This window comes from Arachis duranensis, chromosome 2 (genome assembly GCF_000817695.3).
Source record: "Arachis duranensis cultivar V14167 chromosome 2, aradu.V14167.gnm2.J7QH, whole genome shotgun sequence".
Classification (NCBI taxonomy): Eukaryota; Viridiplantae; Streptophyta; class Magnoliopsida; order Fabales; family Fabaceae; genus Arachis; species Arachis duranensis.
The window spans coordinates 89,721,675-89,779,402 of NC_029773.3; the positions used below are offsets into that span (position 1 = coordinate 89,721,675).

Consider the following 57,728-nt stretch of genomic DNA (forward strand, 5'->3'; position numbering starts at 1 on the left):
ATAAGTGGAGAGTGAGCGAGATCCAAGGGAGTGGCGGAAGGAGTGGTTAGGGTGGGCGCACGATGATCGGATCAGATCTTGCGTGGGCGCCAATTACTGTTACTATCTCGCACCGAGCTACATAGTTGAGGACGAAGAAGGTAGGACACGAAGAATATACCACCGTGTTCTTCAGGGAGTGATCCACAAAGTCACAAACAATAATTCAAAACCAAATAAATTAATTATTAAAATTTTTGTTTTCTAATTAGAAGTTTCAACTTTCAGCACTTATGGTAAATTTAGTTAGGAGTTATTTAAAAGGGTCAACCACTTGCAAAACTAAACCAGGTGGCATTTGCTGATTTGTAGAGAAAACTATAGACACTTGTAGTCATCTAAACTACAGTCACAGTAGAACTGGCCTTTTTTCAATGGCGAAAACTTGCCCGGTATTATTGACTTTAATGTATACTTTAATGTAAACATACCAACACTTCATTACTTGCTACTACTTCCTTCTTTGTAAGAAATCTGAGTTGAGTGCAAACACAAAGCGCTTCCTTGTGAACATGGTTGCAGAACTTGTTGGAGGAGCTTTTCTCTCTTCTTTCTTCAATGTTCTTTTTGACAGGTTGTCCGATGATAAGTTTGTCAAATGGATTCGAGGAAAGAAGCTTGACCAGAATCTGCTAGGAAGGTTGGAGACAATTCTGAACGTGGTTGAAGCTGTGCTGAATGATGCTGAGAAGAAACAGATCACTGTCAATGCTGTGAAGAGGTGGCTTCAAAATCTTCAAGATGCTGTCTATGATGCTGATGACTTGTTGGATGAAATTACCACCAAAGCTGCCATTCAAGAGGATCCAGGTAACTTCCTGTCTCGTATCTTCAATTCACAAGATAAGGATATGGTTGTTACTAGGATTGAAGAAGTCATTGCTAGACTAGAGGATATTGCAAAACACAAAGATATCCTTGGTCTAGAAAATATTGCAGCCAAGAATATGTCTGGGAGGATTCCATCAACCTCACTAGTTAAAAAATCTGATATGTTTGTTGGGAGGGACAAAGAGAGGGATGCTATAGTGAAATTGTTGTTAGATGATACTAACAATGGTGATTTGTCTGTAATTCCCATAGTAGGCATGGGTGGGATAGGCAAAACTACTCTGGCAAAATTGGTTTATAATGATGTCAAAGTGAAGCAAAAATTTCATGTTAAAGCATGGGTTTGTGTTGGTGAGGAAGAATTTGATGTTCTTAAGATGACAAAGACTGTGATAGAGAAAACTGGTAGTTCTTGTCACTCAAGTGATTTAGATACAGTCCAAAATCATTTGAAGGATGAGCTAGCAGGGAAGAAATTCTTGATTGTTATAGATGATGTATGGAGCAGTAATCGTGAGGGTTGGGGAAGTTTCTTAACTCCTTTTGAATGTGGAAGTGAGGGAGGTCATATCCTTGTAACAACCCGTCTTGATCCGGTTGCTTCTATGGTGAAAACTAATCATAATCAACCTCTCAATTTGAGTTTCTTGCATGAGGAAGATTGTTGGTTAGTGTTTGCAAAACATGCATTTTTTCCTACTGAATCTAGAGACCGTTCAGCTTTAGAAATTGTTGGCAGAAAAATTGTTGAAAAGTGTAAAGGGTTACCATTGGCTGTTCAAACACTTGGGGGATTATTAAGAACAAAAGATCATGAAAGGGATTGGATTGATGTTTTGAATAGCAAAATTTGGGAGTTTTCTGAAGATGAGAGTAGCATTCTTCCTGCCTTAAAAATTAGTTATCATTACCTCCCTTCATACTTAAAACGTTGCTTTGTTTATTGTTCTTTATTCCCAAAAGACTATGAATTCGAAAGAGATGAACTGGTGTTATTATGGATGGCAGAAGGTCTTTTGCAGCAACCAAAGGGCGGCAGCACTTTAGAAGAAGTTGGTTATAAATATTTTAACGATTTGGCTTCAAGATCATTTTTTCAACATTCTAACTCTCTTGAAAATTCATTTGTGATGCATGATCTCATGCATGATTTATCGATATTCTATGGTGGGAAGTTCTTTTCTAGAACCATTGAACTCAAAACTGCATATATGCATGATGCTTGTTCTCGTCATCTTTCATATGATCGTAGCATGAATGCTTTGTTCTCAAAGATATTGGAAGCATGTGAAAGCTTAAAAAATGCAAGGACATTGCTGATATTTGATAAATGGCATGATTCCGCAGAGAAATTTGATCCTTGTGGCTTACTTGCACAGTTGAAGCATGTAAGAGTTTTGTCATTTAAATTCTTTCCACTTGATACATTACCTGATTCAATAGGTGATTTGATCCATTTGCGTTATTTGGATCTCTCTGGTGCACCTATCATGACATTGCCCAACTCAATGACTAACTTGTACAATTTACAAACATTGAAGTTGAGTAATTGTACAAGACTAGAAAAGCTTCCAATCAACATGCAGGGTCTTGTAAATTTGCGTCAATTGGATGTCTCTTATACGCCTATTTTGGTATTGCCCGAGTCATTGAGCAAATTGTACAATTTACATACACTGAAGTTGACCAGGTGTAAAGGACTAAAAAAGCTTCCAAGCAGGATGCAAGATCTTATAAATCTACGCCATCTCCATATTGAATATACTAATTTAGAAGAGATGCCAAAAGCGATGAGCAAATTGAAAGACTTGCAGATTTTATGTCACTACATTGTTGGAAAGCATGAAGAGAATGGGATAGAGGAATTGGGAGAACTTGTAAATCTTCAACGGTCACTCAGTATTGAGAAATTAGAGAATGTGGTTGATAGCAGTGAAGCTTGGAAGGCAAGGATGGTTGATAAGAAATACATCACTGATTTATTCTTGAAGTGGTCAACAGGTGAAGATAGTGATATTGTTGATTCCCAAATCGAAAAAGATGTACTTGCCAAATTAGAACCTCACAAAGACTTGAAGAGGCTAAGCTTATGGGGTTACAGAGGTACCATGTTTCCGGATTGGGTAGGGCAGTCTTCGTACCACAATATGACTAAGTTGGAGCTGTTGGGATGCAGGAATTGTTGGGTGCTTCCTTCACTAGGACAGTTACCCTCTCTAAAGAGATTGGAGATTTCACGATGTGAGAAGCTGAAGATGATTGGTGGCTCATTCTATAAGGATGATGGAACTCATCATCATCAGGAGACACCCTTCCGATCCCTTAAACATCTCTCATTTTTTTACATGCCTTGCTGGGAGGAATGGGAGTCATTTGAATGTGACGAAGATGATGCACCATTTCCTCAACTTGAGCATCTTTCGATAGTGAACTGTCCCAAGTTAAGAGGAGATCTCCCCACTTTCCTTCCGTCTTTGAAATCACTTTGGATTGAAGAATGCGAGGAGCTTGGTAGTTATCTGCCAAGAGCTCCCATGTTATGCCATTTACAAATATACGGCACAAAGGAAGCAAGAATTCGGGAGCTACCACTTTCGATGTTGCAAACTCTATCCGTTGATGGAGGGCAGCCAGTGGAGTATGTGTTTGATGCCATGAATCACACCCAACCAACCTCTCTCGCAGAGTTAAGAATCTTAAACTGCTCATCAGCCATATCATTTCCAGGGGATTCTCTGCCCCCTTCATTGCAAGAGCTATCAATCAAGGATTGCAAGAATGTGGAATTCCCAATGCAACAGCAACAACATGAGTCACTAACGAGTCTTGAAATAGACAACAGCTGTGATTCACTTACATCCTTCCCATTGTCAGCGTTCCCAAATCTCAGGTCCTTCATAATCGCAAGACGTGAAAATTTGACATCTCTAGAGGAGCTGTCACAATCACAGTCCCTTCGAGAATTACGGGTTGAAGAATGTTCTAAGCTGGAGAACATAAGGTTGCCTGCCTCTTTAAGTCGACTCTTCATTATTAAATGTGGGTTGTTGGGTGAAGGCATAGAGAGGAAGGATCCCAACATTTGGCCATCCATTTCCCACACCCCCCACATTTTTGTTAATGGGAGATCGATTTGCAATGACTCAACATCTTAAAACAGGTAACTCTTTTGCCCTTTCTATCCCAAACCCACTTCATCTTCTCTAACATCACATTCATTTTTCTTACATTATATTATCATCATGATAGTTTATTTTTACTGAATTTCATCAACCCATTTTTTAATTGTAACAAGTCATGTTAGTTGTTTATGAAATCTACTCTACACTGTTTCAAATCATGTGTCTCATGTCCTTCAACTCTAAATATAAAACTTAATCCTCTGTTATTACACTCTTAATCACCACTACAGACATGGTCAAGGCAAATTTAGATTTGACTTTTCGCTTTTGAGTAGCATTATGTGGCTGTTAGTGTATCATAACTCATAATTCAATTGGTCTATCTTCTAGGGTGTAGAGCTATCACTCTGTTACTTCCACTTTTTAAGCTTCTTCTCATCATTGGACTATTGCATAACAAAATAGTAAATAACTTTTGGTCTCTTTTTTGCAGAAACTATCTCCTCATGAACAGTTGTTTGATATTCTCTGGAGTTGATAATTGGTAATTAATTTTGTGGACGATTTTGTGATTTTTCTTGATTTGCTCCAAGACATTCCTAAATCCTAATCACTTTCTTGCTTTTGTTGTGGTAACAGCTTTTTGGGCTGCCTGGACCACCTTCCTCTTGCTCTTTGGTTATCCATACTGTTTTTCGCCGGTCTTGCATTGAGAATTGTAAGCAACTTTTCACCCTTTCATTGCATCCATATTTGCTTCATTTTTCTTCTTCGTAATGTGAACTAACATATACATTATTGCTTCCTTCTTTGTATAAATATAAATAAAATGGAAGAAATATACTCTAGGAATATAAAATTTTAATTCCAATCACATAATGATGTCTTGGGGGTGCTTAATTAATTTAATTGTCATAACTTTAATCAAAGTTATTCGGGTATAATTTGTTGGGTTCTTAAATTATTGTTTTGTTGCATGATGATTACATATTATACTACTAACACCATGATTTCATTTCATGCAACTGTTTCCTAAGATTAATTTTATTGGCACTGTTACCTCTGAATTTTGGTCGTTCTGGTAGTTATATATTATGAATGTCTCTAGAGCTATATATATTGGACTTGTACCTTCACTCTGTCATATAGAGCACCAATGTCAATGCCAACTTTAGAGTAGAGAGTAGATGCATCAACTCTGATTTAACCACCATGTATCTTAACCGTTAAGCATATACAAATTACATTTTTAGTGTTGTTTGTTATTTATTCATTTATTTATTTTCCTGAGGTATCTATAATATTAATCTAATTGGACATGTTCTTCAGATTTCTAGGGTACATCAAACATGTCATCAGCTCCACCATGGCTCTATCTATTCAGAAATCTTTGGCGCCGCTCAGAGTTCCTGGAGCTCCAAGATGGGCAGATGGATTATGTTACTCATCCTTAGGATATAAACGAAGTTGTATACAATTGGAAACGAGGGAAGCAGGCTCCTTTTAGAAAGCTGTTAAGTCCATTTAGGTAAAGATAGGACGGTTAGTTAGCAGTAGTAGTTGTTAGGTTAGTTACTATAATAATGGAATTGGGAATGTAATTGATGGGAATAAGGGTAGTGGCCTGAGTAGTTAGTATAAGAAAGCATGCTGAGTGTAAAGCAAATTTTGATGTTGAATAAAAAGACTGGAGAATACCACCTCTCTTTCCTCTTAAACTTGGCCTAATGGATGTTAATGGATGTCCTTCCATTGTCATAATTCTCTAACGCACTCATTCTTAATTTTGTCTCTTCTAGAATGTGAGATAGTCCTAGTATTTTCCAGTGAATGAATGTTGTTATTGTTAACTTCTATCAAATTGAAACATTGAAGGTAGAAGCTGATTCTTCCAACTACCATCTTTGACCTTCTATTAGGAATCAAAGGCAGAGGGTCTGATGTTGTTTGAGACATCTGCACAGCTGAGATGAGAATGGAGGTAGACAAGAAGCTATTTCTAGATTGACTTAAGATTGCAAATTCAAGCCGTAAAATCAGCTACTAAGACTACCGGTTTACATTTTTAGATGCTGCCCTTCTCAGGACTTTGCATGACATATCGCTTGATGTGAGATCTCGTTGTCATTTTGTTAAAATTTTAAAAACCGATTGTCCAAATTCCTTATAGACTAAGATGAAAAAAATGTATTATATCTTATGTTGCTAGACACGTATTTTAACAATTTCTTTTCAGTAATTCTTCCTTTCCAAATATTTATAGCCTCTATTGTCTACAACAATCGACAAAGAAGCATGGAGCAATCATTCTATCATGCATTTAACTGCATTTAACTACTAGACAATAAACATTGGCCACTGCACATTAGTTGCTTCCATTATGCCACATATTTGAATATATTTTGGTTATCTCTGTCCCTTTCCAAATAGTCCGTTGCAATGAGATGTTCAATGCGTTTCTTGATTGTTTTGATTTCAGGCTGCAAATCAAATACCAACATTTGCAAATTAAGATAATACTTGAAACCAGAAAATAATTCAGCCAATACAAATTCACTCAAATTAGGAGATGCATGCATATTGCTATACCTTGAACAAGGGGCTTAACATCTTGACACACTCCGAAAGCAGTTGCTTATAGCCCAAAACCTTCCTGCTCTTCATAATGCGCACAATTGCAGCGTCAATGGTATACTGCCTATCCTTGTCGAGATCTTCAACCATCTTCCTTTTGTCCTCATGCTGTGTAATGGGGATCTACAATAAAAAGACAACATGTCTTGTTATGTTTTGACAACAAAGAAAACTGAAACAATGAAAACTAGCTATGAGATTGCAAACCAAATGTGGCCTATGGATAAAACTAAGAACAAACCTTGATCCTCCTCATTTTGTCAGTAAATTTAGAGTTGTACTGAAAGATGTCATTTGGAGATATAGATTTTGTGTTGGGCTCCTTGTTAAGTATCTTATACTTCGAACAGGACAGCGAGTGGAGTAATCTACCGGCATCTTCGTGGCTCAAGTTCAGCCGAGTCATAATCTCTGAATAGCTCAATCTATCTGCATTGTTGAATAGCAGCAGGATAACAGCCTGTAAAGTACAAAATTTTCTATTCATAAACATGAGTAATGAACCAATGATTGTTATGTACAATACTTCCATAGTGCTGACTTTTCTTTTGGGTTGCTGGGAAGGAAATCACCTGACTTGTGGATACAATTAGTTCAATGGTTTTTGGTTCAAAGTTGCCATTGACATTGCATGTCCCCAATGAGTAAATCCACCTAAGTCTTCTTGTCTTTCTCCCGTATCTTAAATCATAAAAGCTCTTGAAAACTTCCATGCATTTAATCTGTGAAAAGACAAAAATAAAATAAAATATACAGTAAGGATGGAAACTTGAAGTAATTCACTATGTTCTTACCATCATGGAAGGGAGATTGAGATCAAATGTTTTGTAAGTTGGCCAAGACCCTGTAGTAAGGACAGTAACTGTGATGTCCATTCCAAGATTTTGAATTTCCTTATTATGAAGATACTTCAAAAATTGACTTTGACATTCCCTGGCCAATATCATGTCATTAACCTGCATGCATGACAGTTGTATATGCCATGTTACCACGACGTTATATTATCAAACCAAGAAAAGAAGATAGTACTAAAATTTAGTTAGTTTGGCAATGAAATCAACTGACCATTCTCTCCATGTTCAATGTGAAATTTCCCCCAAGCTGTTGCTTTAGCATTGATAAAAGAATCCTCTCCTGCTCCTCATTAGCATCCGGGGTAAAAAGTAATCTGCAGGCAAGATTCTTCCTGCAATTATAGAATGCATAAATAAATAGTTCTTGTACTACAATATGGAGGCTGAAACAAATGTAAAAATTTACGATGATAAAAGTTTGACCTGCAATATTTTGCAAAAAGATCCTTATCATTGATATAAACAAGCAACTTGACTACCTGCAGGAGATTAAACAAATTTGTCAACACAATTCATAGCAATGGGAATCTGATGAAGAAAATATAAAAAGTACCTTGTCAAGATTTTCTTCAATTGCTTCATCACTCAGCCTCTCACTCCCTCTCCTTTTTAGGATATTATCACAAAATGCAGCTAATAGTTCTGCAGTGGTACAGCCAGCAACAGTTTTATTGCAAAATATCACAAATGCTTCCTTCAGTGCCTGTTGAGACAACCAAAATCAAATATATCAGTTAATAACTAAATTTTTTAATGATATTTAGAGTATTTGTTCTTCAAAGAAACTAACAATATCAAAATTGCCTCAAACCTTGTGAAACTTAGTATCAATCATAAAGCAATCATTGACATATGCCATATACTTGTCATGGGCCTCGATAATTTTTCTGATTAGTACCTGCTACATGACATGATTATACTTACAGCCTTACAGCTATTACTACAAAAAATTAAAAGAAAAAGGCATGGAAACTAACATGTCCACGGATGCTAGACCCTCTTGCAGTCTGAAGTGAAGAAAAAAATTTTTGTCGGCATTTAGATAATCAATGACTAAAGTCAGAATAAGATGTATAACTACTACAGGTATGCCAACACATAAAGGGAATGCATATAAACCTGATTGTTAGCAGCTTCTTCTTCCTGTTGGATCAATACCGTACCTTCAGCTGTAATATGCTGCAATGGAAGCATAATCAACAATGCTATCATTGCAACAAGACCCTGAAAAAATAGTAGACTTTGATCCCAAACAATAAAACCAAAGAAACCAACCTTCTTGAATAAAAGGGCAAGAAGTCTCAAGAATTTAGGTATTTGCTGGGAAATCCTATAGACTCTAGAGAGATCTTCCACCTACACATAAATCAAAATGGTCAACCAGATGCTCATGAATGAAATGATGCTGCCGGTATAAGATAGTAAAACAAAGTTGTTTTGAAGTCTAGGTACACTCTCTTCTCCCTTGGGAGGCTCAAACTACACTTTGATCCCCATTATTTTTTAAAAATTACACACTTCAAAGATGAAAATGTGTACGATACGGAGACTTTCCTATTTCTTGTCCTAGTTTACATATGATTTTCCTATTTCTGAGACTCGCATCAACAGCCAGTTTGGATCATGCATACAACACTACTATAGACTTTGGAACTTTATAAGAAGAAAATATAGATTTGAGGGTGGAATCCAAAACTAAATAATGTTCAAAAAATCGTATTGTCTTCCAAGGTACCAAAGTCAATAGTAAGAGTGATGAAAACTAATCAGCAGTTCGTGGGAGGAGTGTAATTTATAATTGTTAATAGTAGTTATTATTTATAATTGTTGACATAACATTGCTGTACTAAGAATATATGATAACATGGGAACTTTGCTCCATGATATTCAAACTTAGCTGTTATTTGTCAGTTACAAAGTTATCATCCAAAGGTATATCCCAAATTTATTCAAGTATATATGATAACATGTTATTCACAAACAACAGAATCTAATTAAAATAACATTTAATATTTAATTTAATCATCAAAACAAGGTTTAACCGGCACAGTACCCTAGTTTTACATCATTATCATGCAGTATGTGATTCTAGATGCAGTTGATGAACCAAAAGATATAACAGTTAACATCAGGTAAATCCATGTAATCAAGAATAAGTCAAAAGACGACCTTTCTCAATTTTTGCCAAGTGCTAGAGTGCAAATAATGAGATACTCTATTGTTCTCCTTTCTCAAGCATTCCAAAGCCTACACACACACACTATTAGAGCTGGTCAACCAATAGAACACAAAATCTAGAGGCAAATTCTTGATACACTTGCCTTCGACAGATATTCTTGAAAGGAGTCAACCTCAATCCATATTGTGCCCTTGCTTTTGTAGTAATTGGCTGTATCATCTAGCATTTGTATCTCAAAATCCTGCTCGTAATGATCCAACTTCCCGAGACCAACCTCAACAAATATATCTACAATGTTTTTCAATAGGGATCTGTCAATCTGTCCACCCTCTCGTTCTTTGTTAATCTGTCGCAAAAGCAAAAGAAATAATGCTTATTCCAACCGTCATTGGCACCGCAAGAGTATAATATAAAAAAAGGACGATCTTCTTACAAGTGTGATCACTGCTTCCCTAGCATCAGCTTTTACCATCATATAAACCTGTAATTAATAAAAATGAGCATGTCAATAAATCAAACAATGTCATGAAGACATTATCAGTGTCAAATAAGTCATGAAGACATGGACACTGACCCCATCCCGGAAACAAGATATCCCAACTTCATTGAATCCAGGGAGATTGCAATTCGTGATGTAGCATCGATGGAGATAAGAGAAGAACAGAGAAAGCCACCTGACCATGAGCTTATGGGTTGACCATCTTTGGGCAAGCTCCTTCAACATATACTCATCGTGCTTATTTCTTATAGCTCGCAAAGCCTTTAGAACAAGAACAATTAAATTCATATAGAAGCTAATTTTATCAAACTTAGTCACATGATCAAAGCAAAAGAAAAATCATGATAAATGAAAAACATCAGGTGAGGGGGTGATGCTTCCTTACAAAGTTTTCAAGATATAGTTCAAAAACCTTCTTGTACTTGACATAAATCTGTAGATCCCTCTCAGTACACATATCATATATTGTTCTATATTGATCAAACTTAAGGAAAGCTATAGGAATATCTAAAACATTTTTGTTCTTTTCATAAACAAAAAAAAATCAAGGGCGGGAAAAACATTATATTCTCCACAGTTGGATTGCAATTCTAACAATCATGCAAAAATTGAACAAGAATATAGGATTGACATCACATGATCACAATCATTGCCACGATGATGCAGCTGCAAACACTAGAATCAAAGACTAATCAATTAAACACAACAAGAACCAAAGCCAGTTGTTTTAAATTGCAGCTGTGATCCAAGTTGCTAATCTAATTATGTAATATTACAAGAATCCATGACTGATGCAGCAGCAATTTCTGTCATGGTGTACAACAATGGGAAACCTTAGAACCAAAATACATTGATGAGCTAAAGCTAGATGATTCAATGGCGGCAAATGCAAAAAGTTGCAAAACAAGTGTCTAATGCAATCCAAATTTCTCAAGGTACAGTTGCAAATAATACTATGCAACTCATACTCCGTCATCATCAAAGTCTTATCAGCTATATGAATTAAACAACGCTATTAAAATCTTGAAATAAAAAACAACATATTAACACATAAACACGTACAAGACAGAGGTGAAAAGAGAAAGAAAGAAATGGATACGTGTATAGCATCATATATTCCTCTGAATTGAAAGGTGGTTCAGGTGAACCTTCCAGAATCCATATAAGCTTGAGAATCCCTTTCACCTTTTGCTTGCATTCTTGCGCAAAATCAATCCGCTTCTCCTCCATTTCAACTTTCAAACCTTCTAAATAATAACATATTCAATCAAACAATACAAAATGAACTCCATGCACATGCAGTTTCCAGTTTAAAACCAACCGATGATTATTAATTAGGCATTACAGTAACACAATCATCACACGTAGTAATCAAACCCTAGAAGAAACGAAAAACATCAGGTTATATACAATCAACGCAAAAAAGCTCGCGTTTCAATGAAATTGAATAACTAAGAGAAATAAAAACTTGAAGGACCAAAAAAAGAGAGAGAGAGAGAGTAAAGATTGTAGAAGACGCGGTTACTTACAGAGCGTGTTATCGAAAAGAGAGAAGAGCAGAGTGAAAGTAGAGAGAACCGAAGTGAAGAGTGAAGAGTGGTATTTATAGGTAATCTATCTGCATTGATTGAGGGAAAGGAAGAAAAGCAAGAAGCTTGTGGTGTAAGGAACAGAAAGAAGAAACAGAGGAGGGAGAGTTTGAGTTTCTGTTATTCATGCATTGATTACATAGAACTAGGAGCTTCAATCTCCATTGGAAGAGAGAGGAAAGAAGCTTCTATACAAGAGAGCTACTATGCTAACTAACTGAACTACAATTTCCACGTGTCAATCACTGGTAACTAACTAAAACTACCAACTCTTATTCTAACTAACTAACTTTGTCAGTTATATAAATTGCAGTTATTATAACTAACCACAGAAATAATAAATATTATAAAATTAAACAATCTAATAAGACAAAATAGAGCTCAATAATATTTTGAGAAAAGAACAAATAGGTCCCTGACCTTTTGCCCCGCAAACATTTTCGTCTCTGATCATTAAAAAATACTTTTAAGTCCTTGACCTTCACAAAATTTAGACGGATCAGTCCCTGACGGAGGCATTTGGACGGAGGAACTGATCCGTCCAAATTTTGTGAAGGTCAGGACTTAAAAGTATTTTTCAATGTCTGCGGGGCAAAAAGTTTGGACCTATTTGTCATTTTCTCTAATATTTTTGAAATACTTTGCTAGCTGTATACCAAAATCTACCAAAGTCAACTATCAGTATAAAATATATGTTGAAATATAAATACACATTGAAAATAAATTAAATTACACATGTATTTATATATAAATACATTAATAGTTAATTTTAGTGTCTGATTTTGATGTATAAATAGTATTTTTAAATAAGATTATATAGGGTTTGTGTTGATTCACATTATTATGTCATTCTAGAAAATAGTTTATATACATACCGTGCGTAGAAGAATAATTGTTTTTTTTGTATAGAAAAATATATTAAATAAATTAATATAAATAATTAATTAAAACTTTTTTTTGGTAAAAAGGATAAGATGACTTTAGGAGAAACTATAGTATAGGTTTTAACTATTCTCCTTGTTGAGTTAAGTTTGATATTGGATATATAAAATGATGATAAATATTTTTTGGATTAAAGTCCAAATATGTTTAATGTATGTGCTAAGTAATGCAGGCCTATTTACATATTATATGTTAATGAAAAACAAATCAAAACATATATAAGCCAAGAGAGAGATCCGAATATTCATGGTTTAAATAAATGAAGAAAAAGGTAAAGTAATATTTGGTAATATTATGGGATAGATGTGGCTCTAGCAAAACAACAAAGATACAGGGACAATTCTACTACTCTAAGGATATTGGTAAAGCAAAGTTTAGAAAGTGGTAGAGCAAAACAAAATTGCAGAACAATGTACAATAGTAATGGCAAAAAAAATAGAAATACTACGCATGTTAAGAAAGATAGCAAATCCAAAAACAGCAGAAGTAGTAGAGCAGCTTTTCAATAAACAGAATTAGTGGAGCAGAATGAAAAAAGGATTGCATGCCAATAGAGACTGTTTCAATGGAAAGAAGGTACAAAAAATTAGAAGAGGCAATGAAGAAGAATTAAAAAAGCAAGCTGCATCTATAAAGACCGGCCTCACTTCAACATTTGAAGAGAAGAAAAATAGAGTCACACTTGAGCATCACCTCATACTATTTGAGCCGAAACATTTTCCTTTATTTTGTGCTTCATTCATATTTTTAGTGTCACGGTCATCTATGGTCATCTTCTATAATTGAAAAAAAAGATGAATATATGAGTTGAAAAAAATCATGAAAAAAAAGACAAGAGAGATGCATGAAAAAGTTATTGAAAACTTTGTGTATTTGAATTATTGAACTAGGAGTAGTTCTTCTTGACAAGTTGAGAAAGTACTTGGTGTGTTTAAATCTGTTTAGGTTTATCTTCTAAGTTAGGACAACACTTGAGTTGTTAGGCTGTGTTAAGAAATTTAGTAGTAGATAGTAGATGAATGTTGTGGTGGAGAGACTTGATGTAAGTTTTATGACACTTAAAAATCGAACGAGGATATATACTGTTTACTCTCTTTTTTTCTTCTCTATTTATTTCTGATTTTAGAGATAAAATAAAAAAAAAATTCTGCATAATAAGCTTCCGCAAAAACAAAATATTAAAAGAACTTTATTTTAAATTCAACTTGATTCAACCCTATTTTCAAGTTCTAGTTGTTTCATCATTTATGTACTTTTAGGAGTTAGCAGTTGGTGAACAAATTAAATTGTACTATTGTAGTATTTAGTTAATTTTTTTATTTTTTGTTGATTCTTTTTAGTTTTTTCTTTGTCAACTTTTGTTATGGTTTCTTGAACATGCAAGTTTAATTAACCAATTAAATTATTGAAGAATGGATAACTGGTAACTATTGGATTTGAATCTTCTAAAGTTTGAATTTTACTTTAGAGAGTAAAGTGTGATTTTCTACTCTTGATTAGTTTTTCTTTCATATTCATTCTTGATCCCACCTATAAAATAAATAGTAAAAAATCACACTTTACTCTCTAAAGTAAAATTCAAACTTTAGAGAATCCAAATCCGGTAATTATTATATTAAAAAAAATTCGTCCGCAGTAGGTAAGAAGTTTTCGTTTGCATAAGTATATTAAAATAAATAAATTATTTATCTATACTTTTAATCATTTATTCAATCAATATATAAAACTAATGTGACTTAGTATAGTTGATCATATCCACAACTAAACCATTGATGACCTATCCTTGGGTGCACTTTGAATCCAAGAATGAGCCATTCTATAGTTTCTGCATATATGTGTCTTCCGTATAGTTATAAGTTGTTATAGTAATGGGTCAACTAGCCTGTTCAGGGTTCACCTTGACCTTGGAAGGTAGGTCTTCTATGAAATATTTAATCTTCTTGTAAAATATTAATTTTATAAGACAAATCGGTAGGTTAGATTTATAAATAAAAAAAAAGTTAAATTTAAAATTAAGAAATTTGTAGGTGTGATCTTCTATTTTTTTTAGGATGTAATTTCTATAACCGGATAAAACACACTAACCTTTGTTAACGATGCAAAACACAATCATCTCTCTAATATTAAAATTAAAAAGTGATATAATGATTGAAGTGCAATTTTATTTTTTAAATAATTGTTAATAGTAGTTGTTATTTATAATTGTTGACATAAAATTGTTATACTAAGAATATTTTGATAAATAAAAAATATTATAAATATCTTAGAATTAAAAAAAAAAAGTACATACCCTCCCTTTATTTTATAATCAAGAAGAATTTTAGGCTGATCAAATAAATGATAAATAATTTCTTCTTCTTTTCTTTGTAGGCATACATAAAAAAAATAAAAATTAGCGAACTTGTGGGAATAAGATTCGCAGCACGTGGCTATGGTAATGGCAATTACCTCGTATTGCCACGTGTCGTATTTGCCACAATTGCGTTAGATCCACATCATGGGAAAGAAGAGAGTTTTTCTTCTTATCATACAAGACGTTAAGCTTCGTTGCGAGCTTCGGCTAAGCTTCTATAATCAAACGCACTAGAAATTGCAATTGAATTTTGAAACCCTAAAAATTCGATAAGGGAAGAAAGAAACACACAAACATGGGACTTAGATTCCGCAATCTGAATCCCATTTACAGAGCCTGCATTGCCAGACTCTCATCATCTTCGCAAAATCGGACAACGGCAAAGAAATCTCTGAATCTCTATCCAAAAGAGAGTATTTTTATTTTCTCGGAGAATCCTGCGTTCAGAATCCCCAGAAGAGAGCATTTTGGTCATTCTCATCACGACCACGATCACCACCACCACTTATCTCAGGATCTTAAGGAGGTAATTTCATCGCTCGTGATGTAATTAGCAAGTTAGTTAGTTCGTTAATTGGTTTCTCATGTTATGTTAGTTTTGAGTAGTTAGATGTTAGTTATATTCTGTTAATATCAGTTTCTTCTGTTATGGTATGCATTTATGTTATGTGTTGGTTATTCTGTTAAAGTTAGTTTCTGCAGTTATAGTAAATTACTTGTAGTTAGGTGTCAGTTATTCGGTTAGTTTCTCTGCTGTTATGGATAGCTATGCAGGATTTGTGTGTACTAGGACTCGAGTGTATGAATTATGGATAATTGAGATTCTCATCTTTTTTGTTCTATTAATTCTGAGATTGATAGGAGGGGGAGAATATTTTCCGGTTGGGTCTCGCTGCCGACATTGGGTTAGCCACTGGAAAAGCCTTCACTGGCTATGTCTCCGGGAGCACTGCAATCATCGCGGATGCAGCTCATTCCATTTCTGATGTGGTGATGTATTGTGTGATTTATTATGATTATTTATAGTAATAATAATAAATTATTGTACATGGTACCTGAATAAACCCTCTAGTCATGACATTTGGAAATTCAAGTTGAGTTATTTCTGACATCACTCTCTAGTTAGTGAGATTAGTCTCTTCCAAGTCCGGTTTGGCCTATATATGATTTGATAAAGTGGTTAATAGTTATTGAATTTTACTTAGATAAGTGAAACTTGTCGGAAACAATAAAATGTGATGCTCTTGTAATTTTTGGAGGTTTCATGTAGGCTGAGGCAAAAATAGCCCTTACAACATAGCAAAGAGGGCTTAGTGTGGAACCTCTTGTTCTTTTGAGTGCAGTGGTTATTCTTTTGTGGTCGCCTGAAAGCTTGTGTCATTTTTCCACTGCAGGTTCTGAGTGGCATAGCTTTGTTATCTTTTAGACTTGCCAAGGCGCCTAGAGATAAAGAACATCCATATGGTCACTTGATTTGTATCTCCATGCTACTCCATTTATCTCTTATATGCTTCAAGTTATTGTTTCTTATCCATATGCATGGACATTAAATGTTGGCATTTTTTATTCATTACTAAATGTAGAGGTCATTTGAATACGATTGTATGTTACATGTAAGATCGCGGTTATAAGAACAGAGGAGTATCACATAATGCAATTCTTTTCCTGATATTTTGTTGTGATTAGATTACTGAGTAGTGCATGGTTGCTGTTGATATTTATTTATTTAGTAAAGATTCACAAGACTTGATTCTTTCATGTGGTTTTTTTTATGTCTTTTAAGATTACATTTCTCTATCATTTTATCTCAGGACATGGAAAGTTCGAGACTTTGGGAGCTCTGGGAATCTCTTGTATGCTTTTGGGAACAGCAGGTGGCATTGCATGGCATGCGGTTGATATTTTGATGGTACACTTCAATAGTTGAATAATTTTTTACTTCATTGTCTTTGTTGCTTCACTTATTCGTATGACCAAAATCATTCAAATAAATGCTGAATAAGCCTTTTTCCCCCATTTTTGGAAATAGATTGCAAGACATCTTTTTTACTGCATTCTTATCAATCTGCAGGGAGTGTTCTCATCTGGCCCTGAAATGGTTAGCCATGCAGTGGCACATGAACATGTGCATAGTCACGGACATGGTGGACATCACCATGGCATCGACATGGAACATCCTATCCTTGCTTTGAATATGACTATTCTGTCAATATGTGTTAAAGAAGGGTAATGATATTATTTAATTTTAACATGCACATGTCTTGGGAAGAGGCCCTGTTTTCCTGATTCCTATTCTAGTCACCTATTCTAAGTATGTTAACTTTGCAGTGTGCTAACTATTTTAAGTATGATTTGATTATGTCCACTATTAGATTCTGTATTTTATTTAAATGTTGGGGATGTAACATATTGTTCCTTCTCCAAGACCTCAGTATTTATAGGTGCTTGTGAATTGTTAGGCTTTACTGGATCACAAAACGAGCTGGTGAGAAGCAGGGTAGTGGACTGATGAAAGCAAATGCATGGCATCATCGAGCAGACGCTATTTCATCAGTAGTTGCTCTCATTGGAGTTGGTAAGGACTAAGGAACTTTGTTTCTGAAAGGTTATTCATTTTAGTTCTTTGGTATATTCTGTTATGATACTGGCTAAGTACATGTCACAGATTACGAGGCACTAAGAGGTGTGTTGTTGCCTTGTTGGGTTAAATAGTGATCGGTTATGACAGGTTGATGCTATTAGTATAATCATGACATCATTATAAGGTAAAGGGACTAAATCAGTTGGAATTTGTAGTTTGAGGGATCAAGTTGATAAAGTTAAATCTTAGCAACTATACAAGTATGCATATATTTGTCTTTTGAGGGACTAAAATTACATTTCGATCTAATTTCTGAAAGGCCATAAGATGTCATGCCTCTGTATACATATCCTCTTTGCACAGGATTTGTTTCTCTAAACTTGATTTATGTCTTTTTTATTGCTTACAGCCACTGACCCTGGACTTCCATCTCCATTTTAGGAGGGTCTATTCTTGGAGTGAAGTTTCTAGATCCCCTTGCAGGACTGCTTGTGTCAGGCATGATTTTAAAAGCTGGGGCTGAAACTGGTTACCAAAGGTAAGGTTCATAATTATCTGTTCCACCTCAGTTTTTCATTGCTTGCTATGTGCCTGTGAAGGGAGTTGGTAAAAGATTATCCTTCTCCAGAAGTATCTATATGCAATTTTAGTTATGTCCAAACTTCTAATCCAATCAACATGTTCCTTATGACTGATTATCAGTATCTTGGAATTGGTGGATGCTGCAATCCCAGCACAGCATTTGGATCCTATTAAACAAACAATATTGCAAGTTGATGGCGTCAAGGTTTTTCTTCCCCTTTTTGGACTTTGCATGTGATATCTCAAATAATGTCATCCTTTTTACTTGAATAAATACATGAAATTCTTGTTTCCATTTTTTTGTATGCACCGTGCTTTCTAGTTCTGTTTTGCATATTTTATGGACCAAGGTTGTATTCATTTCTGGTTATTGTTTCAAAACTTTCTTTCAATAATTTGTATGCAGGGGTGTCATCGCTTAAGAGGAAGGAGAGCTGGCTCATATCTATATCTTGATGTACATATTGAGGTTTGTTCTCCCGAATCGTATGTTATGTCACATGCATTATGCATTGGAGATTCCTGATTCGATTGCATTATGATCCTATCTCCGGGACTGACTTGCTAGCTTCCGGTTGTAGGTTGATCCTTTTTCTAGTGTTAGTGCTGCACATAACATTGGTGAAAATGTCCGAAAACGAATTCACAAGTCCCATCCAACTGTGGCTGAAATCTTCATACACATAGGTCTTAATATTCAATTTTCATAGTTTCATAAATTTCTTACTTTGCCCAAGGAAGAATCTTATTGATTTATTTATTTTAATATCAATTTCGTAGCTGATATGATTATCAAATTTCTCTTGTAGATCCTGCAATGTCATGTCTTTCTCCCAGCACAACAGATCAACAAGAAGATTCTTGGAGTGAAGACAAGGAACATGGAAGTATTGCTTCTGCTGAGGATAATAACATTGAAGGAATTGTTTCTGATATAATCTCATCGAATTTCCCACAGGTAACATTTTAATCTATTCCATTGTTTGTGGAATTTGAGTTGAGTTTTGAAGTTAGAATCACTTGTATTTTCAGATTTCAGTTGAGCGCGTAACACGGCACATGTTTCAAGGCAAGATCGTCCTTCAAATCGAGGTTTCCATGCCCCCTGAAATCCAAATTCGGTAAAATTTTAATTTCCTAACTTTGATGAGTTTGACATGTAATTTGAATGAGTGTCTTGTAGTAACCTATGTTGACTTACTCTCAGAGATGCAATGGAAATAGCAAAACAAGCAGAAAGAGAGGTTTTGAAAGCTGTCTCGAGTGTTATTCATGTTGGCATTCAGCTACGTTTGGGGCAACCATTTTCACATATTAGCCATGGTTAGAAGTTAAGACACATTCAAGAAAATTGGAGAGAAAAATTCTTGCATTTTGGTATGCACAAGGTTAAGCTGATTAACATTAAAAAATTGTTTTTTTTTTAAGTATTATTCTATAGCCAATATTTTGGAAGCGGGTTCAATAGTTGCGGAAAATTCAATAATTTATTTATGATGAGAAGTTATGTTACCATGACAACAACAGAACACACTGCAGAGTTTCCTTGAAGCCATGTAACACTACTGAATGAATGTAGTTAAACAATTACAGATCTCTCTTTGAGAACCTTGTAGCTTTGGTTGACTGTGAGTTAGTTCAATCGTGTTTATTACTACTTCTGATTATTACTAAATCTTAGAAATTAAGACAACACTTTTCACCTTCTAAGAAAATTTATTTCTTAATTACAAAAATTTGAGTGACTGTGACACTCCTGATACTGAGTACTAACCACCAAACAAATAGCTGGCCCTATCTTTTTTCATAAATAAATAAATTTCGATAAATTTAACATTGGTCATTTTATCAGTGTTAGAAGATGTATCAAGACACTTTGAAAGTTTATGCCAATCTAGTTTTACTTTCATGAAAATGTAAGAGTAGAACTCGCTTAACAAGATTGCCCTCATTTTGCTTCTTAATGACTTGAATTAGGGACCGTTTAGAAAAAAAAAATTATTTTACCATTTTAGTCCAACATTATAATTTCTAACAAAATTTAATTATCAAATGAGTTCTAATTTTTTATTTTCAAGGTAATTGATTTAGTACTATTCTTAATTTTTCTAAATTCGGTTCACTTGCCCGTTACACTCTGTCGCACGAGAGCGTTAAATAATTTCATTGAAATTTAACTATTGATTGGATGAATAAATTAATGATTAAACGTTAGGGTCACTTTATAAAATGGAATATATTTTTCGAGGGTCATTTTGTTAAAAACAAATGTTGAGATCCGTTTTATCAAAAGTTAAAATTTTCGGGTGTTAAAATAACTATTTACTAACCAACTTGAGGTGGTCGAGTGGTCAGCTCACTCGTCTGTTTAAGCAAGTGTCGGGAGTTCGAACCTTACTTTGTGCATGCAGCAATTTATTGGCCAGCGGTAGACCCTTAAATGGAACTCAAATCCGCGACGGATTAGTCCTTAACCTCTCGGATTGGAAGATACTGTTTGGGTAAAACAAAAAAAAAATAGCTATTTACTCTATAAACCTAACATTACAATAGTTATCAAACCCAATTTGACCAAAAACCTGGTGGTCTAACCGGGCTGAGCTACCCTTCAAAAGTTCAAACTGCTTAAAAATCATTACATCAGACACGCAAAAAATCGGTCTGGTCCGTTCGGATTTAAGCAAAATCGCTGAACCGGCTGGTTTTCATAAGTGGGACCAGGTCATGGTTAATTTTTTTAAAATTATAAACGATGTCGTTTTCAAGTAAAGGAAAGCCAAAACCACTCGGTGTCTCAGTCTCGTCACTCTCTCACTCAAGCTCACCTCTCTCATCTCTCGTCTCCGGTCTTCCACTGAAGCTCGTCGTCGCTTTCTGTCTCTTCACCGCCTCATAGTAAGCGCGCGTCTTCCCTGCGCTCGTCATCGGCGGCGGCAGAAGCAGAAGGTCCCGGGGCTGGTCATCGTCATCGCTCTTTGTCTCTTCACCGTCTCGCACTCAGTCGGGCGCCTTCCATGCGCTCGTCGCCGGCGGCGGCAGAAGCAGCACGTCCCGGGGTTGGTCGTCGTTGTCGTCTTCTTGTTTCGAGCCTCACCATCAGCTTCCTCCTCGCCGGCAGCAGCTGGTCCCCGAGTTGGTGAGTTTCAACAAATTCCCCTGCTCTTTTTGCTCAATTTTGTTGCTGTAATTCATCTCTTCACCTTGATTTTGTTGCTGAAAGTTGAATCTTTTACTGATTATCATCACTGAACCTTGAATCTGTTGCTGTCTATTTGAAAAAATCATTAGCTAAATTTTTTGTTGCTGTAGTTCATTACTGCACCTTGATTTTTGTTGCTGAAAATATCACTGAACTATTTTTTTGTTTTTGAAAATCATCACAGAGTTGAATTTCTTACTGATTATCATCAATCTATTGTTGTCTTGCTGACTTAGCTAAATTTTGTCTAGCTGTAAATCTGTAAATCATATTTTGAGCTAAATCTTTTGTTGCTGAAAATTATTATAGTTGAATGTTGAAAATGAGGTTCATGCTCTGTGCAACTCATAATAAAATTCTTCAGTTAAATTGTTGTTCCCACGCTCTCTGTTTTTTTTTTTTTTGGGCTAGAATTTAAAAAATGTCTCCATCACAACTCAGTTGCTATTATGAATTATTTATTGATTTGTGAAAAAGACACAAATGTAGATATAGATGTTTCAAATTTGTCCAATGAAGATATAGATGCTGACTTTGAGATAACCCCTTGGATTTGATTTACTGATTGTGTTATCTTTTGCTCTCCCTTGTTCATTTAAATTGAGAAAATATTTTGTACTAGTGACTGGTTTATTATCTCTTTTTGCATCATATGTCTAAGAATTGATACTTGATTGTTATTAATATGTTTATGAAGTCATGCATTTTAAGTTTTAACTTTTGATTTTAATTTTATTTTTATAATTTTACATTTTTATTTAATTATGACCGGGTCAACTGGGTGAATCAATGACCTACCAGTTGAACCAGTGACCTAGTCGTATGACCTAGTGACCTGGTCGTATGACCGGGTCAATTACTAGTTCAATTTTGATAACCATGAATTTAACTGCCCTCAGGATTGCAATTGGTTCCTTTTTATTTTTTAAAATGGTTTTTGCCTACGCAAATGCCCTGAAAATTGATCAGTAGCTCAATACACACTGCAAAATTCAGATAAGTAAAAATGCTGGGGAAGGTTTTAGCATCATCACTAGCTCTAGCTAAAGTTCAATTGCGCAAGAATCTCTACTCTAAGTCTTTGCTTCTCACTGTCAGACCTTTCCTCTCCAGTAGTTCCTTACTTCGCAAAACAAGGTACCTCTCATGGAAAATTTTATTGTTATGCAAAAAGATGTGAAATGAATAGTTATCTCTGAATATTTTTGCCATTTTCTATGATTTGTGTACATTTTCTACTTGACATAATGATTAAAAGCATAGTTAGTATTTTGATTGTGTTGTTGACACTTGGATCATATGTTTTTCCTTTGAAATATTCTGAAACAACACATAGGATGCTTTTTAGTTAGAATGCAAATAGCCATCAGCTATGCCCTATTTATAAGTTATGAGTTCCAACATGGTTGGCCTTTCATTTTTATCACTTAAGGTGAAAATGGGTTATAATGTATTAGATGACAGAATAATATATCTAGCTAAGCTTTTTTAGAGTAGTGTTATAGTTTCACCCTTTTTTATTTTAGTTTGGCAATGATCTTATGTGATCAAATATTTCAATGTATTACTCATAATTTTTTTCCCCTCTCTATTTTCAACTTCAGTTAGCTGTAATCTCACATGCGAAGCCAAAACTTTAGATACATTATTTGTTTGTACATTGCCTAACACTGCAATAGCTTGAACTATGTTATATATACAGTTTGTGGCCAGCAACCGACTTTTCGCCACTATGATGTAAAAGCACATCCTTTCTTGGGAGTCACAAGCTTTCATTCAGGTCCACATCTCAAGAATAATGATAAGGCCATAGAACCACGCCAGGATTCTGAAAAATCCTCAAATGCTGATGGTTCTGGTAATGCCCAAGTAAAGAGAAAAAAACTGAAGGGGAAAAGAGCAGTTGTAAGATGGCTAAAGTTCTTTAGATATAAGAAGAAGAAGGAGTATGAGAGGATGACAACTGAGGAAAAACTGTTATATAAATTGTTAAAGGTAAATTCCTTTTTTTCTAACGTAAATGAGTCAACTGCTTTCATTGTTTTCCACGATCGATATTATTTTTTGCTTCTTTATGTGCGCCAGATTGAATTGATATACTATACAAAGACATGGAATGAAACAGATTCTTTCTTTTCCATGTTTACTTTTCTCAAGAGTGAGATAGCTTTTTCATTTAACACCTATAATTTTAGTTTATTGCGATGTCTTTTATGTGTATAATGTCAAGTAATTAGTGTATGATGCTTTATTCACTGTTCTAGGCTCGGAAAAAGGAAGAGAGACTCTTAGAAGCCTTGAAGAAGATTGAGCCTGCAGAATCATCAGAAGCGACCCATGATCCTGAGATATTGACGCCAGAAGAGCATTTCTTCTTCTTAAAGATGGGTCTCAAATGCAAAAATTATGTGCCTGTTGGAAGACGAGGAATTTACCAAGGTGTGATTTTGAACATGCATCTGCATTGGAAAAAGCATCAGACTTTGAAGGTGGTGGTGAAGACATTTTCGCCAGAGGAGGTCAAGGAGATTGCAAAAGAGCTGGCAAGACTGACTGGAGGGATAGTACTTGACATTCATGAAGATAACACAATAATAATGTATAGAGGGAAAAATTATGCTCAGCCACCAACAGAGATTATGTCTCCACGTATCACTCTTTCAAGGAAGAAGGTAATGTGTCTAACGTTCAGTGTAGTCATTTCTGAATAAGAATAAATTTAGTGTTTCATCAGGCTACACTATGGTGTGTGTTTAAAGATCTACTCCTAAACTTCTAGTTCGTTTTCGTTGTCGACATTTCCTAATTTTATATTACAACTCTTACTTTTACTTTATTATGCCACTCAAGTACATAGTAGATTGGTGCTTCTTCTTACTCTGTCTTGTTCGTAATCTCATCTTATGTAGGCACTGGATAAATCCAAATATAGAGATGGCCTTAGAGCTGTGCGGAGATATATTCCTCGACTTGAGCAAGAACTTGAAATTCTTCGAGCACAACTAAGCAGCACAACTGAAAGTAACATAGATGCCATTGAGGAACTCCATAAAGGTGGCAAGGAGAGGATTGAGTCTGATAGAACTGTTTCTAAATTTTTCCAGCAAGAGAACTCAGATAAACTTGATCAAATGATAAATGATAAGATTGAGTTCCCAGATGAGGATGAGACTGGTGCTGACTCGGATTTGGATTCAGATCTTGAAAATTTATCGGATATCTTTGAGACAGATTCAGATACAGATAATCTAGTGAAGGATGAAAAGCCTCTCTATTTGGATGAGTTTGATAATTTAACAGATCAAAGTGATGGAGAAACAGATGTCTTTGAGGACCATCTTAGACAGATATCCTTGGATTCAAAAAGTACAGACAAGGATGTTGACTCACCCAAGTTTGATGAAGTTGACAAGATCTTTCTGCAGGCTGCATCGTTTTTAAAGAAAAGACGAAAATGAAATATTTTACCAAGGAAGTATAATTTTGTAATGTTTTAGTGTTCTTATTTCTTCCAGGTGGAGGGAAAGGGTGTTATCATTGATATGATACGAGCAAGAGTTAGATAATAATCATTCATTGGGCAGAAATTCTTTTTCTGTTTTTTTTTTTTTTTTCTAAATTCCGAACAAATTGATAGACAAGATATCTTCTAATGTTCTTCGAACCCATTAAAAAAACAGCTGGATATGGTTTATATCATATGTCCCAAACAGATTTCTCCATAGTTGAATCTCCATGTGGAATGTGATGCTGAAAGTGATTAATAAGTGGTAACCTCTGTTGGCTTAATGCTTCTAATTCCAATCTCTGTTGTTCTTGTTGATGATGATGATGTCTCTGAGGTTCATGCAAATTCCCTGTAGCTCTTGAAGTTGACCCTCCAACTCCCAAGAAATCATGAACTGTTTTCATGTCATTACTGACACCAAACCTTGGTGCCCCCATTTGGTTATTTCCTTCTGCAAGGTCTCTTTCATGGACCAAACTAGTAGCACCAACCTCTTGTGTATTGTGATCACTTCCCATGAACATTGTGCTAAGCATTCCTATATCATTATTTGTTGTTGACCCATCATTACTATTGTTATTAGCTTCAAATATCAGTGGCATTTCTTGCTGCCTTTTATGAAAAAATTGATCAGCCTGTGGATTGAAGTGATGATCATAGGAAGGAGGGTTATTACGGTTATGGTGCTGCATAGCCGTAGCAGCACCAGAAACTTGGTCAGGACCGGCCATGGTAGTAACAAAGGGTTTTTGCATCATGGGGGAGTTAATGCTGCTGCTGCTTGCAGCAGCACCCATTTGTGCTGCTTTCTGCAATAATGCAGTTGCAGACATGTGAGCTGAGCTGGAAACTAGACCCAAGTTCTTGCTGCTATCTTGGAAGTAATTGAAACCAGTGGAGTTGTTGGAACTGAGTTGAAGGCTTGAAGAAGAGGTAGGAAGAGGGTGCATGCTCTTTGGACCACCAAATAGTGTACCTGATGATGAACTTGTTGGGGAGAAAATGCCCCCACCAATGCTCATGGACTTGAATGGCACAGGTACAATCTCTTGTGAGAGTGTTCTAAGTGGATTGTTATGGTTATTGCTGTTGAGTTCTGATGCATTACTGTTGCTTAGGGGCATTGTGGCTATAAGATCAGAGACTTGTTCATTTTGCAAGTTTTGTGGCACCCCATTTGTTAATCCTTGTTGATTTATTCTGTTGTTTTCCTCAGTTAATGCATCACAAAAGGCCCTGTGTGTTATGAAGCTGTCCCTTCTGCATGGTTTCAGAGAAATGAGTTGACAATATTTAGGACCACTCTAATGGTCAATAAGTACTGAATTTTATGGCTTAAATTTTAAGGCCCACTTGAAAATTGTTTCAGAATGTAAAATACAAAAATATTAGAGATAGTAATAGAGACAAAGAAAATATTTTATTTTTGTTATTTACCTCGTTTTAGGTGGGTGGAAATACCAAAAAACATGTCCTAAGATAGAAAATATTTCAAAACAATATTTAATTATAATATAAGAAATATATTATTTGTATTCATTTTATTTCGTATATTAAATTCAGCTACATTTTTACAATTGGAATTGTAAAATCCATTTTATAAAATGAATATATGGAATATTTTTTAAAATTCAACAACCTCGGGTAGCCATAATTACAGATTGAAAAATATTATAAGATTAGTAAAATTTAAATAATTATTTAATAATAATTAAAAATATTGATTAAAAATATATTATTGAATTATTAGATTAACAAATTAGATTGATGATTAAAAATATTGATAAAAAATAATAAATTTTACATGTGTTTAAAATTTTCTCATACATATTTGTCTACATTTAATGCGAGAAAGTGGGGGAGTCAATGCCAAATATCACAACTCAATGGTGCTATACGTGTTTGGCAGAATTGATACTGTCACAGTTGTGATGATAATAGTATTAATTACCGAAAATTTTAACTATATTAAGATATATTGAAGTGACATATCTAAGGAAGAATAGACCACACCACATGCAAAATAATGGAAAATAAATGTTATCTGTCACATTCACATCTTTTTATTACGAGCACAAACTACAATGAAGCTCAAGTGAAAAATATACTGAATAATGTGCTTAATCTCTATAAAGATTTGTGTTATTCACTTATTTGTACTTTAAAGTTTAAAAGTTTTACTCTTACATATAATAGTTGTAGAAGAGAGAAGACAAAGAAAAAAGACTAAAAGAGAGAAATTATTTTCGTTGAATCAACTTATGAGTTATGATGTATAGTCCTCCCCAAATAAATGCATTGAAGGTGGATTCAAATATTGCCTTCACTTCACTATGAAAGATTATTTTAAGATATAAACAGCTAAAAATATTAAAATTTTACTAATTTAGTGATTTAAGGTTTTATTTGATTTTTATTTTTTGGTCTTAAATTTCATTATATTTTTTTTCCTTAGACTAAAATTCTTTTATAATAATAAGAATAAAATTTTAAACCTTTGGTCATGTATAAAAACACTTATATTATATTATAAAATTATTATTTCAAAAAATATGAAAAGTTAGATAAAAACACATAAATAATTATACATCTATCCATATAATTCAAACATAGGTGCAAAAAAGAAATAGAAAATGTTTATGCAAATAAATTCTTTCAATATTTTTTCTCAGTTGAACTTGTAAAGTGTGATCACATATTATAACCTACTCAAATAGAACCATGAAAAAAATATGATATCACACATTAGATGATCAACTAAAAAAAAAATTATCAAAATTTGAAATGTTTACCTGGAGAATATAGTTCCACAATCACATTTATATTCCCTAGTGCCACATGTTTTCAGATGAGCCTTCCAATCAGATTGAACAGCATATTTCTTTGAACACTTGTCACATTTCCACTTCTTCTCACCATGTTTCCTGCTGTAATGTTTCTTTATCCCAGTGAGGTCCCCCAGTGCTCGGGCAGGGTTATGGTGCACACACGATTTTTCGGGGCACACGTACACCCTCTTCTTCATCGCCTCTTCTGTTGTTGCTCTTTGCCTTAGCTTCCATGGTAGATTGTGACCTCTCCTATGTAACTGAAGGTTTTGGTCCCTCTGAAACCCTTTGTTGCATATCTCACATATGAATCTATTTGTTGCCATTAATGTGGTTGGTGATAATGCAATCACTTCTGCATTTGGATCTGTAATTTATTCAATCTTATCAATTAAATATCTTCATCACTTTGCAAAAATACATACATTAATAGTGATACAATATATAATACTATTTATTATAAAAATACGATTGTTATTATTTAATTATATATTTAGATTTTTTTTAATTAATAAAACAAAAAATAAATATTAGTTGTTGAACAAATATCTATATCAAAATGATTTTTTTTAGAAAGTCTAGAGAGTCGACACTTTTGTTAAAATTTGACCAACACTTAATCATAAAAAAAAATACTTAATTTTATATCATTAGATGTCATCTCACACCATTAAAAATATTGATGATAGCTAATTGATAGTTAAACATTATAAATTCTGTTGGATACTAACATTTTTTTTTAATAAAGAGTGTACACATAAAAGAATTAATAGTAATAATATGCTAAATAATTAGCTACTTTCTCTCCTCGCGTTTGAATTTTATCTCCAATTTTGTCTGTTAATTTGTTTCAGAAACATTATATTATTATAATATCTAAATATAATTTGTATATAAGTATATTAATTTTTAAATATACTAATTTTTATCGATTCAGCATTTATTGATTGGCAGAAATGTACTATATATAGGATCAAGAACAATCATTGAAGAGTAAGAGGATGCATATGATTTGAATAAGGAAATAATAATAATAATAATAATAATTCTTTACAATTTTATAATAAAATAATTAACGCAACAACTAATTAAGCTTTTCTAAAACACTATTTAAGCCTTTAAAATCAAGCTAGAAATCCTAGAATAGTAGAATTTGACCAGAAGAGTTAGTAATTAAGATGCACAAACCACACACATATATATAATTATTTCAAGGTAAAATTTTATCTTGTCTAAACTACTTACACTTTTATGTGTTGGATTTATTTGGTTAATATCATCCTTAAAATTGAATATAATTTTAAGAAAATAAACTGCACCATCATCATTACAAGTGGTGGCTATATACAGTTTTGTGTTTAACATACATCTGGACACATGACGCCTGTAATAAATACAATCAAAATTTTTTATACAGTTAAAAAAAACATTTTTTTAAATAATAAAATTTCACAGGTGCCAAAAACAATTAATAAAATATTTTTTTGGGATATATAGTAAAAATTATTTTATGTGGAATATAATTTCAAAAACTGAATGAATTTCAGGGTATATAGTTGAGTATATATACTTGCCTGGATTTCCAGGTTGGTTTCTTTTCTTCTTGATTCCAACTTGTTGCTTTTGTTCTTGACTTGTGGAGTTGTTGTTTTTGCAAGCACTAGAAGAACTTGAACCATGATGATGATGATGATGAGGGTGATTTTGTAATTGCAACTGTTGCTGTTCTTCATTCTCCTGTAGTTGTTCTTCTGAGGAGAAACTACCATTATTATTATTAGTATCTTCACCTGAAATGTTTGACATTTAATTTAAAAGAAACAAAGAGAAAAAAGAAAGAAAAAGATAAAAAGTGAATAGAAATGAAGATTCTGTGTGTATGTGTTGTTCACTAAATTCCAGAGCTTGGTTTTTGGGTGAAACTGAAAAGTAAGGAAAGGAAAGGAGTTATTTGAGGAATTAGGAAGCTATAGCAATTGGTGCTGCCATGATACCAACTTTGGAAGCTGGTCTTGTTTGGCTTTATATAATTATATAATATTGTCCATATCAAGACAACTACTAGGTAAAATACCCCCAGCTTCTTGGCATCATGGTAATATTCCAAAAATTAATAAAGTATAAAAGAAAAAGAAATTTCTGAAGATTTACACTTCAATCAAATTAATTTTTTTGAAGAAAAAAATATTAATAAAGTCTTCTATAATAATAAATATAGACATATTATTTTTGAAATAGCTCTTATATTAATTTGTTAAATGATTTATAACATTATATATCAAAATCTTTATGAGCAAAATAAATAATTAAAATTAATTATTGTTCTTTCATTCTTCTAAATAAAAATTTGACTTTAGCATATATAAGGTGTAAGTGGGTTTGATTATCTCCATGTATCAAGTCTAGAAGAAAATGTTCTTCACACAAAAATTATGGAAAAGTATAAGTAAATAATGCAAAATATTAAATAATATGAATAATGAATATATCGAATGTTCAATTTACTAGGTGTGCAGATGATTATTCTAATATTAAGATTTAGGTAGATAATTTGGAGAGTATAATGTATTTTTATTTTATTAAAATAATTTTAAAATTCATTGTTCACAAAAATCATTGTTTACCTAACAAAGTTCAAAAAGTATATAAAAAAATATAAAATATAACATAAAAAAATATAAGTAACCAATAACATGGTTAAACAATGTAAATAATAAAATTAAAAGAATAAATTAAACTTAAATTTAATTAATAACATTAAATAGAGATGTAATATTTTTTAGTTGAAATAGATCAATTTTAAAATTTATTATTCATGTTATTCAAATAAATTATTAGTTATCTAACCTTGCTCAACATCAAAATGTTCTACCCTTTATGATTAATTGCAGTATGATGACATCAAATAATATAACATTATTTTTACATAAATTTTTGTGTCTCAATGTAATGTACTTATTTAGATGTGTCTTGTTGTTTAGGAGTAAATTGCAACCAATGACTAAAGGACACCTCAATAAATCCTTTTGAATGAAACACAAAATTAAACATAAAAAATACTCATGAAATATCTTACCTAAAAACAACTCATTTTTTTTCATTTTTTCAACGACGGATGAGATGTCCATCATTGAGAAGGCACGATACGATTAACATATTATTAGTTTGTAAATGTCCACTTTGATTGATGAAATAAAACTGATTCATATATAGTTTTACATTTTTTTAATATTTAAACTGAAAATTTAATTCTCGATACTTAGTTAAATATAATACACTCTTTTTTGGTCCACTATAAATCACACTTGCCAAAGAAATTCAAACATATTGTACTTAATTGGTTACTTCAAAGGGAAAATGTAAGAAGGTTCTTGTTCGTGACATAATAATTGATTTTAGAAAATTAATTTCTGAACATAAAATAAATAGAAATAAATGTATATATGTAAGCAGGTAAATAAATATAAGACTTGTCCGATATTATTGTTAACCAATTTGCCATTCAGTGATTCTTTAACAATTTCAATTGAAGTAGTGTACTAAAAGGAAGATTCCTTTCAGTGCAATTTAACAAGTATAGGGCCAGTAGATAGATATTAATTTCCTGCATTTTCCAAAATAGTATGTTTAAATACCCCTTTTCCCTCTATATTGAAGGAAATAAATATAATGGTAGTTTTGTGAAGTATTTGTCAATACTCAATATGTTTTTTTTTTCTTTTCTTTTTTTTCAGATAGCTACTTCGTAGAACAGTAACCCATTATTAAAAGTGATATATATTAGACTAACCTTAAGAAATTTAATTTGAATAATATAATACGAAAGAAACAAGAATTGAACTTCCCACTACACTAAGAAATAAAAGTGATAAACTATGGTCATAAGAAAAAAATAATCTAATTTGAGAAAATTGATAAAATAAAAAAAATAATTTAGTTGTTATTAAATTTATAACTTTTATTATATGTGAGTTTATTATTTTATTCCGGGGATGATTAGTTACTTTAAAATTTTATCAATTTATCCACTTTAAAAGAATTTGATCTATATTTATCAATAGTTTTGTTAGGAAGAAAAGAAAATTAAAATCCATTAAAATGTATATTTACATTTCAAAAATATAAAATGTTATGTATATAAAATTCATAAATTATACACCTAAAGTCAATATTTACTGCTTATTAAATTTTCTTTACTTTTTTGTTACCCATATTTATCCGATTTAAATAGCCGAATTCCTATCTATATATGTATATGCATGTCCCATTTTATCCGAATTAAACGACAGAAGGAAAGAAGCCAAATAAATATCTTCAAACAAAAGAAGGATAACGTAGTTGGTAATGACAAAAAAGAGGGTTTGCTTCCGAGTGAACCTATATAGATGCCATGAAGTTCACTTTTAAGGGCACAACGACATTAACTAAGGGCATCCTATGTCCCTCTTAATATTCCATAGTTTAAATATCACAATAATATATATGTTCTAGATGAGCAAGTTGGTATATATAAAATCTGACGCTTGTATAATTTATATGTTATTGATATCATTATTATTAATGTAATTTTAAATAATAATTTAAGTCTTAAAGTAAATAATTTTATAATATAGTAAAATTATAAGCATTAGTGCATATATATAAGTACTTCCTTTTAATATAAGGTTTAACTATTTTGTTATAATTTTATTAAATTTATAATTAGATTTTTATATTTGTTTAATTAAGTTCTTGTACTATTTTTAATTTTATGGATAAAGTATTATTTTGGTCTTCAACATTTGAGTCGAATCTTAATTTAGTCATTAACACTTCAAACGCCTTATTTCAGTCTCAAAAACTTTCAAACGTCCTATTCAATACAAAAAAATTAAGCGATTTCAATATTATCCTACCATTAAATTTGACACAAACAATTCTCATATTAAAGAGTCAATAGCATTCGATTTTGTTATGTAAGTAAAATTAATTCACCAACGATCATCAATATAATTTTTTTTTTTAATTTTGAAGTGTTGATGATTGATTGTTAGGATTCAAAATTAGTAAAAAAAAATGAGAACTGTTAAAAAAAGGTTTTGGTTATATTTTTCTAATATATGGAAGAAGATGTGACTTAACTAGAAACATTATTACCATTTACATCACTCATTTTGTTAATTATCAGTGTCAAATTTATCAATAGAACAACATTGAACATGCTTGAAATTTTTTAGGACAAAAATAGGACGTTTGAAACGTTAAGATGAAATTAGGATTTGGCCTAAATATTGAGAACCAACATAGTACTTTATCCTAATTTTTTTTATAATTAGGTCATTTTTAATGTAAAAAATATTAGAGTTAACTGAATATTTCTTCACAAATTGAAAGTATTCATTCATAATCAAAAACCTAATTAGATTTTTGACTGCATGTATTTTAAGAGAAATATTATGTTAATTTTAATATTTTTGACATAAAAATGACCTAATTATAAAATTAAAAATAATACAGAGACCCAATCAAAAAATATAAAAATCTAACTAAAAATATAATAAAAATATAAAAATTAATAGAATAATTAAATTTTAATAATTGTCACAATCTTTCTATTTAGCGGCAGTTCTAAAAATGGTCGCTAAATTTTCACCACCATCCACCAATAATTCTAATAGAGTAATAAATACTAACGTATAATTTATAATTTCTTTTGTATTTATGTTTGTTAACATATAAAAATAATAACTAATATGAGATTAGTTAAGATGACAAATTCTTTAATTTTGATACTGTTTATTATATATAGTTTTGGATAATTGCTTGAAGAAGTCATAATCCCATGGAAAAATTATGAGCTCTCACGTACACTTAATTTATCATGTGAAACAACAAGAAACCAAAGAGACAAAGCCTAGAATATCAAACATGATGAGCTAAGGTTCACAACATTTTTAAGTCACGAGATTGTGAAGACCTTTCCAATGCTAAGTACCCTTTAATTTCTCCATCTAAAAATAGTAATAATTAATAAAATTGATGAGAAGGACCTACTAGAAATTATCGATACATACATTTGGTCGATACATTTGATGATGCATGCATGCCCCATGCACATATATAATTACATCCATAAACGGACAGAAGCTAGTAGCTAACATTTTATCAGTTATATCTAACTCTAATTAATCTATATCAACTTATTTATTATAGGGTAACTCACCAAAAGCTAACTCGAAATATTTTGATGCTGATAAAAATATTTTTAAATTTTATTATTAATAAAAATATTTTTTAAATCATTTAAAAATATACTAAAAATATTCAACCGTAATTAAAGACTAATTTCATTAACGTAAAAACGTAATATTATTCACTTCTCAATGTCAGAGTCTTATTTATCACATAAAAAATTTTATTTGTCATATCACTATTTTCTATTAACGTAAAACGTCTTACTTAGTTTATAAGTAGTGTACAATTTTTCAAATTTTTAAATAATTTAAAAGTATTTTTATTAATAATAAAAATTAAGACTATTTTTATCAACAATAAAATAATTTAAGTGTATTTTTAGTGGTTTATCCTTTATTAAATTATTGTTTAACCCTTGTTGCAATACCCTCCTACACATGGATACAGAATTTTTAATTAGGCTTTCTAATTTTTGTATTTTTTTTTATTTGTTAAGGTTGCTAATTGACATAGACAAACGAGCTCTATAGATAAAACCAACATTGGTGACAACCATGGATTATTCTTTCCCATGGGCATTTCTTGTGAATTTTTCATAAATTGTTTATGGAGTTGTCCAAGGATACACATATTAATTTTTCTAAATAACTTCTGTTATTGTCTGTTCAGCATTGGTTAGTCCACTAAAAATCGATTATTATGTGTATAAAAATATGTGTTAGTTAATTTAATTTTAATATATATTTTATATTTTAAATATATAATTATATAAATAATTGATTTGGTAATTGATTATTTTTTTTTACCCGTAACTGTATGTTGAATGTTATATAATATATACTGAATTCTTATCACTTTTGCCAACCCTAAATAACACATAGATGTGCTTAATTAGACTACATAGTAAATAATGTTCAATAGAAATAGTTTTAAAGAATTTGGTCCCTCATTAAGCCTGAACATAATTGTAAAAGTTGGAATATTGTTGACAATTACTCCATTTATTACAACTAAAATATTATGTTAGCCCACAAGAATTGACTTATTATCTCTTCTACAAACATATAGCATATGTTTCAATCTAGGAGCATTTACTTAAATAATTAGCGTAATTAAGATGGGTTGGTCGAGTGGTTAAAGAATTTTATTTTGTACATATAATAATTTATTGGCCAACAACATATTTTTAAATAGAACTCAAATTCATAATTTGTAACGGATTAATCTTTGACTTATCAGATTAAAAAATGCTGTGAAAGGTCAAAAAAATTAATAAAATAAAATAATTAGCGCAATGTTACGGTTCTCCAAGATATTTACCAAGTTGATTATATAGAGTGGCTTCCTGAATTTTACGTGTTTAAAAAAAAAATCAGTATGTTGATATATTAATTGATTTTTATTATTTAATTAATGGTTTATTATCAACCACAGTCATTTTTTTCAGTAGAATCATACGTGTATCTTTCTATTAAGAGGTAATCTTATTTAATAATTCTCCTCACATTTGTTACTCTGGATTAGGGACTCAATTTTTGAATTAATTAAATTTGACTCGGGAAAGAAGAAAATCTTACTAGCAAAAGAATTGAATTTCATTTTTAAGGTTTGTGTCTGTGTGGTATGCAAGCAAAATGCTAATCATAACATTTTATTTCAGCTCAATACTTAACTCTAATAAGTATATATGTAAAAAGTTAAATGAACTTAATTAGCTTTATTAAACAATAATTTAAAATTCAATTCAAATATTTTATCCCTATTAAATGTTCAATAATACTATGTGTCTAAGCCATTTTAATAACTAAGTTCAATCAAATTGGTCCAATAATTTAAAAATCGATAACCAAAAATTTTAGTTTAAGAATAAAAAGGAGATACATAAGAAGAAGAAAATAAAAAAAATTTATTAGCGTTAATTACAAAAATTAACTTATTATTTATCTAGTATTTTTCTTAAATATTCAACTATACTATTTATATATAAAAATTTGCTATCAATTCAGCCACTCATATAAAATAAATATTAAAATATAAAATATATATTAAAATAGATAAAATAGTATATTTATATACAAATATAGGATGACTAATTTTGGTATGCATATAATATTTTTTATGTATACATTTTTAATAGATAATACTTTTAAATTCTAAATAAAAATTGTTTTAAATCAATTTTAATATATTATCAATATAAAATATTTCATAGTATTTATTAACTGCATATCATTTTATTTTGTCTATATCCTATATACAATCAACATTGCTTGATCATTAATGTTTATGAAAAAATTGACTATATATTATGTTATGAAAAATTTGATTGAATATTTAAAAATATTTTTAAAAAACAACTTATATATTTATCATTTTAATTTTTTAATATTAGAGCTCACACTTAATATACCGAAATAGCATTTTGTAGTTGGTGATAGCACGCACAACTTTTACATGATGTTTATAACTATAAATATGTCAAATGTCCTTAAAGTATTTTGTGAATTTAAATATTGCTAACCAATCTCTAAAAGGGTAGTAACATACTATCATTTTATACCCCTATATTTAGGAGCATTAAAAAACGAAAAAGAATATATATTTCCGTAATAGAAAAAATAATTTTTTGTCTGGAGTTCCAAAATTTAAAAAATTAGTTTAAAGGCCCAGCAATAAATGAAAAATTAGTTTGAATGCATTCATTAAATAAGAAGAATTAATCTTTGACCCAAAAAAAAAATTAACCTCACAAATTTATCAATATTATTATTATTATTATTATTATTATTATTTAAACTCTTAAGTGCAAATATATAAGATTTAAAAGAATAATGGATTTTGAATTTGGTAAGAAATAGTTTTGATCTCTCTCCAAATGATATTCTAAGTATATGTTTGATTTTACTTTATTTAATAGAGTAAAAAATGAGTAAAATGAGTTACAAAATGTCATGTAAATTTAATTTAAATTTAGATGCAATATTGAATATAAGAGTTTCTTTACTTATTTATGAATAGCTTGTTTATTTTACAAAAAAAATTCCGGTCAATATCAAAACTATATGTAACACCAAAACACACTAACATGGAGAAACGATGTCAATCTCCAAATGATTAAATTTAAATAACTAAGTATGCTACAATTTTATTGTGACCTACGACTTTGATGATCTTGTATACTTTTGTATCCATTTGAAACAATAAAATCAATCATTTATATAATTCACATAAAAAAACATTTTTAAACATGTATCTTCAAAAGATGAATCTATGCCAAATTTTTCAGTTTTCACATATCATAAATATCCTCCTTACCCAAATTGATGCTACTGCTATATTCCTTGATAACATTTTCCTTCTCTACTCCTATATAAGGCATAGGATTGTCAATGCTATCATCACCTTGAGACTTTGAGTTATTCTGTGAAGATTCCAAGTTCTTTCTCTTCCTCTTAGAGTTGACAAATCGGGACTCCAGAGCTTCCAATGCTTTTCTAGTCAACGGTCGATTCCTTGTACTCTGGCGCCGGTTGACAATGATTGGTTTCTGCTCTTCGTGGCCATCAGAAAACTCCTCTATCTCATTGATTTGAGTTATCTCAGATGGAAAGCAAGGTACATTTTCACATTGGTTATCATTGTTTTGTTGCATGATCATAGATGATGAAACTTCAATTTTAACTTCTAAATCAGGTTCAATGAGAGGAAGATTCAAGTCAAGTAACATCTTGGTTTTGATTTTGGTTTCTTCTCCAGAAATTTCTCTAACTCTGTGGTTTTCAACATCATTGCCTTCATTGATCATGTCTGGAATGCTCTCCGATTCTCCACAATGGTACGATTGTGACGAGGACTCCGTACTTACGGTACAATCGCTATACTCTCCATGGTTAGCCATTGCTAACTTTGGCTTTTTCACGATAGGACGCGAATATTTTGAGCAATCTGATATCACATTTTGGACAAATCTGTACTTGTTGATCTCCTTTGAAGGCTCTTGTTCTTCATAGTTGTTGACTGTATAATCAGGTGACTCTATTTTCACCCTTTTATCAGAGGATTCTTTGACTAGGTTTGAAGAGCTAGTTTGTTCGGCTTGATCTTCAATCTCTTGAGAATGAGATGCACCTTGTTCGGATCCACTGGAGTAGCTAGAGATGGTAGACATACTCAAGGTTCGAAAAGTTGAGATTCTTGGTTTTCTCCCCTTATGCTTGTCCGAATCAGAAACTATGGTGGTGTCTACAATTGTGAATTTCATTGGATCTTGACGCTTTGAGCTATGAGTTCGAGGATGTGAAACTTGATGCTTCGTTGAGTTCCCATCTAAGGCTTGCTTTTCCTGTTTTAATTTTTTCTTAGCTATACTCTTCTCATTTGCTTGAGCTTCCATCTCAAGAATCCTTGGATCAGACGCTACTTTCTTCAACACATCACTTATGCAGTCAAAGTAGTGGTTACCTTTTTGAAGTTTTGCCCTTGAAAATTTCTTGATACCAGGAATAAGAAAAACTGAAGATTGCCTCGAACCAGAAACAGTACCATCTTTATACTGTTCAGAGTGCCATCCTTTTGCTACAAGACGAGGCCAAACATCTTTCCAAAAGAGATTGTTGGATCGATCTTTGTTAAGTTTTAGATCTCCTCCTTTAAGAAGTTTAACTATGTCTGTGGATGAAATACAGTTTTTCACCTTCTGTATCTTCTGTTTAACAGAATTGTTGTGCTTGATTTGTGTTTTCTTGGAAACTGTGAGATCTTTTTTTCCTTTGCCAACACCTACTGCCGCTACAAGCTGGTCAATTCCAACTGCATCCTTCAAAGCAAAAAGATAGTCTTGAAATCGCATTTTACCCTCAGCAAATTTTCCTGTGAGCTGCAATAATAAATAAACATCTATGTAAATTCGGATTCCGCCGCTTTCTTCTCGACTACTAAATGTTTATACTATAGTATACAACCAGAACTAAAACTAGTTATAATAATAACAGAGGCACTCAAGTTAAGTATTAGTGAGCAATGTTAAATTCACATATATGTTTTGTTCAAAGCCAAAAATTAATCATCACATATTCACATTCAATCAAATATATGACAGAAAAATACCTCAACCACAGTGATCTGACATTCCTTTGACACCTGGGAAGATAATCGCGATACCAGCTCTTGTTGCCTCCATCCTATGAATATTTTCTGGCCATATATACGTCTGTTAGATCTCCACTTCCGACACTTTGACCATCGGCAATATCCTTCGGACCTATGAAACTTTCCATAGTAGAAAGAGAGTATTTCTCCCATACTTTTGCTCCCAACAAATCTCTTCACAGTATTAAGATTCTTCCCAAAGGCATAAAGGCCTAGGAGAAAACTGTTGCGCTCAACCTCTGTCCAAGATGGAGCACTCAGCAAGCCAGGTAGAAGATTTGAGCCCCTTGGAGTAGTGACAGATTCTAAAATCTCAAAACTGCTTTTAAGTTTACAATGTGGCCTTATAAGAGGAATTCTTAACTTCAATGAAACAGCTTCTGTCTTATCCGAATCTCTTGAAATTTTCACTGATTGACAAATACGAGGCTCTGTTATTAATGATGGAATCTCAGCCTGGTACTGATCTCCGACTCGAGGAGCTTCTTTTCTGTCTCTACGTTTGTTATCCAAATAAGATTTCGTTTCAGTGCCTTCTTTGTTGTCATCCTCGAAGCAAAGAGCCTTCATCTGCTAATATTGGACAGTTAATATTTTTTTTAAAAAAAATTAGCTTAGAGAAACAGAGAGTTTGTAAAACATTATGCAAAATTTTAATCAATAATCAATCATTTATCCATCTAATTAATTGATTTCGTAACCAATGATTTGCATAAACAAAATTAAGACAATACCATAGTATAAGTAAAACCCTCATATTTACCTTTAAACATAAATTTAGTGATTCTGAAAATTTAAGGTTTAGGGTATCCATAACCATGTATAATCACAAAAAATGCAATGCGATCTTACTTTTGTTCAAATTTGACTCTTGCATACCATTGAAAAAGATAAAAATTGATGTGAACAATTCTGCAAAGAAAACCAATTAAGTAACCACAACCTGAAAAACCTAATCACACCCAACAGCCGCAACATACCCAAATCGAGTTTCAAACCTAGATCAGCATCTCTCATCTCATAAAAAAATTGTATGAACAATTAATAATTGATGATAAATAAACTGAGCCAGTACCATAGTATAAGTCAAACCCTCATTCATACATCTAAACATGAATTAGTAAATCCCTAGAGAAGAAAAACAAGAGAAGCAATAATTTTTAAATCAGTAAAACTTCGAATATATGCAGAACCCTACAGAAAAGTAGAAAATACAATACCATCTTATTTTCTATCAAAATTGAATCTTGCATTGCTCTGTTAAAAAGGGGGAAAAAATAACAAATGACGTGAACATTTCTGCAGAAAAAACCAATCAAGCAACCACATTCTGAAAAATCCAATCACACACAAAAAGCCACAATATACCCAAATCCAGTTTTAAACCCAGATCAACAACTCATAAACGTTGATTAATAAGATTTTACACAAAACACGAAGAACATTAACAACAACAATAAATAGCAAAAATCATCATCACCACCATTATCATCTTGATATCCAAGGTAACACTCTCTTCACAAAAAGTATGAATCAAACAATTAGCAGCCAAGTAAAGAAATTATTGAATTAGCGGACATGGGCATCAAAATCAACTTCAACATTCAAAATTTTAACACAACTACATATAATTCTGAAACAAAACAAGAGAATACACAATAGTTACAAACATTCCAGATTGCAGAAAAAGAAATGCAATAACATGCAAGGAATAAATATTTTTTTTAAAAAAAGGATTGTATATTTAAGCCTTAAAAGGGTATAGTGTAGAAACTAGAAATCGATCAAAGTGGGCAAAAGGGTCTTAGAAAAAAACAAAATTTATTGTCAACTTCTTTTCTCCTCTTACCTCTATTGTTGTTGGTGGTGGTGGTGCTGTGAATGAAAAACTGAAACTGAAACCATTGATAAACATAATAGGAATCAAAGAATGAATTAACTAGAGAATAATAATAATAAAAATAATAATAAAAGAAGGAACAAGTTTATATACACAAATTAAATGTATATAAAAGAAAAGAGTTTAATTTGTTAAGTAATTACCTCGTATTGAAACAAGAGATGTCAAGTTTCAGAACCAAACCAAATTCTCATAGTTGCATTCTGTGTAACTAGAGCGGAGAGAAAATGAGAGAGAGTATCCAAGTGAATTATAAAACGAAAGTTCTCTTCATGAGGGAGAAAAAATATCACGATGTTAGTTCTAAATCTATACTGAAATTACGATAATATATACTCATTTTTTATTATTTTTTAATATAATAGCAGCTACTAAAATATTAAAATTTACTTTGGTGACTTTAAAATATTAAAATTACAATAAAAATTTAATTTCAAGATTTAATTTTTTTGACATTAAATTATATATCGACAAATTGGTTATTATGATTTACTTTCTTACTATGTAAATAAAATATATTCACTTAATATAATATATTTTAAAAAAATAAAAATTTTAGTGTATTTTAATAATTTTAGTTGAAAACTTGAAACAACAAAATAAAACATTTATTGGGCCGATTTGTCAAACTGATAAATAATAATTAAATATTTATTTTATCAATTTTTTAATTAAGATAACCAATGAGGCCTTGGAACAAGGCAGCACAGCATTACGTGCGGTTTGGAAATAAATACGATAATTAAAAATATTTTAATTTATAATTTAATTTAATATTTATGAATTTAAAAATTATAATTTTTTATTATATTTTTAAAAATTATAAATTAATTAAAATAATTATAAAATTATATATATCGTTTAATACTTAACGGTTTATTAATAAAAAAAATTAATTAAAAAAATGAGAAGCCTGCCAATTCGTCGTTAGGCAGATAGAGAAATTCAGGATCGTCTCGTTAGGCGGGATGGGACATGCCAACCTTCCAAATGACGAGTTTTGGTGGGATGGGACGGATCGGGTTAGGCTAGTTCGTTTAACATCTTTTTACAAGTATACCTACCACACTAGGAGTTGTACATGTATTCAAGTTCTCGTTGAAACAAATAGAACCCGTAGTAATAGTAGTGTGAGAGTGGATAAGGCCGTCAAACGAACTAGTCTGATTTATTTAAGCTGGATCCATTTAAGTTTGTATCCGTTTTATTTACAGGTCATAAATTTTTAGTCGAGATCATTTATGGCCAATACGAGAGTTAAATGGTGGGCTTGTCTGCTTATCCTTTTATTTTTATTTTTTAAAAAATATTTTGACCAAAAATATTATTTTTAGGTTAAAAATCTTAAACAATCAATTTTTTAAGTAGCTAGATCAAATTTTCGGATCGAGTCGAAAATATATATATCTTTTTGAAAAAGTGTTACTCTTAAAAAAAATTTGTAAAGAAAAAATAAATAGATCGCTTGTGTAATCCGTCATTTTTTTAGATTAATCGGGTCCAATCTATTTAATCTAAAATTTAAACGGATTTAATTTTAGAAAGAAAATTCGTCCGTATATACGGACCGATAAGATAACTTATTTTAACAGTTCTATAAATATAAATAAATGTGTATTGTGTAAGTCCAAAAAAATTAAAATAAAAAAAAGATAAAATAAAATTATCTCTTTTTCATAATAACATTATTTTTCTACTACTAAAATAGTTAATTTTGGCTAATAAAACGGTTTATGTCGTCATTTTTATCAGTAACAACAACTCTTCATTTTTTTTTCTTAGTTTTTCTTTTATCGAAGATGGTAACATATACTCATTTTTTTAATTATATTTTATATAATAACAGTTACCAAAATATTAAAATTTACTTTGGTCAGTTTGGTGACTTTAAAATATTAAAATTTTGTAAATTAATAAGAATTTATTTTTAAGATTTAATTTTTTAACACTTATATAAGCAAATTGGTTATTATGATTGACTTTTTTACTCTATAAATAAAATCAATTTATTTAATATACTATATTTAAAAAAAATTAGTGTATTTTACTATTTTTAATAGAAATAACAAAATAAAATATTTATTAAATTGACTGGTCAAACTGATAAACAATAATTGAATATTTATATTATTAAACTTTTCTTAAAGTTAAGATCAGCAAACGAAGTCTTGGAACCGGGCAATATTACCTGTCTCACTTGGGCACACGTATTCGAATTTTCGGTAAAAAAAAAATAGAATCCATAGTAATAATACTATAAGGGGGCATTTTACTGTATAGATTAAAGTAATATGGAGAGAAAAAGTAAATTTTTTTTATAGTTATTTTTTATTATTTTATTGTTATTCAAAGTGTGAGTCCTACTTTTTTCAATTTCTCTTTCATTCCATAAAAAAAATCCATAAATTTACATCTTTACCATATAATTCACCATACTATAATAATGTGTGAGTTGATGATGTTGTGTAAGTCCAAAGAAAATTTAAAATAAAAAAAAGAATTATCTTTTTTTTCTTGTTCTTCTGCAACTAGAGTAGTCGATTTTGGCTAATAAAATATTTATGTCGTTATTTTTTAGGTAAAAATTCGGGTGTAGTTGACTTTACGTGAGGTTAATATTTGAGAACAGTTAGATGATTTGACTGATTTGACTAATTTTTTATCTAACGAATCTTAGATATCAACTTCACGTGAAGTCGACTTCACTTGAGTTTTTATCTATTTTTTATTGACGACAACAACTCTTTTTTTCTCTTTTTTTAGTTTTTCTTTTATCGTCGATAGTAATATATATTCATTTTTTTAATTATTTTTTAAGATAACAGCAATTACTAAAAAAATATATAGAAAAGTAATGTATATAGTGAACAACTTAAACAACGATTTTAAAAAGGGAAAGTAAATTTAAAATTGAAATTAACATTCTTAATTAATTAAATTATTATTATTAAATTTTAAAATTTGAAAAAAAATTAGGATTAGTATCTAAACCACTACGTACGGTTACACATTCACATATTATATATTTTGCATCCTACCACCTTCTCAACAGCGTCGTGCGTCGATCTCTTTCGCAACTGTCATTGATATCGCTGTAAAGCTTTTGATACTGTCGCCTCCCTCACCGTCACACCAGGTTCTCCTCTAATCTTGTTAGTGACGCCGTTTTGCACCCCTCACCGACGTCGATATCTTCCGCAACGGTCATTGTCGTCTCTACAAAGCTCTTGACGCCGTTGCCCCATTTACTGCCGCACTAGGTTCTCTTCCAACTCTGTTGTGGCGCCGTTTTTGCACCCATCACCTCTTTATCCATGTCAACGTGGTTCTTATTAATGGCGGCCATTATAAGCTTGTCACACTCGAACTCCATCCACGTCATCACAAACGATGCTAGATTCAGCCTGGGGTTTCCGTCCAACATGAGTTCATCGTTTATTATCTGGTACACTATCTCTTTGGGTTAATGTAGTAGGTATGCGGGTGATTGTTTTAATTCCTAGTCGGATGGCCATTTTAGTATATATGCGGATAGTTATTTAAATTCTTATGAGAATAGTTATTTGATCGGAATGGATTTAGTTAGATACAATTAAAATATGTTGGATGTTCAATTTACTAACTATGCGGATGATTAAATTTTTGAATTACTGTTTTGGTTAGGTAATTTGGGTGAAGTATGTTTTTTTTTTAATTTTATTAGACCAAATTTTTATTTTGTTGTTTACATTATTCAAATTTTTTGTTGTCTATCTAACAAAACGTTACTAAAATATTAAGATTTACTTTGTTGACTTTAAAATATTAAAATTGCATAAATTAATAAGGATTTAATTTTAAGGTTTAATTTTTTTATAACATTGAATCACACATAGGCAAATTGGCTATTATGATTGACTTTCTTACTATGTAATAAAATCTATTTATTTAATATAATATATTTTAAGAAATAAATTTGAGTATATTTTACTATTTTTAGTAGAAATGACAAAATAAGAGATTTACTAAGTCTATTAGTCAAACTAATAAACAATAATTAAATATTTATTTGAGTAAAGTAACAATTAGATTCTTGAAGATTTTGACTTCAAATAAATTAGTCTTAAAAAAAAGTACTAATTTAGTCTTTTAAAAAAATAAACAGTAAACACATGTCCTTCTATCAATTCATTAACTAAAATCTAACTGTGATACTTATATGTACTGTTAATTAGTCTGATATGTCTATCTATGAAAAATAATCATTTACTCATATAGATAACAACTTTTGGAATGAAACTTCACTTATTTTAATAGAATTTGTGATAAATAAAAAACAGTTGATAAATAATATATGAAAAATAAAAGATAAGTCCAAAACTACAAAGTTTTTCTACTCATATGATAATAACGAGACATATACTACTGTAAATAACGAAATATATAGACAATTCAGTTTCGTTTCGCATATTTATTAACAGAAGAACATACATATTCACCGTTTATTATCTTAAAAAATCTGATAAATATTGTTTTTCAAGAATAAATTAGTCCAAAATTAATATTTCATTTTACTCTATTTATTTTATTTTATTATATATTTTTTTAAGTTAAGATAAGCAACTGATATCTTAAAATACGGTAACATTACCTATCTCGTTAGGAGCTACAGATGTATTCGAGTTCTTCGAGAAAAATAAAACTTGTAGTAGTAATAGTGTGTCGTAAATGTGTATCACTGTATTGTGTACGTCAAAAAAATTAAAATAAAAAAGTTAAAAGAATTATCTTTTTTTCTAGTAATATTGTTCTTCTGCCAAGCGTACCCAATTTTGGCTAGTAGAGCCTTTTATGTCGTAATTTTTATTGGCGACAACAACTCTTTCTTTCTCTTTTTTAGTTTTACTACTAGGATAACCGATTTTGGATAGTAAAACAACTTTTGTTGTCATTTTTATCGGCAACAAATTTCCTTCTCTTTTTAGTTTTTCTTTTATTGGCGATAGAAATATATACTCATTTTTTTATTATATTTTGATATAATAGCAGTTACCAAAATATTAAAAATTTACTTTAGTGACTTTAAAATATTAAAATTGTGTAAATTAATAAGAATCTAATTTTAAGGTTTATTTTTTTAGTAATTATACATCGGCAAATTCGTTACCATAATTGGCTTTCTTAATATGTAAATAAAATCTATTCATTTAATTCAATATATTTAAAGGAAAAAAATCTAACGTATTTAACTGTTTTTAGTAAAAATAAGACATTTATTAGGTCGACTTGTCAAACTGATAAATAATTATTTTATTACTAAGAGCTGCACACGTATTCAAGTTCTCGATTAAAAAAAAATAGGAAGAATTTTAAGTGTATCGAAAACATCGATATTTCAGTTGTTTTAATCGTTGATCTGAATTATAAAAATATATAATATATATTAATTAATATCAACGTTTAAAATAACTGGAATACCGATATTCCTGATACACTTGAAATTTTTTCAAAAATATAAAACCCGTACTAATAGTAGTGTGTGAGCGGAATGTATTGTGTAAATAAAAAAAAAGTAAAGATAAAACAAGAGTGAACTACCAACCCGGCCCCTGACCATTTCGTACAATGACAAAGCAACTTCTGACAAATATTATAATCCACTTCGGTCTCTGTCCCATACCTCCGTCACACAAACCGGTCCTTGAGGGTGAATCTCCGGCAAGAATGAACAGAAAACGCTGAGTTGTCACGGTGAGCGTGTGTGAGCTGGATGACGTGAACGATTGCTGCAGACGTGGACAACTGAAATGGTCAGGGGGTTAATTGTTCGCATCCACGTCAACATAAAATGTGGTCGTTTTGAGGGGAGGTGACTTCTTATTCGTTGTGGGTATTCGTCCCCCTCCTTCTAACTAATTCGTGAAGCCCTAAGTCGCCATGAGCAGCATGAGGGAGCTCACTTCAACATCCCTTCACGAAATTGGAAGAGACATAGTCAACGACGAAAGCAGGAGTGCAACCACCGGCTCTGCTAGAAGTGTTGGACCGCGGAAGACGAGGAAGAAGAAGAGGTTCAATGCTCCACGGTGCTATTGTGGAACTCATGCAATTCTGTTCCTATCTTCGACGGAGCTTAACCCTAATAGGTTGTTTTATGGATGTCCCAACTTTAAGGTGATTTGAATTTTTAATTAAGTTTGTTTGATGTGACCCCTGGTAACATGTTCTTACCATTATGTGTAAATATTACAGAGTTCAGGGTCATACTGCAAATACTTTGCGTGGCTTGATGATTTCGTGGCGTTGTTCGATTTTGAAGGCTCGAAATCGTTTGGTTTTGATAGTGGAAAGCAACCCGAAGATCAGCACGTGGCTACAGCTGAGATGCTGGGTGAAAAAGTGAGGGAGCTAGAGCATACAGTACATGCTTTAGAACTGCAAGTTAAGAGATGCAAACATGTGCAGAGTGACCATAGGTGTTTTAGTGTTGCAACAGTTGTTGCATTTTTCTGTGGAATTATAGTTGCAAACTTCATTAGGACATTAAGTTAGAGGATGACTATGTGCATTGATGTTAAGACTGTTATCTTTTTATGATATTTTGTTTGGAGATAATCAAACACATATGTTGTTAAATATTATTATTGTTATTGTGGACATATGAAGCTGAGAATAGGCTTATGAAAAGCAAACACAATTCATATATTATATTAGGTTCATGCACTGAAGAAGCAACACAAAAAAAGTTCTGAAAATGTAACAACACATATTCAGGGGTAGCATATAACCCTTTACAAAAGTGAGATAACACATAGTTTATCAATTTTCTACTTGGAAAACTTTCTAAAACAAAGCCAAATTAACATTGGCAGAATGTACCAAAGTAAGACACAAAACATATGAAATGAGTTTGTCATATCTCTATATAGATTATTTCTTTCTTGGTGGGATGAACCTAGGAGTTGGAATAAACTTGAAAAGCCTTGAAGCAGTCCCAGAACTTGCTGCGTGCATTGTCTCCGTGGATATGCTATTTTGTGTTGGTGGAAAAGAAGGCCTGATACCCATTGTTGGTTGAGCAAATTGGTTAACTATTGGTGGAGCAGAAGGCCTGACCCCATTGCTGGTTGAGCAGATTGGTTAATTATTGGTGGAACAGATGTGGGAGGCACTGGGGCCTTACAATAGGGTGCTTCCTTCTTTGCAACTGGTTCACTTGTTTAGTAAAGATGGGCTGTTGTGGTGGCTTGTGATTCAAGTTGATTGTATCTAATGCAAGCTGAAACAATAAAAGAAGACAATTATGTATTGAGAAAATATTGAATAAAGACAAGTTATATATTCACACAACAGTACCTCTTCTGCCTGTGGTACAGTTTGTGAGAGGGGTATCTCATCCACATGATCTTAAGTAAGTGAAGGATTAGACCTTTCAATCGCTTTAGGTTGCTTTTTCTTATTTTTCTTTGCTTTTGCTTAGACCAAGAACTTTGCAGTTAGATAACAAAAATTACCAATAGGACTGTAGGTGAAAAGAATATTTACCAAAGGATCACTTTGAGGTACAGTTGCACTAGTGCCCTGTTATAGCTTATCCTAATGAAATGGATATCCAATAGTTAAGTAAGACAAATCGAATCTTGACCATTAAAATACCAGACACTTAAGACCCTGACCATGTCTATAATATGGCAAATCGAACCCTAAGATACCTGTGGTGTGTTCTGGCTAGGGACATTGGTGACTACAATCTGTAACTTAGCAACCCTTCTCTCTTTCTTGGTCATGGATGTCCAGTTTGGGTCCTTAGCTTCATTTTTGCAGGTCTTGTAATAATACCCAGTTTGGCCACACTTACTGCATGTGACTTCAAAAGTCTTCTTTGCCTTGTTCGAGTGCATTTCTTTCTCAACTGGATCCACCTTCCTCTTCATTTTTGGGCGGTGTGCAGGTCTCTTTATTGGTGGAGGATTACATGGTACTGCAGTTGATGGAATCTAATACTCTTCACTGTTCACAGGTTTGATGTAATATTTGTAACTGGCCCTTTTACTATAGCAATAATCAGGTGTACAATACATACAGGTAACGAGTTAGGACATAAAATTACCAATGAGTTGTCATACGTTGCAGGTACATGTCCTTTGATGCAGATTTACCCCCACCTTGTAGTTTTTCCTATGCTCTTCAAATAGAACTCTATCGCTATCTCTGGCCCAAATTGCTTTTCACTTATTGGCACTAAGTTTAATGAATTCGTCTAATTTTTTCTGTTGTACAGGGGCCAATAGACCAGAACAAGCCTCCAATTTTCTCTTATGTGTGGCTATTTTTCTCATCAGATAGCACCGTAAGTCCTCACACATCGTCAGAATTGGTTTTCTACGGTATTCGACAATCTTTGCGTTCCATACCTCGCACATATTGTTAGTGATGTTGTCAACTTTGGGACCATGACTGAAGTAAGCCTTAGTCCATACTGCAGGCTCAAACCTTTGAAGATACTCCCAAGCTCCAGTATTGACTTTCTTCATTTTCTCCATAGCAGTGTTGAACCCTTGCAATGTGGTGCATCGTGCACATTCCCATACCAATTGTTTCGTTTGCTGATCCTTGAAATGCTTTATAAAATTCTTCCAGATATGAAGCACACAGTTCTTGTGGTATGCATTAGGCATAACTTCTTTTATGGCTAGCTCCAAACCCTTCAGACATCATACATACAAATTAGTAAACAAATAAGTACCAACCATGAACATAGTTCAACAATGAAATTAACATAGTGAAGTTAGACATGTTATCTTCTACTGGTTCGAAATGAAATTCCAGCCAAATTGTGTCACTTCTCCCAAGTCCTATTGTAAGAGTGTCAAAAACCACTTCCATGTGTCTTTGCATTCGTTAAGAACAACTGCAAAGGCAATGATGAAGAAGTGGTTATTGGCATCTTATCCAACCACACTTAAGAGATGACCACCATAGTACCCTTTCAGAAAGCATCCGTCTAGGCTGATAAGAGGTCCCTCTTTAAACCCCTTCTTAGACGTGTCCAGACTTATATACAACCTATCAAACAGTGGAAAAGAAACTAGCTGGGGAATTGTCTCCACTAATGCTATTGTGTCCGGATTACTCCTATGTAGTTCATTTAAATAATCACGTACTTTTCCATATTGGTCCCTTGCATTACCAATGACAACTTCTCTAGCAACTTTCAGGGTCTTTGCAATCATTCTTGGGTTCAGCTGGATGTTGTATTCTTCTATCATATGCTCCATTACATGTCTTAGCTTCATGTCGAGTTGAATGAGAAGTTTTTTAATTAGCTTAGAAACCACCCATTGACGGTCAGCCATGTTACTACCATAGTCCTGAGCACAAGAATGCTCATCAATTAAGGTCTTCACCTGGAAGCATCTACTGGCAGAATTCCAAAAAATATATATCAACCAAGGACATTTATTAGCTACACATGCTGCCCTCAGTCTATGCTTCTCATTCTTAATGTATAACATGTCCTTTCCTTCATGTACGAAGTAGTCTTTTAGTGCCTTTTTGAAAATCTCAATTGTTGGAAACAACTGTCCAACCTTGACCTCAACCTCACCATATTCAGTATCTTCATCAAATGGATCATATGCTGTCTTACCCTCGTCCTCTGAAGAGATTGGACTGTTGAAGGCCTCACTCTCATACTCATATGGCTTTTCATAGTCACTATCCATCTCTACATTAGTAGGAACCGAGCCAGACTGATGAAGCCCTTCACCCACATTATTTTTGTCAGCACTCTCTGTCCCACCTACAGGGCTTGGTTTCTGCCCTCTTCTTGGGCCCCCAACATTCGGCACAGGCCCAGAATTATGGTCTTCCATTGATCCATCCTACAGCCCATCCCTAAGTATATGTCTTCTTCTCACACCTAAATATTTTTTAGATGTCTTCTTCTTAGCAGATGAAGAAGCCTTATTATCCCTAATCTTCTTCTTAGCTGAGCCTCCTTTTTTTCCTTCACCATCTCTGGTCCTAAGTTCATCATCACTACCCTTGTCATGTGTTTCATAACCACCAGCCTCTTCATCCACTTTTCTCTTACCTGACAATAATTTTTTTGGCATCCTCTTTTTTTTTTGCTCTTTTTCCTTCATCACTGCTGTTGTCATCTGTCTCATACCCAAGAGGAAGAGGCTTGTAAGGCTCATCCTCTGTTGTCTCATATCCATCATTGGAGGATGATGATGATGAACTCACCATAACAGTCCCAGGGGCCACACCATCCTCCATTACTTCAGCCATATCCACTTCGTGTTCAAAATAAATATACAATTCATCAGTGTCCCTGTTCATAAGCTTATTTTTTCTCATCTGGTTAATCTCCATATCCCCCTTCATGGAATGAAGACTAGCTTCCATGTTGGGTGCCCTCATATCTAGCCAAAACATCTCCTTATACCCTGTGTAACCCAACTCCTTAAACAATGTCACCAGGTCAAAAAGTTCACATAATCCAAGTACAGTGGGAAAAACCTCTTCACTTTTCCATGCATGTAGCACAAGCCTCCCTCAGAATCATTTTGAAATCTCCCCTCATAACGAAACACCGGAATAATTAAATATTCAGACATATGTGAAAAATAAACATGCATTACAATCTCAGATCAATTTTTCCTAAATTCACCACAGTCAAAATTAGTGGAATCTGTTTCTAACTTTCTCTAATGTGTGCTTAAAATAATACATAATCAACTCTGATTAATCATATTGGACATTTCTTAATCAGATTTCATGTTTTGTTTATTCAGGACTACAAGTGAGTTGTAAAGCTCAATGGTAGTGTGTCAGAGTGAGTTAATAGGACCACATAAAGCACAAGACACAAAGAGGTCCATGGAGAAAGGGGCTTACCTAGACTGTCACAAGCACTGTTAGTCAACTCCTCCAAGCGCCGTTAGAGCTCCGTCAACGACAATGACGTCAGCTTCGTCAATGGCGCACCATAGTAACAACGTCAACACGACTCTCAAACTTCCCAAGGTAAACAATGGTTACGAAGGTGAAAAACGTTCTCTCTTAGGGTTTTCTGGTAATTCTGAAAGGTAAATGAAGGGTTTTTATGGAATGGCACACTGTGAAATAAACGTTTAGGGCACCTCCCCTCAAAACGACCATGTTTTATGTTGATGTGGATGCGGACAATTAACCCCCTAACCATTTCAGTTGTCCACGTCTGCAGCAATCATCCACGTCAGCCAGCTCACACACGCTCACCGTGACAGCTCAGCGTTTTTTGTTCATTCTTGCTGGAGATTCACCCTCAAGGACCGGCTTGTATGACGGAGGTATGGGACAAGGATAGAAGTGGATTACAATATTCGTCAGGGGTTGTTTTTGTCATCGTACGAAATGGTTAGGGATCGAGTTGGTAATTCACTAATAAAACAATTATCTCTTTTTTTAGTAACGATGTTCTTCTACCACTAGGGTAGTTGATTTTGGTTAATAAAGTAGTTTTTATCGTCATTTTTATTGGCGACAACAACTCTTCTTTTTCCTTTTTTAGTTTTTCTTTTATCAGCTATGGTAATATATAGTCATTTTTTAATTATTTCTCGATATAATACCAGTTACTAAAATATTAAAACTTATTTTGATGACTTTAAAATATTAAATTGTGTAAATTAATAAAGATTTAATTTTTTAACATTGAATCATGCATCCATAAATTGGTTACCATGATTGAATTTTTCATGATGTAAATAAAATCTATTCACTTAATATAATATATTTAAAAGGAAAAAAATAATTTTAGTATATTTTACTATTTTTAGTAGAAATGACAAAATAAGACATTTATTGAACTGAATTTGTTTGAACATCCATTTTATCAATATTTTTTATAAAGTTAAAGATAAGTTACTGATATTTTGCAACACGACAGTATTACATGTCTCACTAAGAGCTGCATATGTATTTGAGTTCTTAGTGAGAAAAATAAAATCTACAATAATAGTGCATGAGTGGATGTGTGTTGTGTAAGTGAAAAAAAAAAGAATTATCTCTTTTTTTTAGGATAGGATAAGGTTTGAACCCAACCTTAACCCTATATGCGGGTTGATTTGTTATTAAAACTCAAGTCTATCTTACTCACGGGTTAAGAACAACCCAACAGTAACCCTACTCGTAGGTTTTCACAAATATACAATATGATTATACAAAAATACTATTCATACACTAAAATCAACCACGAAAATTATCCACCAATGTATTTGTGTATAAATACCAAGGTTCTGAAAATCGATCGAACCGGTCGAATCGTGAATGGGAAAACGAATTGGTCAGATGCCAAATTTGAGGAATTTAAAATCGCCGTTGAATTGTTGAACTGGCCAGGAACCGATCGATCGAGGAACCGTTGAATACGTTTAATTTTGCTAACACGACGCCGTGTGGTTGACCATTAGAGGAACCCTAACCAGCCCTAACCAAAACGTGCTCTCTCATACTTAGCCACTCTCCGAGCTCCTCTCATCGAGCTCCTGCTCCTCCCACACTCTCTTCCGTCCAGCCACCGTTCAAACGTCGAAGCCTCTGTCGCACAGCCATTGTCCTGCCGGCGCCAGCTCTGTTTTACTGCGATCCTGTCTCTTCAGCCGTGTCAGCCTTCGATCGTGCTCCTTGTCCCCTCTTGCGCTAACTCTGCTCTGTTTTGCGCTCCTGGTATTAATTTGTTTTTTATAACTATAATTGAATAATTTTTTCATTATTGTGAACTATTAATTTTTTTGTTGTTAGTTAATCCGCGAACTGTGATTTTTCATTACTGTGTTTTAGGATTGTGGATAATTTTGAATACTTGTTGTTAGTTAATCTATGAACCTTGCTGTTAATACTAGGTTGAATAATTTTGAATAATTGTTGTTAGTTAATCTATGAATCTTGCTTTTGTTACTGGGTTGAATAATTATTGAATAATTTTGACTATTGAGATTATTGGATTAGAGTGGGTTGCTGTGAACTTGTGATATTGTAATTGGATTTATTGTTATTGAATTGCTGGTAATTTTTAGATATGGATGAGAGTATCAACCAAGACATACCTAGGGATAATAATGCAGAGAATAATCTGGCTTCAAATCCTATTCATTCTAATGAAATCATAACATTGTGGTTTATGTAATATTTTTAATTTGGATGATATTTTAAAATTTATATTAGACTATAATTATGTTTTAGTGTGTTTATTTATATTTTATTTATTATTTTGTTATAAAAATTTTTTGGTAGAATTACGGTCGAACCGATTGAACCAATAAACCAATAGTTAGAGCAATTCGATGACCGGTTTGGTTTTCAGAAACTTGATAAATACATGCGTGGTTTAATTTATTTTCAATATATATTTGTATTCCAACATGTATTTTATACTGGTTGGTGATTTAATTTTAGTGTATAAGTAGCATAGTCGATTATTATATAATAACCTAATGAGCATGCAATATAAAAATTCAATACAAATAACACAATCATCCCACAAACAACACAGTCGTCTCATAAACAATATAACCATCAAATGTTCAATTCTATATAAAATTTTTTGCTTAACTTAATAACATAACCACAAATAAAATGTTGTGATTTAATATTGTATTAATATATCACTAAAATAGAATTAGTTTTTAACTTTTTATATAAAAAATGTGGTTACTTGTCTAAATTTTTGTATTAAGTGAGAAGTCTTTAGTTCAACATCCACCTATAACATATTTATATAACATAACAACATGAACAATGGGCTGCACTCCAGGCCTACTAAAATAAAAAAATATTCTACCACAACTCTAGCCTCTCACCGTCCACCTTTCTCTCCTTTTATCACAGCCGCTTCACTCCCCTTTTTTCTTTTACACCGTTATCGCTGCACCTTCTTCTCCCATGCGTCACGCCTCAGAGTGCTCCCTGCAACTGACGCCTCACCTTCTTCTCCCATGCATCGCGCCACCCTTTTTCTCCATGCGATCACGCCTTCTTCCCCCCTCTATGATGCCGCACCGTCGCCGAGCTAAAGGCCTTGTTCCGCCACTGCTTCAACACTGCACCTCAACCCTTGCTTCCATGTCGTTGCGTCGTATCTTTGCCACTTCCATCGCATGCCGCTTTGCTTCATTCTTTCAAATGGTATGACTCAAATAAACATCCACATCTTAGTAAAAAGAACCATCTGCATATATAGTAAAATGAACATCCTGCGGAGCATGTGCATGCATAATCAAGCAAATAAAGTAAAATACCAATGGTATACCAAAATAAACATCCAATTTAAAATGAAAAAAATCTTTCGCATACATAGTAAAATGAACACATGGCTTAGTTAATAAAAACCAAGTAACGAGATAGCAGCTGCGAGGGCACCGAAATCGCGATACAACAACGGCAGCGGTGGGTGCAAAAAGACAAAAAATGACATCGTTTAAAAAAATGATCCAAAAATAAAAGACGACATAAAATTATGATTAAACCTACCCGCAATAAATGGCTAGGTTAGGTACCTGCAGATACGATGCATGCAGTCACTTCTATCTAGTAACGTTGCTCTTCTATCACTAAAGTTGTTAGTTGTTTTGGCTAATAAAACAGTTCTTATCACCATTTTTATCAACGACAACAATTCTTCTTTTTTCTTTCTTCGTTTTTCCTTTTGTCACCAATAGTAATATATAGTCATTTTTTATTATTTTTAATATAATAGCAGTTACTAAGATGTTAAAATTTACTTTGGTGACTTTAAAATTAATAAGGATTTAATTTCAAAGTTTAATTTTTTTAGGAAAATATTATTTATACACCAAAATCAACCACTAAAATTAGTCATTAATGTATTTGTGTATAAATACATATATGGTTTAATTTATTTTTAATGTGTATTTGTATTCTAATATGTATTTTATACTAATAGCTAATTTTAATGGCTGATTTTGATGTACACATAACATAATCCATTTTTTAATACTGAATCATACATCAGAAAATTCATTACTATGATTGACTTTTTCACTGTGCAAATAAATCGATTCACTTAATATAATATATTTAAAGAAAAAAATAATTTTGTATTTTATTATTTTTTATCTACCTCACTAAGAATTGCACACGTATACCTCGCTTTTCCATTGTGGAGATAACTATTACGAATTCTGTTTTCGGATCCTCCATTTCGAATGGCCTCCTAACCTGATCTACGGGTCGAGCCTAGCCTCTTTTTCTAGAAGACTCAAAATCGGTCCTCTCAATCCTATAACTAACAATCAAATTCAAATATCTCCCTTACCTTAACCAAATAAGATAAAATAAGATAAACTACATCCAGCTATATAAAGGGGCATCAGGCTCCCTTAGATACGTCACTCATTCCACTCACCTTATATATCTCAAATTCATTCTGACTTGAGTGTCGGAGTGTCTTTGTAGGTATCATCTCCCATTGTTCCAGTCAGACGATCCGGCAACCGCCTCGACCTACAAGCCCTTGATTTATCTCGCAATCCGTATCAAAGATATTTTGTACAATAATATATACTTATTTTTTTATTATTTTTTAATACAATAGTAGTTAAAAAATATTAAAATTTATCTTAATGACTTTAAAATATTAAAATTGTGTAAATTAGTAAGGATTTAACTTCAAGGCTTAATTTTTTATAACACTGAACCATACATCGAGAAATTATGTAAATAAAATCTAGGATAAAGTATATATATTGGTCTTAATTTTTTTGAAAATTTAGCCGTTGAAAGTATATTTGATGCAAATAAAAAATTTTTGGGACAAAATTAAAACAAAATACAACTTAAAGATATTTATAAAATTTTTACCAAATTTTAAAAATAAAAAATATACTTTATTCTAAAATCTATTCACTTAATATAATATATTTAAAAAATAATAATTTTAGTGTATTTTATTATTTTAGATAGACATAACAAAATAAGACATTTATATGACTGACTTGTCAAACTGATAAACAATCATTGAATATTTATTTTATCAAACTTTTTTTTTTAAATATAGATAAGTTATTGATACCTTGGAACAGGTAGCATTACATGCTTCATTTGGAGCTGCATAGTGCACACGTATTCGAGTTCTCTGAGAGAAAAATAGAACACGTGAAATAGTAGATGGGCTATCAATTGAGTTAGTTCAGTTTATTTAGGTTCGATCCATTAAGTTCGTAGATTAAATGAGTTGATTCGTTTAAATTTGTTTTATTTGTGAACTAAAATTTTTTAATTTAGATCATTTATGATTAATTTGATGAATTAAATGAATCAGTCTATTTAGCATTTAATTTTATTTTTTAAAAAATATTTTGATAAAAAATATTACTTTTAGGTCAAAAACTTTTAAAAATAATAATTTTATAATTGATGGGTCGAATTTTCGTGTCAGATTAGGAGAAATATCGGTTAAAAGTACTGTTTTTTTTTTAAATGTAAAAAAAATTAAACGGACCACCTGTTTAGCCCGTAGATTAGCTCACTTAACCCGTCATTTTTTTGGGTTAATCAAGTTCAGCCCATTTAGCCCAAAATTTAAACGGACTTAATTTTAGAGATAAAATTTATTTATTTAAATAGATAAACAAACTGACTGAATAAATTTAACCCATTTTAACTGCTCTAATAATAGCGTTTGAGTGGATATTAGGATAGATGGATTTTATAGTGTTTTTTTAATTGTACTGTCCAGATTATTTAACTTATTTTTGTAAATAAAAATAAAATATATA

At 32.1% G+C, this 57,728-nt stretch overlaps 6 protein-coding genes across 11 annotated transcripts in view; 3 read left to right on the forward strand and 3 right to left on the reverse strand.

The window, feature by feature from the left end:
• Nucleotides 1-5,710, forward strand: part of LOC107475923 (putative disease resistance RPP13-like protein 1) — a 23,490-nt gene extending 17,780 nt beyond the window's left edge. The window contains exons 2-5 of one of the 3 annotated variants that reach the window (XM_052257055.1): nt 2,872-4,030; nt 4,486-4,536; nt 4,632-4,710; nt 5,322-5,710. In XM_052257055.1, the coding sequence (XP_052113015.1) occupies nt 2,872-4,025 (1,154 nt within the window). In that variant the 3' untranslated portion in view covers nt 4,026-4,030; nt 4,486-4,536; nt 4,632-4,710; nt 5,322-5,710. Of the gene's footprint in view, nt 1-1,781; nt 4,031-4,485; nt 4,537-4,631; nt 4,711-5,321 lie in introns of all 3 variants that reach the window. The other 2 variants (XM_016095604.3, XM_052257060.1) reach the window with 2 other exon arrangements.
• Nucleotides 5,711-6,203: 493 nt separating this feature from the next.
• LOC107476059 (cullin-1-like) lies at nt 6,204-11,388 on the reverse strand. The gene is made up of 19 exons (XM_052257968.1): nt 11,221-11,388; nt 10,992-11,069; nt 10,234-10,419; nt 10,093-10,140; nt 9,783-10,005; nt 9,313-9,377; nt 8,909-8,959; nt 8,756-8,836; nt 8,600-8,659; nt 8,458-8,487; nt 8,292-8,381; nt 8,034-8,183; nt 7,904-7,959; nt 7,692-7,812; nt 7,421-7,582; nt 7,199-7,348; nt 6,868-7,086; nt 6,582-6,749; nt 6,204-6,472 (listed from the first exon to the last, which is right to left on the reverse strand). The coding sequence occupies exons 1-19, from the start codon at nt 11,386-11,388 to the stop codon at nt 6,371-6,373; spliced, it is 2,208 nt and encodes a 735-aa protein (XP_052113928.1). The 3' UTR covers nt 6,204-6,370.
• Nucleotides 11,389-15,222: 3,834 nt separating this feature from the next.
• Nucleotides 15,223-19,813, forward strand: LOC107475924 (metal tolerance protein 2). The gene is made up of 13 exons (XM_016095605.3): nt 15,223-15,568; nt 15,904-16,032; nt 16,437-16,506; nt 16,854-16,951; nt 17,114-17,268; nt 17,502-17,617; nt 18,065-18,161; nt 18,326-18,410; nt 18,612-18,674; nt 18,787-18,892; nt 19,015-19,163; nt 19,238-19,326; nt 19,413-19,813. Exons 1-13 carry the CDS (start codon nt 15,338-15,340, stop codon nt 19,531-19,533), a joined length of 1,509 nt encoding a protein of 502 aa, XP_015951091.1. The 5' UTR covers nt 15,223-15,337; the 3' UTR covers nt 19,534-19,813.
• A 1,192-nt stretch (nt 19,814-21,005) lies between these two features.
• Nucleotides 21,006-25,193, forward strand: LOC107475925 (uncharacterized CRM domain-containing protein At3g25440, chloroplastic). 3 transcript variants are annotated; one of them, XM_052258029.1, is made up of 5 exons: nt 21,006-21,341; nt 22,304-22,541; nt 23,084-23,399; nt 23,669-24,076; nt 24,314-25,193. In XM_052258029.1, the coding sequence occupies exons 2-5, from the start codon at nt 22,411-22,413 to the stop codon at nt 24,860-24,862; spliced, it is 1,404 nt and encodes a 467-aa protein (XP_052113989.1). In that variant the 5' UTR covers nt 21,006-21,341; nt 22,304-22,410; the 3' UTR covers nt 24,863-25,193. The 3 variants fall into 3 exon arrangements, with proteins under 3 accessions (XP_052113989.1, XP_015951093.1, XP_020991647.1); XM_016095607.3 differs by having other exon boundaries at nt 22,401-22,541; XM_021135988.2 differs by lacking the exon at nt 21,006-21,341 and having other exon boundaries at nt 22,403-22,541; nt 23,107-23,399.
• A 270-nt stretch (nt 25,194-25,463) lies between these two features.
• On the reverse strand, nt 25,464-29,546 carry LOC110278066 (zinc finger protein JACKDAW-like; the record flags this gene model as incomplete). The annotated part of the gene is made up of 3 exons (XM_021135984.2): nt 29,315-29,546; nt 27,705-28,107; nt 25,464-26,172 (listed from the first exon to the last, which is right to left on the reverse strand). Coding segments are annotated over exons 1-3 (1,344 nt in total), but the record flags the coding sequence as incomplete, so codon positions are not given.
• A 7,612-nt stretch (nt 29,547-37,158) lies between these two features.
• Nucleotides 37,159-41,234, reverse strand: LOC107476061 (uncharacterized). 2 transcript variants are annotated; one of them, XM_021135982.2, is made up of 4 exons: nt 41,106-41,234; nt 40,912-40,957; nt 39,021-39,632; nt 37,159-38,790 (listed from the first exon to the last, which is right to left on the reverse strand). In XM_021135982.2, exons 3-4 carry the CDS (start codon nt 39,630-39,632, stop codon nt 37,204-37,206), a joined length of 2,199 nt encoding a protein of 732 aa, XP_020991641.1. In that variant the 5' UTR covers nt 40,912-40,957; nt 41,106-41,234; the 3' UTR covers nt 37,159-37,203. The 2 variants fall into 2 exon arrangements, with proteins under 2 accessions (XP_020991641.1, XP_052113436.1); XM_052257476.1 differs by lacking the exons at nt 40,912-40,957; nt 41,106-41,234 and adding an exon at nt 40,283-40,311 and having other exon boundaries at nt 39,021-39,635.
• Between the last annotated feature and the right edge of the window lie 16,494 nt (nt 41,235-57,728).

Coding starts and splice junctions, on each gene's coding strand:
- LOC107475925 (XM_052258029.1), top strand. CDS start 22,411: ATGCTGGGGAAGGTTTTAGCATCATCACTAGCTCTAGCTAAAGTTCAA. Junction 22,542..23,083: donor TCCTTACTTCGCAAAACAAG/GTACCTCTCATG, acceptor ACACTGCAATAG/CTTGAACTATGTTATATATA. Junction 24,077..24,313: donor TCACTCTTTCAAGGAAGAAG/GTAATGTGTCTA, acceptor CATCTTATGTAG/GCACTGGATAAATCCAAATA.
- LOC107476061 (XM_052257476.1), bottom strand. Junction 38,791..39,020: donor GTCAGATCACTGTGGTTGAG/GTATTTTTCTGT, acceptor TTATTATTGCAG/CTCACAGGAAAATTTGCTGA.
- LOC107476059 (XM_052257968.1), bottom strand. CDS start 11,388: ATGGAGGAGAAGCGGATTGATTTTGCGCAAGAATGCAAGCAAAAGGTG. Junction 7,813..7,903: donor CTTTTTGCAAAATATTGCAG/GTCAAACTTTTA, acceptor CTATAATTGCAG/GAAGAATCTTGCCTGCAGAT. Junction 6,750..6,867: donor ACAAAATGAGGAGGATCAAG/GTTTGTTCTTAG, acceptor TTTTTATTGTAG/ATCCCCATTACACAGCATGA.
- LOC107475924 (XM_016095605.3), top strand. CDS start 15,338: ATGGGACTTAGATTCCGCAATCTGAATCCCATTTACAGAGCCTGCATT. Junction 15,569..15,903: donor TATCTCAGGATCTTAAGGAG/GTAATTTCATCG, acceptor TGAGATTGATAG/GAGGGGGAGAATATTTTCCG. Junction 18,411..18,611: donor TGCAAGTTGATGGCGTCAAG/GTTTTTCTTCCC, acceptor ATTTGTATGCAG/GGGTGTCATCGCTTAAGAGG.